This window comes from Hirundo rustica, chromosome 6 (genome assembly GCF_015227805.2).
Source record: "Hirundo rustica isolate bHirRus1 chromosome 6, bHirRus1.pri.v3, whole genome shotgun sequence".
NCBI lineage: Eukaryota > Metazoa > Chordata > Aves > Passeriformes > Hirundinidae > Hirundo > Hirundo rustica.
In genome coordinates, this window is record NC_053455.1 from 32,568,007 (window position 1) to 32,619,000 (window position 50,994).

The following is a 50,994-nucleotide window of genomic DNA, read 5'->3' on the forward strand; positions in this document are numbered from 1 at the left end:
ATTTTAAGCCATTATGTATTAAGTCTCCCTTTAAAGAGCAGACGTCACTGCTTTTTGGGGTTTTGTTTTTGTTTGTTTGTTATGGACTGCTCCATTTTCACAGAGCATCCCCAAAAAATTAATTTTTCTCTTTTCTCTTTTATCTTTTCTCTTTTTTCTTTTTTCTTCTTTTTTTTTTTCCTTTTCTCTCTTCTCTCTTCTCTTCTCTTCTCTTCTCTTCTCTTCTCTTCTCTTCTCTTCTCTTCTCTTCTCTTCTCTTCTCTTCTCTTCTCTTCCAAAAAGAGATCATTCAAATAATTGGAAGCAAGTAATGAAAATTGGTCCAGAAAGTTTCATGTTCTGTTATGAGTTTTCCACATGTGTCAATCTGCTTTGCCTCTGCACACCCTCAGTCAGGGAGGGAGGATGGGAGTTTGAAGGAAAACAACCTCCCTTTAACAGAATGGACAAAAGTACTGTTTGCCACCTGCTGGCACCTTTTGAAGGAACTCAGCATGTTTTCCACCACCAAATTGCCCATCTACTATGGTACACCTGTAGAACCTGAAGCACAAACCATGTGAGTGGATCCCACCGCAGTATTGTGTCTTTTACAGAGCTGGGATGCAGGCATCACCTCACTATTTCCCTGCCCTCTGCAGCTCTTCCTGCCCTGTCAAACCCAGCAGTGGATGACCTGCTGGACTTTGATGAGGTAGCCCCAAAAATGAAATAAAGATCACAAAAAAGAAATAGCAAATGCCTCTCCAGATTTAAGGAGATACTTTACTGTAGTTTTGTAAGAGGATCTCATCTATCTCTTTAATAAGTAAAGAATTTGGGTGACACAGGACCTTCTTGTCTCCAGTGGAGAACATTTTTTTCCCGGGGAACCTGAAGCTCAGTTATTAAAAATGAAAATCTGTCTCAGCCTTTCAACTCTGTTCTTGGAAACACCAGCTGTTAAAAAGGGGAGAGTTAAAAAGGAGCCAAGCAGAGGGACCTTTTCCAGATAAAGCTTTCCTGTGATCTTGGTATTGGGACAGCTGCACTCGGCTGCAGAGAAGAGAAAAGGTGAGCTATGTTACTTTTTACATATCACAGAAAATGCTGTGTTTCCTCTTCAGAATTGCTGCCCATCTGGACTGCTGAGCTGCACATTCACAATTAAAACCCAAAGAAAACCCTCTTCCCAAAAGTGCCTGATGCAACTCCCCAGGCTGGTGTGGGAAATGGGTTTTCATGAGCATTAAAGATACTGGGATGAACTAGTGAATCGTTAGTTGCAAACATTCCTTCAGGAAAATTGTAAAGTGTCCTGTTCTGCCAAATTATTTTCAGACTTGTTTTCCAGGCTTTGAGATTTGACAGGAACTGTAAAGTCTATCCATTCTAGTTATACTGGCATTTGGAGATGATTTGCCAGTGGATTCACTGGAAGAAGAATAAGATCCTCAGTTTTATGTTAGTCCTCATAAGTATTCATTAAAATATACTGCACTTACAATGAATACAGTGAAAACAAAAACTCAAGGAAGCAAAAGGAAATTTTTCTACAGAAATTGGCATTTTTTTGCCTACATAGCCAACTTAAACTTTTGTGTTTTATTAAAAAAAAAAGTTTCTAACACAAGGAGAGCATATTAATGTCATTAACTGAAGACAATAAAGACAAAGATCAAAAATTACTGGAAAAATATTCTTGGGGTGGTGAAACACGGAACACCATAGATTTGCATACGACAGTGGAGGGTCTGAATTTGCAAACAACGGTGTCCCTAGACAGAGACTCTTCTCAAATGTATTCTGAGCTGACTGAATAGTCAATGTCCTGTAAGCTCTTTATGACAGGAAAACTTGCAATCTGAGAAAAATAATATTTTTCTATTCTATATTTTTAATGTTTATCTTTCTTTTCATATATTTAAATAGGTAACAATGTGAAGTAGTCAGCAGCTTCTAGCACTAGATCTTCCTTTTGAACTATCAACAGAATTAGGCAATTCTGGTTTTATTCTCACTTTTACTTTCTACCTTCAGTTTTAATTTTATTTCACCTAGGAATTAATGCTCCAGTGTGCTGAACACCCTGAATGGTTCTGTATCGCAACATAAGCAGTCAGCACCAGGGGTCAAATTTCTTTGCTTTATCTTCCCACGTGGGATAGCTGACTGCTACTTTCCACCATTTTCTATCCAAGAATGAATGATTTTGAGGTCAAACCTCAAGAAATAACACTGAGCAATTACCAATATAAACGAGTTCTCTGCTGGTTCCAGCTAAAGGTCCACATAGCACAACATGCAGTCTCTGGCAGTTTGCCAAAACACGTGACACACGTAAATGTGATGTTCCTCCTCTGCATGATGACGACAATACAACATCTGTAGGATGACAATATCTGTATGGAGATCATGCTCAGTGTACTTTGCTAGGACCTGATACTGCAAGAACTTCTCTGTTTGATGACCTGTGAGTAGCACTGAGAATAATAAAAAAGCTGAGAATCTGCGTATGTGTCCCGAGATAGGAACAATCACTGCCATTAATTTTAAAATAAATTCAAGAAATCGATCTGGGAATTTTTAAAAAATGTAATAAAAATGTATCCCTTAGGTATTTTGATCTTGGGATTCCAAAAGAATTTTCCACCCAAGCTGATTTGCACTGGCACAGGTTGGTGAGGGAGGTAATGGAGTCTCCATCCCTGGAAGTATTCTAAAGGCATCTGGACATGGTGTAGGTGGCATTGCCTGAGCAGGGGGATTGGACCAGATTATCTCCATGGTCCCTTCCACCTCAGCTGTTTCGCAGTTCTGTGGTAAATGAGCTCCAAAATCAAATAGTCTCAACCAGGCAAGGAACCCTTGCAAGCTCAAGTGTGGTGTAAAGCCCCAAGCTTACACATTACCCAGCTGTGCCATTTAGCAGCACCATAACTTTTCATGCAGTGAGATAACAACTTGATTCTGCCCTGCCCTGAGTATATCTGGTGAGTCCTGAGTATATTCAGTGTTCATCACCAATCACACTCACAAATGTTCTTGATCTTACCCCTGAAGTCAGTCAGCCTTTACTGAATGAAGCTGCAACTCTGTGAAGATCAGATACAGATTTTCATTTAATATAGCCCTTATGAAATCCCAGTAGTGGAGACAAACATCTGAGGAAGTTTATGCTGCAGGAGTTAGTCCAGAGTTCAAGAGAGAAAGATGATGAAGAAGAGGAAAACTCATAACAATGAGATAGGAAAAAGCATGAGAGGCTGCACAGGAGTAGAAAATTAGGAGGAAAAGCATTGGCAAAGGAAGAAACCCAGAGATGTGAGTAAATGCTGGTGTTGTTTTGGTTTTGGTTTTTTGTTTTGTTTTTGTTTTTTTAATTAAAAAAAAAAAAAGGCGGGGGGAGGGGGAAGAGAAATCTTCTTGGGAACTTCTCCCTACATCATTAGCAGGCAGTAGAAATTCTGTGTAAAATCTCTGTAGAACTGGACGAATGCTTAGAGAAGATGAAATTGTATAGCAAGTGTTTTTGAGAGAAGGAAGGAAGGAAGGGAGATTGAGAAAGAGAGAAAGAGAGAGAGAGAGAGAGAGAGAATGAATTCAGGCTGACCCCAGCATAGAAGAACATGTTCAGTAACACAGAAATGCAGACACCTCAAGCCTGGTTGTCAGTGTTTCCTTCAGCCCATTGTCTCTAAGGCATGGCTGAATTTGCAGGGCTGGCCATAGAAAGGCTGTATGGAAAATGCAAACTCCTGTCTTCAGTGTTTGCAGTAGGAGTCAAGCAGAGCACCCCATGAGAGGGTGAAGCATTTTCCCAACCCAATGACATTATCTGAGGAGAAAAAGTTTGCTTCAGCTTTTGGTTTCAGAAAAGCAAGAAGGAGTAAACCTGGCAGACTGCCTTAAAATTTGCTCCCTTCAAAAGAAAACCTCAACAGCAATATCCTCTCACTTTTATTTATAGCCAGTAAGTGATCCTGTTCTCAAACACAGTGATTGAAATGTGCAGCACTTTCTCTTACCAACACTGGGTGCTGAACACAGTGAGCCCTTCCATCAGGACACAGGCCAGCTTTCTCCAAGAGTCTCACTTATGTGAGAAATACACAGGGAGGGTCAAACATGAAATTCAAGACTTTTTTTCTGCCTCACACAACAATAAAGTGCAGCAGAATGCATTTAGTAAAGCCACTGATATGTGTCAGGGCAGAAGACAGGGTTTTCCACTCCTTCGCACTCAGATTGAGCCCCCTGAAAAGTCATCCCATTGACCAAATGTTTTTAAGATAACAAAATAAATAGAATCAACCCTGAATGTTTTTCTTGTTCATCCTTTGCTTTATGATCCATGAGACTACCCTTAATTTCCCTATTCCAACCATAAGAGCTACAAAAATAGAAAAATAGAAATGAAAACTGAGCTCATCAGACAAGACTACCCCCACCAAAGTCAAGTTGGCCCTGTGTGGGTTTTGGAGCCCACCCAGGCAGAGCAGCCTGCAAGGCCCGTGCCTAAGATCACAATGTACTCTGCAATTACAGCACAATGCTGACAAGAGCATTTTGTCAGTAAAATAAGAAATAGTTGTGAAGACATGTGAGGAATATGTAGGGGGGAATAACTAAATAAAAGAAGCAATTTTGTTCACTGTTCTTTTGAGCAGTAGAGCAGGCTGACAGAAGGGTTATAGGATGCACCGTATTTCCATCCACAGATGTCACAAGGACACTGCTGCATGTGATTTAAGATTAATTTCTTGAATCAAAATGTCACCATGTACACTAATGAGCAAAAACTCTCTGGCAGAGAATCCGTCCCTTGGGCTCCTGTTCCCAGGTAAGAAGCTTGTCTCCATCCTATTGCAGAAACTCTTTCAGCTGAGTGCAGTGAGGTTGGTGGTATAACTTGCCCCTGGTTCACAATTTTCCATTTCAGACTCGCTGTCTCTGTCTTGGTTTCGGTCTATTTACTCGGAGCCATTTCTTAACAATGTCTAATTTCCTCAAGGAATCCCTCTGAGTCCCCTCTCTTAGAAATGCTGCCATATCTTTTTTTAATCACTGAAAGGCACAAATATCCTTCCTGAGCCCTCTGACCATCCAGTCTGATTATATACATAGATTTCAGTTTCCATACATTTTCTACACAGTAGGAGTTCCCAAAATGCAGCCTCTGGGGATATAAAGTGTGGCCCCAACTGCAGCTCAATGAGATGAAAACAAAGCCGATCAGGTACTGTTCTTACTGTTAATGAGCCTAACCAGCAGGCAGTTATTACTCAGTCTGGAAGACATAAGTGGTTGGAATCATAGCACATTCATTTTTTATTTATAGTGATGCACATTCAAATTAGAAGTAGCCCTCCAGCAAGCTGGTATTTTGCCAGGGCCTGACCATCAGTGTGATAAAATTTGACTATCTCAAAGATATAGGATGCTTTTATATATATATATATATATATATATATATATATATATAATCTTCTCCTACTCACAATTCCTTTGACTATCAAAAGTGAGCCAGGAGGCTTACTTAACTTATGAATCTTGTCCCGTACTGAAAATGAAAGAAAAGCGTATTTTTTCTTTCTTACTTGGTGGTGAGGTACAAGTCAAACATGATCTGATCTTCTCATAAACAAAGACTCAAGCCTTCTGGCAAATAAAAGAGTTGAAACGAACCCTTGGACAAGAACCACAAAGACATGGGATCTTGGAGACAATGAATATTATTAGCCCGTTAATCTATTAATGGCAACTGTAAATACCTCTCTCAAAATCACAGTGACTCTGAAACATTTAACTGGAGAGGCTCCGTGAGCCTGCCCAGGACAATGTGATCCGAGGAAACCGTAGTAATTCGCCTCACCTTGCTAGCCATCGGTTCGCAATCTAACCCCTCCCCCGAGTTTAAGTTACAAACCTCAGTAACTGTGTGGCAGACTTGACAGCAATTAACATTACTCAGCTGCCAGCTGGGTTTTAAAGCCTCCCTTCCAAGCGATCTTGTTACCTAGGTTTTAAAAACAGCCTGACAGGGTGCTGCTCTGCGCCAAGGAGCTGGGTCCTGCCTCTCTTAACGTGGTGAGATTTTGCCACCGATTACGGGAGGAGCTGATAAATCATCGGCGGAGTAAGGGCAAATGCACCGAGCTGTTGTTTGCAGCATAGGGCTTGGCTTTTTTATCCTAATCTCATCGAGGGGGCTTCACGGAAAGCGCTATCAAGAAATAATCTAAATTAGTTTAATTCTTTAGTCCTGTGTAGTCCTGTAGTTCTACTCATCTACAGGAAAGAGCACAACACAGTGCGAGGAACTCCTCGACACTCACACCTCAGCGTTCAGACTTTACAAGTAGGGAAGAACTTTCTAAGTCATTTAAAGCTGAAAAATCAAAGTTTTGTTGGAAGTCGACTATCTGGAGTCACACTCCCATCAATTTAAAGCTAGCCCAGAGCGCCTACGGCTCAGCCGCTGGCGGGTGCTGCCTGCCGAGCTGTGGGAGCGCTCGGAGCGCGGCTGCAGGCCGCGGTGCCGGCGGCGCGTCCCGCTGAGGGCCGGCACACACCAATGGCCGCCGCACCCGCCTGGCCCCGGCCGGAGCGGGCCCGCCCCGCCCCGCCCCGCCCCCGCCCCCGCCCCCGCCCCCGCCCCCGCCCCGCCCCGCCCCGCCCCCCGCCGCTCCACCGGCCGGGCGCGCTCCCCGCCCTTGCCGCGCGCCGGCCCCGCCCCTCCCGGCCCGTTGGCTGGCGGGCGGGGGCGGGGCGGGGCGCGGCGGGGGCGGGGCTGCCGTCAGCTGTTCGCGGCGCGCCCGCCGGCGCCGGCCGCAGTTTGGCGGCGCGGAGGCGGCGGCGGCGGCTCCTCCCGGGACGCCCCGTCCCCGAGGGACGCCCGTCCCTCACTCTCGGTGAGTGCCCGGGAAGCGCTTTCGCCGCTGGGGGCTGGCCGCTCCGAGCCAGGTCGCCGGTGAGGGCGGTGCCGAAGCCGGGCGCGATCGTGACAGGGTAGGGGTTTCGTCCCGGGGCAGCCCCGGCCCGGCAGATCCTTCCCGGAGTCCCGCGCCTGCTGGGGAGCGGGAAGAAAGAGGGAGGGTGCGGGCGAGGAATGAGCTCGCTGGGCACTGTGAAAGCGGCTGATTCGCCGATGTAGGCGATGGCTGGTTCCACAGCGAGCGCTGCCCGTCCCGGGCCGCTCCGTCGAACTCGGAGTCTCGTCCCACGGCGCTGCCCGGAGGAGACGCGTCAAAGCTCTTGGCCGGGGGCACATCTGCGGGGCTAGAGCCCGGGCGGGGAAGAGTTAAAGGCGGCCGGCGGCTGCGAAACGAGGCCGGCCAGCTTTGTTTTGGGACGCTGGCACGCACGTGTGCGCTGAGCCCTCCCTCCGCTCCCGGCCTGCCGCCTGTCAGCGCGGGCGTGAGGCTGCCCCGGCCCGCCGCTGTCGCCGCCGGCTTGTGGAAGGAAGTGCCGTGGGTAGGACACGGCCCCGGAGACGCGGGGCCTGCCCGGGCAGAGACCCGTAGCCCGAGCTGTTCGGTGTCTGTGGCTCCCAGCGTGAGTTGCGTTTGGAGGTTGTGGAAGGAGTTCCAGTGAGTTGTAGGACGAGTTATCCTTCGCGCTGCCTCGGCATTCTCTGACGAGTTTTGCAGAAGGGTCGGACCGTATTGCAGGAGGTCGAGTTAAACTTCTTGCTCTTTAAACCCTCTTTTGTTCGGAGTTTGCTCTGTGCCTTTGCTGCGCTTTCCTTGAGGAATGCCCGTGTCCCAGTGAGGCTGACAGATGAGATCTGGCAAACTTTCCTGCAAAGACAAACTACATTCCCACCTGCCTCTGCGTCAGGTCACTGTGATCCAGCAGAAGAGCTGGCAAGGAGATGCCTGCCTCTTGGGGCCCATAACTTCTTTCAGTGTGTTACTTTAAGCCATGGTGAGAATGTTATGAGTGCTCTGCCACTGCTGTCATTCAACAGAGCTGTGGGGCTGGTACCTCTTCTGCTCTGCAGAAACTTTTTTGGGAGTTGCGGCTCAGTTGAGTTAACTGCTGAGATGCAGCAACTTAAATAGCCACAGTGCCCCCAAGCCAGAGCCCTGCAGAAACAGTTCTTGAACTGCTTGGTCCTGTTGTCTCTAGTGTGCTGGTGTCCAGAGTGCTGCTCACCTGGGGGGAGATGGGAGCACCAAGGGCAGCACTGAGCACATCCTCATAAAATTATTATTAATGTCTCCTTCAGGCCTGAAATTCCTCTTGCTAGTCTTCCATTCTGTTAAATGCTTCGCAAACCAGAGCAAAGGAAGAGACATGAAGAGTTGAATTTCACTGCCTTGTTTGGAACTGGGTGGAAATCCTGGAGATGGATCTCTTAGGAGTCTGTCTTCCAATTGGGTTAGATGCACAGGTAACAGTAAAGGGACTTGTGGCATTTTTGGTAATACTGCTTCTAATTGCTTTATGTTTGCAAAGAGCTCTGAAATAGTGATTTAGGGTTTATGGGGGGTTTTCCCCTCTACCATCTTTGTTCAGCTTTGTGCTGCAACAGAGCTCGGGAGTGTTTACTGTGGCAACTACAGAAATCCTGCTTTAAACACTGACACCAGCCATGTTTTTCTTTAGTAGTAGGATGAACCATTGCACTAATAGCACATGTAGGCTTGAGGGTAAGAGGGATAAGGAAGTGACTATGTTGCCAAGTTTGGGACACATCTTAAGTTGAGCTGAAGGAAGAAATGAGAAGTCAAAAGGAAAATTGGCCCTCATAGGGAGAAGTAATGGAGAGCTTCACAGAAATGGCTTTGACAGCTTCTAAGTTTTGCAACCACTGGGGTTTCTTAAAAATCTGGCCTTGTGGCATTGTGATTACAAGAGCTTTTCCTTATCAATAAGCAATAGATGTGAAAAAAGGGAATGGGATATACCCTAAAGTTCAAATATAGCAGGCCAAAGCAAAGCAGACCCCAAAGAAGCTGACTGGCCATGGGGCTATTAGAAGAATTTGGGTTGCTTTTTAAAATGCCTTTTTTTGTTTCTATGTGCTGAGGTTGGGGGTTGGCTCTCTGGTTGTGAGCAGGTGTAGAATTGGAGCTTTGGGTGGACTTATACACGTGTAAAGCTTGTCTCTTTCTGGCGTAGCACCTGAGGACTTTCTGCAAAACCTTGACCTTTACCACAGGTCACTCACCTCTCCTGTCCATGCAAATGGGCAGCACTGGGAAGCGGGGAAGAGAGAAGGTGTGGTAAAATCAGCTGTATTTTATTGCTGGAGCAGAAGCCATTCTCTCCTGGACAACGTTCTTGTTGTGTCTTAGCTGTTTCCTCAAATGTCCCTTTATTGCAGGAGCAATGGACCGCCCCAGCTACCTGGAAGAGGACTATTCTAGCCTGGATGGGCTGGACGATGACGTGTTTCACTCTGATGACTTTGGACTTGCAGGTCAGCCTGGTGAGATGACTGCAACTGGCTTTTTCACACAGAACCAGTCCTACAGCTGCCTTCTGGGGAGATTTCAACTATTCCCCCTCACACATTGCTGTGGTCCCGGTATCAGGCATCCTGAGCAGCAGGACAAGGCAACTCAAACACTCAGCCCATCCTCTTCCAGTCAGGATGTTATGTTGCCTTGTGGAGTCACTGAAGAGCCACGGAGACTCTTCTATGGTAAGAGCACTCCAGTGTCACTAGCTTTGCAGCAAAGAAACTGTCCCTCTAGCACTTCCCCAGTCAAGCAAGGTCTCTTTCATTAGGGCATTTTATTAAAGGACTGAAATTATTTTACTTTAGTCCTACTCCCTCAAGAAAGACAACTTGTCCTTTCTTACCCTTGCTTGTCCACTGCAAGAGCCAGACACTTGCTCATTGCTTCTGCTGTCTTTGGTATTCCCTCTCTCTCTTTTTGGCTTTATTGTATCACATTTGATATTACTGCTAGATGTTTAAATATCCACCGTACTTCAAATCCTACAATTTGCCTACATTTTTTTAACTACCAGTGGTCTGTCTCATCCACATAGGAAGTGGAAACTCCACCACTCAGCTTTGTGTATCCAATTCAGCTTTAATTCAAATCACTAAAATCACTAAATGACAGAAAACTGAGAAAAGACTGACAGAAAAGATACTACTACCTTGAGGGGAGACAACTTGAGGCAGAGATCCTGTAAAACTGCAAAACTGTCCTTAAAAAAACCCCCAAACCACAGCACTTGGCTAAGCTGTAAACAAGCAAAAGTAATCAGTTTTAAGATCCTGCTACTCATTTGATTATGGGAATCAACACAATGTTCTGCTTAATCAATATAAGTTTATTCGAAAGCTGGACAATTCTTTTACTGCACTGTGTTACAGTATACAGTCATTGTTTGGCCCTCATGAACTAGACTTTAAAAGTCAAAAATTTAGGATTACGTGCAGCCCTTTCCTCCATGAAGTGTACTGAGCAGAAAAGACAATCTTTGCACTGGGAGAATGACTCTTCTGATCTGTTTTGTAGGGAGTGCTGGTTACCGTTTACATCTCCCTCCAGCTGGCTTTGTGTTGGACCCGCACCTCCAAGAGGAACCTCAGGAAGGTCAGCGGGAAGCACGTGCGGAGGTGCAGATTGCACGGAAGTTGCAGTGCATTGCGGACCAGTTCCACCGGCTCCACATACAGAGGGTAGGGTGTCTCTGGAGGGGAGGGTGGGGGTTTACCTGTCCAAGAGTGCTGCTCTGAAGACTGGCTCCAGGCATCAGCTAAGTGAGCTGTTGTTTAAGACAGCAGACTGCCAATAGCGATAAAATGGCAGGAGTATCCTGATGGATTTTGCTTATGCCAGATTTCTTGCTCTTCCTAAAGATGGGAAGGTGGAGGGAAGAGAATGTGAGGAATTGCATTTACTGCTGGGGAAGGGAGCTCTTCTGTGTTAGCTGCTGCTATTCGAGCTCTTCCAGTTCATCAGCAGTGGGGTTTGAGGCTTTTTCCAAGGATCTTCTTCTTGCCTTTTTTTTTTTTTTTAATTGCTTTTTTATTATTTTTTACTCCTCTTCTCCATTCTTCTCACCACCGGCACCTTCTCTTCTGTGGAACACGTTCTGTGGAACATCAGTGGCTTATGTCAACTCCTCTTCTTGGAGATAATGAGCCTGGACTCTGTTCTTACACTCCTTGTTGTCTAACAGTAGTTCTATGTAATGTTGTAAAGAATATTTAGATCATACTAGACTTTCTAGCAGCTACGAGTCAGACAGTCCTAGCTAGTGTCTCAGACTTGTGACTAGCTTCCTCACAACAAAAGACAGCTGTAAGATGCCATCAGGTCTGAAAACCACACTCCAGATTCTTGATTTTGTTTTCTTTAAAAAAAGAAAAAAAAAAAAAACCACCCCAAAAAAACCCCAAAAAACCCCAAAAAACAAACAAACAAAAAAACCCCACCAACCAAAACCCAAACACTAAACAAAATAACCATTACCCCCAGAACCCTTGATTTTTTCTTCCTTGCTCTCCTTCCCCTTTGAGTAGAGATAAAATGGAAATCTCAGCCCATACAGAGATGGTCAGAGGCGGCAGAGGCTTGGCAGTAGGCAGCAGTTTGGCACTTCTATGCAAGCCCAACAAAGAGGGGGTGTGCATCTGCTTGTATATGAAGAAATTTTGCTGACTTCAGAAAGGGACAGAAAGTTTAAGTTACTCCAATTGAGTTTGTCCTCTGTTAACTGTGGGATCGTCTGCAGCCCTTCTTAAAGGTAAGTGAGGATCTCCGTCGTGGTCACAGAGTGGCTTGTGGCCGGGTAAAAGCTTGGTCGTCTCTGTGTCATCTGAGAGATGAGGAAATTCTGGGAGTCCTCATCTCCTAATAGGTGGAGGATTAAAGAAGGAAAAGCAAGATTAGCCTATAGAAATGTAGATGGGGCTATGAATGTCATTTAGCAAACTGTAGGAATAAAGAGCTACCGCGAGTTTTTTTAACGTGTTGTTTGTGGTCGAATAGGGTTTTCTCCGGTGGCGCCTTTTCGCCAGCGTTAGCTGCAGGCTCCGCTCTCTCGCCGGGCTGTCTCACCGGAAAGGGAAGGTTTTAACCAGCTTGGCAGAGGAGCCCTGCGCTGAACTGGTGGAACTGGTTGTAACTTGACCCCTTTCATCTCGGGGGAGTGTCCCTATCTGATGCCCGTGCCGTGGAAAGGCGTCCAGCAGCGCCCACCCGTCCCGGCCCCCCTGGGGCAGGCGGGGCCGGGCTCCCGGCGCTGCCCCGGCCGGCGGCCAGCCCGGCGTGTGGAGCCGTAGTAAACAAAGGCGTCCGGCTGCGCTGGGCGGCGCGGCCCGGCCCGGCCCCCGGGGCCCGCCAGAGGAGGGGCTCCGCGCTCTTTGTTTGAACTGGAACAGCAACAAGTTGTAACGGGGGCGGGAGCGGGGGCCTTCGGCCGTTTAAATCTGAAAACAAAACGAGGGGGAAAAATACCAAAAACCAAACCAACTCGAAAACTTAACCCGAGGACAGAGTAGTTCAGCCAGTGGTTATCCACAGCCTGACCCTGTGATAGGCCTTGGCATTTGGATGTGCTAAGGGATTCTTTCTTGTTTGCCAGGGAAACTGAGAATTGGGCCACGTATTGGTGTCCAAAGCACTGTTCCCTGTGGAATGTTTTGTTTTCATGCCCAATCCCTTCCCTCCCAGTCCTACATGGAGGATTTCCTTTGGCTTTTGGCATGAATCCCCCATGGAGAACCCCCTCTGTCCTGTGTGCAATGACTGCCCAGCCCGTTGCTGAAGAAGCAGGCGGTTTGCCCCTGGAGACACGTGAGCAGTTCACAATGTGCTGTGGTTTGGAAGGGGCACTCTCTGAGGCATGGAAAACTGGGCTGTCGTTTATCTTGCTGTGAAACTAATCCCTGATTTGGAAACCCCATACCAACTTGTCTCAAACATTTGGTCAAAACCAACTTTCCAGAGTTGTGTCTTGAATCAGATTTAGAATACCACAAAGTTAGTCACACCAGTGTGGTCTTGTGAAGTCCTGAGAGAGAGCAAGCTTGGTTTTCAACAAGCTGTGCCTGTTTTCAGAGCTTACAAAACATTTATCTGTGAACCTGTGAAAAGAAAATGTGCGTGCCCTTTCAATGGAAGTTAGGAAAGGCTTTTAGCATTGAGATGGTGAATCCAGCTAGCTCAAGAGTTGCCTTCTCATGGCTCTTGAATTCTGTGAGACTGTCCAGCAGTTCAGGTATGGCCCCCCCATTCTGCTGCTGCAGCAGCAAGGCTGTGTTGACACAAAGGCTGCTGGTTAATGTACATCCCTGGCTGAGAGAGAAACTGAGCAGGCGATTGCTGCTGAGGCTGACATCACCGAGTTGTCATTGGACTCAGCTGCATGCATGGTCTAACCCATCCCACACCGGGAACCCTGGAGAGTCACTGTTATCTCTTCTCTGGGCTTCTGGAGCTAAATGGTATATATTCTGTGGTTTTTGGCTATACAAAAGATTTTTGGGCATGCATCTAGTAAGAATAAGAAAATTGGCTGCACCTATGCTTGCTTTTGGCATGAACACCACTTTCAGAGTTTCATTTCCTATTAATATGTTAAACAGAAAACAGTAATTTAAAACCTGGCTATTTCATCCTTAGAACAGTGCTAGAGCAATAACACAACATTCCCTAGAACTCCATGTCTTTTATCTCCTTAAGATGCTGAATTTCTTGTAAGAAGACTTGAGCAACGCTCTGTGTTCCTAAGTAGCAGAGCTTGGTGCAGGTTGATCTAGATTGCAAGGGCTCTGCAGAATGACATGTGAGGCCCATCTATGTTTTCTTGAGTTCTTTACTGTCTCTTACTTGATTGAGGCTATGTAGCTTCTGGCAAACTTCCTTGTTTTATTTTTTTTGCCCTGCCCCTGGAAAACAAAGGTAGAGCCAAGCCATGCTTTCTGCAAGAGAAGCCTGTACCTGTCACCTCCTCCTTGGTTTGAAGCAAGTGTGCCTTTGCTATGGAATCTGTGAACTGCTGCTGTATCCCAGCCTGTGGCTGAGCTTCAAGAGTGTGCTCTGAGTTTATGGAGAACAGAGCTGAGCTTAGGGGACCTGCTGGTTGGTTGGCTGGGATGTGCTTCCCACACCCCACATGTCCAGGCTGTGGCAACAAGTGCTTGGGCTCTGCTTCAGGTCCTGAGTGCACTTGGATTTCCTTGCCTCGAGGAGGGGTTTCGACCTGTGCTGAATGGAGAGTGTATTTTGTGACACGAGGGTTTCTTAGATGGGATGTGAGTACACAACCAGGGATGGCGGCAGCAGCAGCGTAAAGCTGCCCCAGAGGAGCATGGGGTTATACAGGGGTGGGGTGGATGACAGTGTATATCAGTATCACACCCCTTCAGTTTGATGGGCTCCAATGAGACACTGGAACGTTATAGCTTTTTCCAAATAAAATAACTCTTTTAAAGCAGGCTGCAGCTTTGAGGGGACTGCTTTTATCGTATTTCTTCTTTATGGAGATAAGATCACTTCACAGGGGATAAAATTGTCTCTTTAAGAGCCAAGGAGTGGTAGCCTTGAACAGTTCTGGGCTCAGGTCCAAGCAGAGCCACTGACTTGCTGTATGACCTCAGACAAGTCTCTTGACCTCCTTGTGCTTCAGTCAACCCATCTGGAAAGCTCAGTTTAAAAAAAGCTGAGCCTCAATGAGAACCAGATGCTGAATCAGAGCTAAGCTTTCTTGAGTAAATAAGTGCATTACAAACAACAACAAAGTCCCTTTCCAACACATCAGGAATCCTGCAGTTGATTTAGATATGCTGACCATGCTCAAAAAGCCTCTGTGGATCTAGCTATAGAAAACTTTATTTCTCTAAATTCCCCAGTTGGTTCAGCAAGTAAGCCTTACCATCACTGCAACAGGGTTCAGCAGCCCATGGAACACAAATGCTGCATCCACATTGGCTGTGGGCAGACAGCTAGGCACGTACCTGTTTGCCTCAAGCTAATGACACTGAAAATGTCCAGGAGGAAATGTTATTTTCCTTTGAAAGTGAAACGTGTTATGTTTTGCATACTTTTTCCTCTCTGTCTCTCACGAGAGTTATCAAAGCCTCCTCTGAGACACTTCCACTTATGCAACAGAGAGCTTGCATCGCTTGTCGGAAACTTATCAGCACGAGAGAATGGGTGCACAGTACTACATGTGCATCATTTATCCCAAACTCCATCAGACTTTTTTCATTATTAAGGACATTCAGGGCATTTTTAACAGTTGCGTTTTTTACACCGGAATTGTTTGCAGAAATCTGGTTTTCGTTATGACCTTATATTTTAGGAAAAATGTAGGAAAAGCTTCCTGATAATAATGCAGAGACTCAGACTGTCCTGCAGCTAAGCCTGTTGCACCAGCAGCTCTATACTTCACTCATGCCTACAGTTTCTCTGAGACCTGGGGTACGTGTTTTCATTCATTTGTTTCCTGAGTAGGTCAGTGTGTTTCAGGATCTTCCCTGCTGGCTGGTCCTTGCTGCTGCTGCTGTACACAACTTCAATTCTGCTTTCCGTGTGTTGTCCATTGGTGCAGGACTCGAATCTCCAGCTGAGGATGCACAAGCATGGTGAGGGAGAGAACTCGTGAAGTGAGTGAGCCCAGTTTAAAGGGCAGGGGATAGGGTGGGTGTGAGTTTGGGAAGATGGAGATGTAAAACAAAGTTCTTTCAGGGCTATGAAACTGGAATCCTAGGCTTGAGGAAAGGAGGAAGCCATTCTTATGGTCAGTGGAGTCAGAAATTTGACATGAGGAGGTGGAGACAGATTTTTTGCTTAATGTTACTAGCTTTTGTTTGGTTGTGGTGTTTGGGTTTGTTTGTTTGTTTGTTTGTTTTTCCTTTTTATTTTGACAAATGACAGTGAAGAAGGAGGTGGGCTTGGAAGTGTACCTTCCCTATGCATACAAATGACACAACATCCTGCTGCCCCTTGCTTAGCACCTGTTTTGAAATCCTACTGCCTGTGGAGCTGATTATTTGACATGTAGGTTAACAGAAACTTGGACCGTTTCACATCTAATCTGAAATGGTATTCTTTGGTGTGTTAAGAAAAGAAACTGAGAACAAGAATATAATTATGCCACTGTATAAATTCATGTTTCTACCATATCTTGAATGTTACATGAAGTTCTGGTTTTATTCATCCAAAAATGATGCAGCAGAACTGGAAAAGCTTCAGAGAAGGGCAAGATGGATGATAGAATTTCCATATGAAAAAATGGGCTAGGACTGATAAGCCTAAAAAAAACCCCATACAAACCAAGAGGGAAGCAATATTATACAGAAATCAAAAATGACATGAAGGAGAGGAATAGACTAATTTCTCCCAGTACAAGAACGAGGCAAAATTAAGTCAAACTAGTGGGAGCCAGCTCAAAATAAATTAGGTCATTTTTCATGCAACAGGTGAAAGCTATGGAACTCCTTGTCAAGGCGTATTGTGCATCCCAGTGCTTTATCTGGGTTCAAGGGGAATTGAGACAAGTTTATGGCCATTGAAGCAGACATTAAATAAACAGAAACCAGATCTGACTCAGGAAGTCCTAAGCTCAAACTAGTTAGATGCTGAAAGAGGGTACTAGTGGAAACTATTGCATGTACTTGCCCTTAGCTTTTCCTCAGACAGCCATATAGGGCTGCTGCTGGAGGCTGGGCTATGCAAACTCTTGATGCAAGTCACATTCAATCATTGTGTATCAGTTTAATAAAAGCCACAAAACTTCTATATCATCCTAATCTAGCCTCCTCTATGCTTTCAGCTGACAAAAGATTTAAATATATTACATGTATGTTCCTCCTTAAAATAGGGGATAATGTTAAAAAGCAAAGCTTCCTGCCTAGCTCTGGTAGAGCAAGTGAGTAGAGGATAAGGGAGCTGAGTGGCAGGAGAGCTGTGCAAGCTCTGTGTGCCATGAATCCCACCGGACACAGGATTGTCTTGAGGCAGTGGAGCCATACCTCAAAAGAACAAGACTGCCCATAATAAAGAGTACGAAACAGTTCTTTGTTCTGCAGGATTTCTAACATCAGTGTTCAATGCTGCTGTCTCTCCTGTACAACCCCTTTGGTCTCTGGAGGTTCTTGTGGATTTCCTCAGCTCCTGCAGTACTGTGACAGTGATAACATGCTTTCTGCTTGTAGCAGTGTGACAGCTGAGAAGTTATTTTTCAATTAAGAAATTATTGTGGTAATACCCCACTTATTTTTTATTGTGGGAGAGAAGAAAATGCAGGTTTTAACTTGACTGAGATAATGCAAGGATTGGTGATAGGAACCTAGTTGTTCTGCCTCCAGTCCTCCCGATCTTATTAAGATAGGGCCATCTCTGAGGGGGATGATGAGATGTTTTTATTAATTATTTACGGTGAGAAGTGTACATGTTTGTATTTTATTCAATTCAATTTTATGGTGGAAAGGCAGGAAAGCAAGTGCCCAAATGCAGAGTTCTCCTTTGTTTCAAGCCACTGAGGAGGAATGTCCTCCCAGCCTTTTATAGTTTCCGTTTGTTTGTTTGTTTGTTTGTTTCTCTCAGTAGCTGCCTCGCCAATTGAAAAGGAATCCTTCCGAGGACCGGACCGCAGAGATCCAAAAACAAGCAGTGAGGCAACTCCTGTTAACGCCAGTTAGGTTTTCCGTGATGGAAGCCAGGCCTGAGGGGGTGCTGGCAATGGGGCTGGAGCCCCCCGAGGGCGAGCGGACCCGACCGGCGGGCGAGGAGGAGCGGGCGGTGCGTGCGAGGGCCCGGCCGGGCCGTGTTTGCGCTCGGCGGCCGTGTTTATATCGCTCGCTAAATTTAGCCTCTGACTCATCGGCGCTGCTGACGAGAGTTCGCGCTGCCCGCAGGCCCCAGCCCTGCACCTGCCCTCCCGCCGCCTCCCTGCGCAGCCGGGCGGCCCTACGCCCACCCCTTCCCCCCGCGCCAGGATATTTTTCCTGTAAAAACTTTTAAAGTGTTATTTTAAGCCAACCCCGAGGCAGACTTTAATCACTAGGGGGGGTCTCCGCAGCACTGAGCAGTTTTGGGAGCACCTCCCTTCTGCTGGTGAAGAAATGGATGCCAAAACCAGGTCGGCGGCGGGTCCCACGGCCCGCGCAGGGAAGGCGACGAACACCGGGAGCTGTGGAACAGCTCTGCCCAGTCACACGCGGGTTCAGTCAATAAACCCTTAAAAGGGTCAAAAACTCTTGCAGCTGCCGGCCGTGGCTGGGCGGTGTGGGGTGTCCTCTCCTGGGCGTCTCTTCCAGCACCCTCACAGACCCCCAGAGCACGGGGCTGAACCGTGCCGGACCCCGTGCCACAGGTACAGAGTGGTATCAGGTGTGGCTCTGTGGAAATGCAGGATCTTTATTTACCGTATTTGTGGAAAATAAGCTCGCGTGCCCCTCGGGATGGGGAAGGAGGGGAAGGCCGGGGGCCTGGGAACGCGGTGGCCGGTGGTTGCCCTTCCCAGGTTGCCGTCAGCTGGCTGTTGCCATGGCGGCTGTCTGCTTCCCCTTCCTGCCTGCGCTGGAGAGGAAGGCGCGAGTGGCTGCGTGTTTGTTTTTAAACTACCAGAAAGTTGAGAAAGGGCTCACCTGCACAGCTGTGCCGGCAGCAGGTTTGGGGCAACAGCCGTCGCTGTTTGCTGCTCACACCCAGCGCCTCAGCCCGTGCCCTCTCCAATGTTTGGGCTGGGCAGCCCATACATGGGTTTTGGGGCTCCCCTGCATCCCTTCGGCTCTGCTCAGTAGTGTCTGTCTTCTCTCCATAAACACATGCGTTGCTCATCTTGTTGCAAATCCTGATGGAGGCTCATGAGAAAGGAAGCAGTACTTGAGATGACTCCTCCTTTTACTACAAGTTTAGTCCCATGTAAGAGTTATTGCAAGACAGAAGGATGAAGTTTCCCGAGGAAGGTCTCTCATCCTCTTTACTGTATCACCATGAGAAACCATGTTGCTGAGCTCCTCTTTCCTTTTTTTCCTCTGTTACTGCTTCTTTTTTTCTCTGCTGGTTCTACACTTGCATTATACTTTGGTCATTAGGAATCACAGCTGGAAAGATTTGTATTTGACTTCCAATGGCCTGCATTTCTCCCTCCAGTAGGGGACACCTTCTGTAACCTCTGTTGCCTTGGGGACTGTGACTTTGTAGTCTTTCTAAGCTAAAGCATATTTTGTGGTAGCACAATATGCCTCCAGCCACCTGGCAGCCAAAACAGCCTTCAGCGATGAGTCAGCAACTGCTCCCGGTGCGCAAGTATTTTTGTATTCAGTGAATAAATGCAATCCCAACCACTTGTTGCTAATACTTGTATTAGTCATTACAGGAAGAATAATGTTTTTATGTACACATATGCCATTATTCTTCTTTTGCTCTCACAACACCGTTTAGGGCTATATTAATCCTTCTGGTTAAGATGGGATCAGAATATGACCCTTAATTGTTTGGAAGCTATGAAGCAAAGTCAGAAGCTGCCCATGAGATCAAGAGGGTAGACAGAGTGTACCGGACAGACCCATATATGACAAGCTTCTATATGACAAGCATATTTACTTTTTTAAATAGGGATGTTAATGACATGTGTATATCAAATGTAAAAATGAGGCCTATTAATCTGTTAAACATTTAAGCTCAGGGGTTCAAGGAGCTGTGTCAAAGGGGCAGCATTTTCTTTGAAGTGCATCACCTGTCCTGATCTTCTTTTGATCACCCCGTGCAAGGGCTTAGTAGGAGTACAAAAGGTTTTGATGTCTGGGGTGCTATTTGCCAGATATGTATCTGTATGCTTACAGTGTGAAACATGTATTAGGAATTAATTATGGGGAAAGAATAAGTGTCGGGTCAGTCATGTTTCTCTTTCATTTGCTTCCAGTAAAAGTCTTGCATGTTTTTTTTGTGTTTGTTTACAAGTAGTCTGGCTTTTGGTTCAGCACGGTTCATGGAAGAGGCTTCACTAATGTACTGTTGCTGCAGAGGACACTTTTCCTGTAAAATGGCCTTTCCTTGTGACTCATTGAAGCATTCATGCTAATGCTTCAGACAGACAGTCTCTTAAGGATATCCCCTTTAAAAAGCAGCAGCTGCAATAGGAAATGGTTTTATGTGTTTCCAGCTTTGTGTTGACTTACTGTATTCACAAGTCTACTCTTCTTTAGTTACAGTTAGTATAGAGGGCAAAAGAGACTTCTTTCCTTCTTGGGAAGGAAGCCTCAAAAGGGTCATTTTTCTGTTCCCACATGGAGGTGGCAAAGCATTCATCCCTGGTATTTTTGTGCAGTAGTGACTCTGAGGACTGAGTTATTTTGATAAAGGACAAATCAGTCTGGTGAAGCTTACGGAAATTATACACCAGTGTCGCAATAGTTATGAATCTTAGAAAAATGTCTCAAAATGTATCACCTTGGGGGGAAAAAAAAAAAGAAAAAAAAAAAAGAAAAAAAAAGGCAAATTCATGGAATCACTCTTTTGGGTTTTCTGTCCATCTTGACAGCTAAATTATACCACACCAAAAACCCCTCAATCTTGAACTATTTAAGAATTTTGTTCTTGGCTGAAGCAAATCTGGGGAAAAAGACAAGGAAACTTGTGAAAAGGACATTTTTAGTTCTTTCCATAAATTGTTTACTGTACATAATATCTGCCATTCCATTCTGTGGCTCTTGTCCCATGCTGAATTAGTACCACAGAAAGCAGATCAGCCCAGAAGTGAAGCTATAAACTCCAAACCCTATTAGCTAGGCTTGCTGCTGAAGCAGGTAGTCCCAGCTTGCTCCCCTTCACAGGTCATCGTCTTTCTGTTGTCCTGGCACAAACATCAGTCTCACTATACAATACCATGGATCAGATAGTTTAGGATGACCTGTTAAACAGTAAGGGCAACTTCTTTATCAGATTAATTCTGGCCTTGATCACTGTGCTGCTCTAATTCACTTTCCAGCACTGCTGTGAGGAGAGAACAGTGTGAGTGCGCTGCTCCAGTATGTGAGACAGTGAAAGTGTGTGTGGGACCACACCACCATGGAAGAAAATGCTGGCTGATTACAGACCTAGGGAAATATGAGCAAGCCCTAGGTCTAGGAATGAAACCTGGAAAGCTGCCCTCAACGTAGTGCTCTATTTTTTTTTTTTTTTTTTTTTACTTCAAAACAAAATAATGTCAACATTCCTAAAAAAGTTACTTGAGATGTTACACTTCTTATAAGCAAGGGAAAACAAGGGTAAAATGTTTCCTATCCTGCTTTTGCATGGAAATCTCCTTGAGTGTATTAGGCAAATACAGGAAACAATTTTAATTGGAAAAGGACAAAAATGCTGTACCAAGAAGTGACTTCAAGAGGCAGTGAAATAAACACAATAGAATATAAACTAAAATACATATTAGAGTTTTTCTCACTATTTGCCTTATCACATCCCACTGATTCTCTTGCAGGCCTGTAAATCATCATAAAGTACCGTTCTAAAACTCTTATTTACCAAATAAAACCAGAACTCAATACCTTCTTCAAAAAGTTCCCCCCCCCCAAAAAAAAAAAAAAGGCATAAGAGCTCAGTCCTTCCTCTGGATTTTTTTGGAACATGGCCTCCTTTACCTATCACTGGAAAGAGCAGGTAATCCTTTTCTCTGGAGGTGAGGTATAAAACTTGAGGAGGCAGAATAGTTAGAAACCTGTTATTGTATGAGAAGCACAAAGCAGCCTCCTGCATGAAGGAGGACATTAATATAGGGGTTCTTACATGTGTTTATCCTCCAAACAGTGTGAAATAGTAAAACTGTACATGCCAGATCAGCACTCCTCTTTTGTGCCCCGAAATTAACTCACTTTATAAAATTCCATGAGAGTTTCCATTAGAGAGGGTCCACCAATGAAGCTGAGATGTATTTTAAGCTTAGGATTTCTGTACCAATTTTGAAACATCCTTTTGCATTTCCCTTGTCTCTATAAGACAATTTTTTACCCTCTTGGCTGCCTATAGAATAAAATAATCTAACAAAGATTGTCTTCAGAGCACCTGCAATATGTTTGTCCACTATGCTCTCCTAGCATAGTTCCTTGCTTGTGGAAACTGCAGAAGATGACTTTGTTCTTGCATGCCACTTTGTTGATGTACCCAAAGATCTCTGTTTAAAGAATCTGCCTAAGCTGTAATAGCTTGATAAAAACATGGTATCTAGATGTCATGTGGACGTCATGGTTCTCTGTGCATGTCTGAGCAGTTTTAGGAGTGTGGCTGTATAGAGGACGGTGCGAAGAATCTCTCGAGTTTGATGAGGAAGGGCAAACCTGGTCAAACTGAGATTTGAGTAACAAAACAAAAACCATCTTGCTTTTTGAGACCAAATCCGTGGCTTTGACCACTACCAGCCCTAAAGGATGTTTAATAAACGATTGTTTTCACTTATAAACCTAGCAATGCCTGTGTAATCGGTAAGGACTGAACCCAGGATGAGTTACTTTGAAATAAAAAATAGCAGGCTCTAGAGCCACTGCATACAGGTTATGCTGCAAACACAGTGCTCTTGAAATGTATGGTGGGATCTGTGTGAACTCTTGCAAATCCATTTCTTCTTCTTGTTAAGTCTTGGGGGCAAGAATAGTGAGACAGTGCTCTTGAAATATGTGGTGGGATCTGTGTGAACTCTTCCAAATCCATTTCTTCTTGTTAAGTCTTGAGGGCAAGAATAATGACCCACTGCTAAGATGCAAGATGAACACAGGTTTTCTGGAAGCCTGTTTTGTGTGTGTTGATTCAAATGGTGCAGATCTACTCACACTGGAGTACAAACATAATTTAATGGCTATCTGGAAGGTCTTTGAAGAACTGTCTATTGACATATCTCCAATACACCAGCTCCAGTTGCAACTCTCTTATTCGTGATTATGTAAAAAAAAGCCTTGCAACTGTGTTCTTCTGCTCTGTTGGGCTAATCTGAGTTGAAACATCTTGTTCATATAATGTGCTTCAGTGCTTTTTTATGAACTCCTGTGTACTGAGGCAAAGTTGTGGGAAGCCAGTCTTCTGTTTCCTCGTCTGCTGGGGATTGGGGAGGGGGGTAGGGGGCGGAGATTTGGGCTGGTTTGTTTTGTTTTCCAGAAATGTTCATGCCTGCTTAGCAAATATGGAATTCTGGATGAGAAAATGAAGACTGACTTCTAATAGAGGGTTGGTTATTGAGGTGAAATAGTATCCCAGACTGGGCAATGTAAAGAGAAACCCACCTGTTTGTATGAGATGCCATTAAAGTGCAGGAAGGTGGGGGTATAATCAGAGCCACTTTTGGAGGGGTGATTACATACAACAAAAGGAGGAACAGCGTCCCTGTCCCAAAGCTGCATTATGTAGTCTGGTGTCCCCCTGAAACTCAACTCCCATGTTTCTTCCTTGACAATGGGACCTGAAATAACCTCTTGGTTTTGGTTTTTTGTGTGTTTTCAAGTATGTTCTTGCTTAAGGTTTAATTGGCTCCAGTCAGTAGGAAAGGGCTCCAAGGCTGATTATTTATGGCTTACTGTCAAAAGTGGCTATAAAAAGGGCAGTATTATCTTGGAGATGCTGGGAAGGAAAATGTGGTGGGGGGAGGGTGGGGGAGTGTGTGTGTGCACGAATGTGTTTTCTTGTACTAGATGAAATCAGAGTTTTGCTGTCTCAGCAGTGTGGTTTAAATTGAAGATTAACCCTTTGACCTTCACGGTGTCAAATCACTTACAGATGGATCACCAGTTATATTTTTTTTCTTTTTTTTTTACTTTCGGGGTGAAGGGGGGCTTTTTTTTTTTTTTTTTTTTTTTAAAAAAAAAAAAAAAAAAAAAAAAAAAAAAAGGTTGTTTGTTCATGCAGCTGGGGCTTTTGAAAGGCTCAGAAGCCAATCTGATTAAAAACAGCACTTGGCTAAACTCTGCGAAATCCTACAAGCAAAAAAAAAAGTTTAATCCTCTTGTGCACAATGCATAAAGGGTCTGCTCTTTTCTTTTTGTAATGTTAGAGCTACAATTATTTCTGGAGAACTTATCATTTCCCTCTCTCCCCTCATCCCTTGCTGCACCCCCTTGTTATGCTGATGGGATTAAAGTGTCTGCTCTTGAAAAGTGTAACTGAGTTGTTATTGGAAAAGAGAAGTGGTATGTTGCAATTTTAAAAATATAAATAACCTTGCTTTAACTGTTCTCTACAGCATCAGCAGAACAGAAATCAAGTGTGGTGGCAGCTTTTTCTCTTCCTACACAACTTGGCCTTAAACACGGAGGTGAACAGGAACCACACTGGGCAGAGGTGAGCTTCGCCCGCCTGTTTCAGGCCACATCCAGTCTGCAGGGAGCACTGAACAAACACTGGTTCGGGGGCGAGACATTGCACACCGCCGGCCGGATGTGAGGACTCTGACTTTCTGATACTCGTCTTCAAGTCTGGGTGTTTTTACGGACTCTTCTTTGCTGCTCCCTGCCTCACGAGGCAGGGAGCTCTTGTCCAACACTGTCGAAGGAAAGCCAGAATGTGGGTGTGTTTGGTAAAGCTTGCTGCTGGTTCCCCGCACCGGTGACCTCTGTGCAAGGGAGGCAGGTATTAGACTGATGGCTTCCTCTGCCCTGTGTCGTAGTGGATGGTAGAGTGCAGGAGCGTCATTTTGGCTGCTAGTTAAAAATGATGCCTGGGATTGATGACTAAACATACTTTGGGTGTCTTCCAGAGCAGAGATGCTCAATTCCTCCACATTTTTAGCAGTGAAAAACATTCAAGTAACTTGGATCCATCAGGTTACTTGTTTTATTCATTTGTTACTGTCCATTTCATTGCACCCTGTGTGAAAGAAAATCACAAAGAAATCTGACCTCATCAGCTGTTCCATTGGGCACTACTTGCAGCTCTCTCACAAGAAATTGTTCTTTGTCATTGCCATCAATTAAAAAAAAAAAAAGTCAGTAGAACAGTCTGAAAAAGAAACCTTCTTGGGGTTGCTGGTGGCTATTAACTTCTGCCACTGCCTGCTTTCAGTTCAGCGTTCTCAGTGCCCATGAGCCAGCAGGAAGCCAAAACCCATGGAATATGGCACAAGTGTCATTCTTCTACAATGCTGATGTATATGTTTTTAGTAGTTTTATGATGGATGTTTATTTTATTTTGGTTTTCTTTTCTCTTACTATAACATGGTTGGTCAGGACGGCTTAGATCCCAGGCATACGATAATTTTGCTTCAGGATTTGACAGGGAAATTAATTAGCATCTAGTCTTATATGTACACTGTACAAGCAGTCTGTCCAGTACTCTAGTGTGTAGTTTGGAGGCTGTATATGCTGTGAGCATATACTGACTAGCAGCAGTAATGTTATTTCAAGGGAGATCTTCTATCAGTTCCCTGTTCGTATGCACTCAGAGGTTTGTCCGTATGGCTGACACTATTGGACCAGCACAGGGAAACTACTCTACCAGAAGGAAGTAGCCTTAAATATTGATGGCTACTGCTCTGTAGCCTTAAATATACTTAGTTCACAGACCCAGTGACAACCGTGGTAAAACATGAACAGAGAAGCAATACAGACCGTATTATTTTTTCTGAAAATTTCCATATTGCCACTGCAACTTGTTGTAGGTCTCAAATGATACAACCAGCATGAGGAAGAGCTGTCCAGAGAATTGCTCTTCAGTTGTGTTAGAAACGTCCACTGCAGGTGTTGAGAAATTCTTCTGCTCTTGATCCACTGAAAAATACGCATTGCTGTATGGAAGAGTAGTTTACTTGCACATATGCTTTCCTTCTCCACCCCTCTTTGCGTATTTGTCTCTAATTCCTGCTTTCTCTGGTATTTGTGTAATCTCATCATTGCACTGTAGTGTCTGGTAACAGTTTGCTGAACAGAGTTAAATTTGGACCTTCTTGCTTTCTCCCAGCCCCATTCTCTTTGATTTTCATCCTGCTCTACTGTGGCAAAATGTACTTTAGCTCCCTGAAAGAGGTTCCCAAGTCTTTTTCACCCTCATATATTCACAGTCACTCTCTTTAAACATAAGGAGAGAGTTTATTTGAGAAAAGCTTTTTTTTCTCCTTTTGTGTTATTTTTCTAGCTAGAGCTAGAGTAATATGTATGTCCATGATGGTTAATAATTCATATAAGTGAATCTCAAGTAATATTTTTGGGTGTGGGTTTTATGGAGAGGGAGGGTGGGAGGTTTTTTTTAGGAGGGGGTATTGTTTTTGGTTTTGTGTTGTTTCTTTAAGCATGTGCACTACAGAGTTACCCAGAGTGATCGAAGTGATGGCTGTTGCTGACTATGCTGCAGCAGGATGGAAGCCACTCTCTGCCCATGCTGCCAGAGACGAGGCTTTCCATACTTTGCTTTGCATAGTCTGCTTGATGTAAACGCTGATCATTGGAGAAAGAGGACTTAAATGGTGGGGAAAGCCTGAGGTGTAGTGCAAGCACAGACTGAACTGGGGACCCCTGTGAAGCCAAATGTTAAGGAGAAGACTCTTAAAGAAGCTCTTTAAGAGGGAGAAGTGGAAGTGTGGAGGCTCAGGAAGCAATGCAGCAATGATGCCTCCCCCTGTGGCATGCTCTTGGATATGATGCTTGCATTTCCCTCTGCTTACCAGGACCCTTTTATCAGGAACAGTCAATGCTACATCATAACAGCCCTGCAAACTACGAAAAATTCAGCAACTGCTTCTGACATTTAAAAACCATTGTGAGCTTCTCCCTTTCCCTCTGCATTGACTTGATGGCCAAACAGGCCAATAAGGCCTGTCCTCTCGATGCATAAGCTGGAAAGATAAGTCTGGTACTGCCACTTTCTAGTGTTATGACCTAACCAATTTATCTAGGATGAGACTCTTCTTAACATGGAGAAACAAGTACCTGAAATGGTTCCCCAGTCAGGCTGCTGGCCTCAATAAAGTCATTTGGCTCAGGGAAAGACACATCTTTGCCAGTCCATATTTCCCACTGCAACAACAGACTTATCAAAATTGGTCATGCCAGGGTCTCAAAACCTTCTTGAACAACAATACTTCCTTGGAGACATAGAGCTAATGCTAGACAAAGGCCGACTTCCTGCAATATGCGTGTTGGTTACTGGTGCCAGAGATTTACAACCACTGATAATATATTTTAATTATATTCCATATCTGCGTATCTCAGAGAAAGGAAATATGCTCTGTCAACCCAAAAGTCTTACTTTGCTTCATGTAGATTTGGAGGGGTGGGCTGGTTATTCATTTAGGGAAAAGCAACTACTTCATACTTAAAGTCTCATCTACTTAAAATCTCAGCTACTTGGGGAAATAATGGGAAGGTTTCACACATTTGTAAACAAACACATGGATGCACAGCACTCATGTATGTGTCATCCATTCTGTGTTTGTAAGGCCCCTTGAATACCTGTGGGGGAGGTCTTGCCTGCAGAGTAGCTACTGCAGTGTTGCCAGGGACATATGTCGATTATTTGGAGAAATGGTTCCAAAGAACATGGTTTAAATCCTGTTGCTGAAGGATTATGCTCAGGTTTTTAGATATGAGTTTGTTCTGTAAGAATGGGACACTTTCTCTCTGTGCTGTAAAGTCAGTCTAACAATATAGAAAGAAGACTTGGATCTTCCTCCTAAAACAAATTCCTGTTTTTAACGAGCAGTTCATAAGAAAAACTTGAGCTGCTGCTGCTGGTGCCAGCAGCCTTTAAATATCTTACTTGCCTTCCCCAGATCTCCAAAATGGCTTCAGAGCTCAACTGTCCTTCCTTGAGGAATGGAGTTCTTCCTATCCCTTCCCAGCTTCCTACTCTTTTGAGTATCTTGTAGCCTGCCCATCCTAGGATCCAGCAAGCCTGGTGCTAGTAGGGAATAGTTAGCTTTATTTTTGTTTCCTGCAATTCTTGAAATCTTGAAAAAGTGACTGCCCAGGGATAGCTGCAAGCTGCTACAAATAGGATACAAAAAAGGCAGGGAAGAGGATGAAATTGCATGGATCTGTGTAGGGCTGCAGCCTTCTGTCAAGGTGCTGATGATCCCTGGTAGCATTGAATTCCTGCATAATTGATCACATATTTCAGTTTAAATAGCTTGTTACTAAATATTTATTGGCTAAACTCTTGTTTAAGGAGTCCTGAAAGGAACTTCCTTGTCAGCCTTTGTTTTGGAGCAAGGAAATAGAGGCGAGGAACCCAGTCTTTCTTGGCATAGAATGTGTGATTGCAAAGACATCTTTCTTTCTACTGGCTGTTTATTTTGTCCCCTCAAACCTGGATTAAAGGTATAGGCAATGTGTGTATGTGAAGTTACTACAGTCCTAGAGTTGCTCCATAGCAGTCACTGGAGCTGTACCCAAGGTGGAACTTCATTCAGTGTGGCACTTGGCACTCTTCTGGGAAACAGCAGATCCTGACCATTAGTAGACTAGGAAGAAAGGTTCATTTGTTTTGGTTTTTTTTTAAGAAAAAGTAAATTTACTTGAGGCAGTTATTGCAATGTGACCCTATCAAGTGTACAATGAATTCCACCCTTCTGCTGCTGGTCCTGACCCATATCTCTGCTGAAGCTGTGGGAATGGTGAGGCTGTGACATGCTGAATGGTGTAATATTGAGGGTATTTTTAAAGGGAAAAATAGGGAAAGCAGTAAACATTTGTGCTAGACTCAAACAAGAACACAGATTTGTGGAGGTCTTGCCTTGTTTTACCAGCAGTATTTACTGCAGGATCATAAATAAAAGAGCCATGTAAGGCTTGTTCATATTAATGGGAGGTCTGGCCATGAACCAAGCGCTGTTGAGTATTAGCATAATTTGACAACAAAGGTTTTAATATCTTCAAAAGAATCTGTCTTTCAAACTGGCATTTGTGATCATTTGCAAAAATGCCTACCTGTTGCCTTGATTGTTTTAGCAAGAAGAAATACCTCAAGGAATTGATAAAAGATCCTAGGACAATCTTTTACAGTTCCTAAAGACTTCAGTGGTCTCTGTTTCTTTGGTTTGCATGTGTTCACACAGGTGTTACACGGCTCAGCTCTTCTCCACCAGGAAAAGCAGAAAAGACCAAACACATCAAATGCACTGGAATGTAATTTGTGTGTGTGTGTGTGTGTGTGTGTGTGTGTTCTCGAACTGAATGCAAGTCTGACATCCCCTACCCCTTCTTTCTTCCATGTGCCTCACCTTTCCCCTTAGCCACAGAAAGGAGGGTCTCTTCCTGCGAATCCCATGCTGGAAGTTGGTTTCTGGGAAGCGAAACCTAATGTCTGTGGGCTGTTTTTTAAAGCCATGTTTCAGTTCTGTCTTCAGACTTTTTGCTGCCTTTAGGGAACAGAGGGGTGGGAAGGGTAGATTGTTAAACTGTTTTTAAAATCTATTATGGAAATTTTGCATGTATAAAGTTATTCTTAAATCTAAAGGAGTCTCCCCAGTTTGTGGACATGGCTCCAGGAGAGCATCATCACAGATTCTTCAACTCAGTTTTAGATGAGACTGTCCTGAAAGGAGTATTTGATGACAAAAGGGGGAGAGATTGGTGTGATGGAAGGACAATATTGTCTGTGTGTCCTTAAATACATGTCAGAAGTTAGGCTTGTAAAAGGGAAATTTTAAAACAACCCACAGGATATGTATGTCTGTTTCCACTCGGTGCATTTGAAAATTCTTCCACTAAATCTGAGTTTGGTTATGTAGATGTTGGGGGTTTTTCGTTAAAATAACTGTGGCTCTCTTCTTTTCTCTTCCATGGTATGTACAGTCTCCCATGTTTCTAGATGAAATTCACTGATGAGAATACTGTGAAATGTGGATTCACCTTTTCTTCTCCTCCTTCCCCCCCTGCTTCCTGCATGACTGCTCTTTGGTGGGTTATTAAAAAAACAAAACAAAACAAAACCAAACAAACCAAAACAAGAGAGTTGTTCAGAGTCGTTCATCTGGAAAACAAAAGGGATAAGATGAGCTAGAATTTGCAATGTAATTAATAAACTTCTTTCAGTGGAGGGTTTTCCTATGACTTCTCATTTTCACCAGAATATGATGCTGTCCTGCTGCAGAAGTAAACCCGATGCTCTCCTGTGAGATTTCTGTCTGGATTAGTCCTGAAGTGCACACACCTCCTTTGCCATGGACTGAGACCCAGTGAGAATGTAGCATTTTGTTTATCCTGGTTGTGTGCCTCCAGGACTCCTGCCTGTACCAATGGTGACCGGGCAGAGCTCCTTTTTTGTATCTGTGCAGTATATTTGCTTTGTGCTTTCTTCTTTGGTGCTTTTTAATACTTTAATACTTGGATTTTTTTTTTCTAATAACTGGTACAATTTTTAATAAAATTGTTAAATTTGCCTGTGTTCCTTGTTTTATTTTTTAAGGGATGAAGGGCATTTACACAGCTGGCCTATCCTGGAGTTACCTAAATCAATGACAACAATTTGGGTTGTTCAACTTTGAAAATATCTGATAGATCATTTTATGGGCTCCCTAATACCAGGCTCTGCAGCAAGGACAAGGTTTCTTTTTGAGACTGGACTGCTTTTCTTGGGCATAATTTGATTTATAAAATAGTCTTTGAAGATCTATTTCCCTGCTTGGACAGAGAACTGCTGCTGCTTGGAACTGCACAGTTAACCCACTTCAAATCAGGAAGATCTTGTTAAAATACACATGAGGTACATCCTCCAAATTTGCAAAACGTAATCATTGATTGATGATCGCTTACCTACTGCCTACACAGGTACATTTGACGATACTGAGGCCTTAAGAATGAAGACTCCTTGCTTGGTAATCCTATTAAGGACATACGGTTCTCAGTGGTCGTCTGACATAAAGGCAGCAGAGGAAGATTTGAGAGTGCTTGTAGGGTAGTAATGACTCCTTCAAACACAGACATGCAGACCTCTCGCCACCCCAAGCACAGCAATCATCCTGCCTGTCCTCAAGTTTTCCTATTGGGAAAAACTACCAACACTAAGTAAAGGTAGTTATCCTGGGTGGAGCAGAAATGGTGATACATGTATTGTGAATTATTTATAATACAGCTGGTCAAATTCCTTCAACCACATTGTTACTCCAGTGCAATGCTACTGCAGTGTGCATGGGAGGCTTAGGGAACCAAGTTAACAATCCTACCCGATGTTAAGTTGCCTTGACTGTGTCTGCTTGTTACAAAAGGGCCTTTCATTCCAAGAACACATGATGTGTGTGGTATGAAAAGCCACATGTGCATCTAAGACCACAGGGGGAAAAAGACAGTTTTTCTTTTCATTGTATTAGATCTAGGGAGAAGTGTGTCCCCTGGTCAGCCTCATGTGACCGTGAAAGAGCCTGTTGTAACACACTGATACGAGGGGACAGACGTGAGATTGACTTCGATGGGGGGGTTTGCCCAGGGTTTCCTCATTTTCATGTGGTTAAATTCTTACTGTTAATTAAACTCTCACTCTTATAAGCTTTAATAATTCTTGTACCAAAGAGAAGAATGGTTTTTAAAAATGAACGGTGTGTAATGCTACCCCAGAAGCATTTGCCAAAGCAGCAGCATGCATTGCACCTTGCTGAAAGCAAAGGCAAGCATGCAGATGTATGATCAGCCTCCCTTCCTCTGAGACCTGCTAAATTACTCTCGGCTCTTTGGTTTGGCTCTGTCATGACCTGCTGGCCGTTCCTTGCCTGTGGCAAAGTAGACTCAGGGTTCATGGAAACATTTTCAGGGTTAGGCATCAGGACCAAATAGTACAGGCTGGAATATTCCTATTGCAATGTTAATACTGGTGGTTTTTTGGTGGGTTTTTGTTTGTTTGTTTGTTTGTTTGTTTGTTTGTTTTTGTTAGTTTGAAAGAAATTGAATATCCTAGAAAATGTGCTTTGGAAAACTTTCTTTTTAAAGTACTATGCCTGATACTAACAGGGCACTTTCAATTTGTTTCCAGCCATGGCCCCTTTCATGACAATCATATGTCCCTCACTTTCTGTGTTAACATGACTAGCTCTTTAAAGGAAAATGCGTTCTGTTATTAACTTCCTAACTGCATGCTGTAGGGACAAGGTAAAAAGTTTAAGTAGGATTACCGCTTCAAGGAAAAAATGTTTATCAACAAGTGCTCAGCCTGTCTCGTTAAAAATAATAAAGCACTCTGAGGACAAGAAAGTTCTTTGGTTGCGCAAGCTACTGCACAAAGCACTCTATTTTCATGACTCTGGCTGCTGAAGTTTAGAAGCCAGTATAGTGTATGGATTGGGGAATATTTTTCAAGCACTCATTGTTTTATGGTGCAGTAAATGTCCTTGTCCTCAATCTCCGCAACATATATGCAAGCGTGGAAGCAGCTCTAGTAACCAGCTCTCTCCTTGTGCTCTCGTACTTGAGTAACTCAGACGTGGTACAGCCCCATTTCCTTCTTTTGTTTGCACCCCCCTATGCCTCCTGTTTCTAGTTATGAAGAGATGGGTTTTGGGGAGGAAAAAGCATCCTGAAAGCTTTTGACAGCTTTGGGAAGTTGGTGTTAAAATGCAAGAGCTGCAGTTGTTTCATTGTTCATATTACTGGTTTCTGTCAAGAGGCTTAAACTGAAAGAAACCCGTTTTCAACAGGAATCTAAAAAGAAGGGGACAATAACTTCTGATAGCGAGTTGTTTTCCACCTGACGTGATGCATGGTACCCTAACACAGCTAGAGAGTTTGACAACAAACCACCAGGTGTGATGCACTGACATCAGGATTCTTATTGCCCTGTGTAAGTCCTTTAAATCTCGATTTCTCTTAAATGAATTATGTTCTCTGTAACGTTCATAATGGACTCTTTTCTTTCTCCATTAAAGTCTGTGTCAGCATTCTCCTTCTCTGCGTTTTGCCTCAGGGCTCTTGATGTATACAAAGACTCCTCTGTTTTCTGCTCTTAGTCACACGCTTTCACTCTTAACCTCAGCGCTATAAACTAAACATCCACCCACTGTGGCTGGAGATGACCCTGTTTACGTCTGCTGCTCAAATCACGACAGCAGCAGTCATGAAACTTTGTTTTCATGGAGACAGTTAGCTCTTAGTAAGAGGACAATGAGGCTTGACTTCTTTCAACACTGCAAGTGTTTGAAAAAAAATTCAGCAGAAATAAATAGCCAGGAAAGATTAATGGACTATGTAAAGAAATTGGTTGTTTCAATAATTTTACATCACCGCCTTTTTAAATTACTGTATATGATTTGTTGTAGCAGTCTACTATGGTATTGGAACACACCAATTCAGTCTGAGACAACAAGGGCACAAGCAGGGGAATGGGGCTTATGTTTACATTTCAGGGCTGGTTATGATAATCAGCCTGAACTATGGCTCTCTGCAATCCAGCAGTGAGTGTAGAACAGCAGGGTCACCCAGTCCACTGAGAAATTCCCATTTTTGGACACCTTTGCCACCAGACTAACTGCAATGACTACTGAACAGCAGCCACGTAGTAAACAGGGTGACGAGTGACCAGTTTGAGAATATGAAGGAAAGTGTCAGGAACACTGCTAACTGACAGTGGAGGATCCCCTCCCTCCACCTGCTGCCAAATGCTCCTCCTAGTGCAGCTCAGGATCCCACCGGCCTTCTTGGCCACAAGCACACACTGCTGGCTCAGGACAGTTTGTTGTCCACCAGCACCCCACTTCCCAGCAGCTCAGCCCTCAGTCTGTGCTGCTCCATGGGGTGATTCCTGCCCAGGTGCAGGAGCCTGCCCTTGCTGTTGTTGCTTTCACACAGTTCTTCTCTGCCCATCTCTCCAGCCTGCTGAGGTCCTTCTGCAGGGCTGCACAGCCCTCTGGGGTATCAGCCACTCCTCCCAGCTTTGTGTCCCCAGGGAACTTGCTGTCATAATTTTGCAAGAAGGTGTTGAGATGCTCTCAATATAAAACATATTTCAATGTCTTCCAATGAATCCTTCCTGTAACCCTGCCCAACATTTCCACTACTGGGGCAGCAGCTTCCCAGAGCTCTCCACACTACTCGCCTTCACACAGGGAGGCCCAGGGCTCTGCAGCTGGTAGCCAGCTTGCCCAGTCTCTTAGGCATTTGCACAAAGCCTTCCTTCTACAGGACAGGGTCACAAAGCTCATTTTGCCTCAGTGCAAGCATGCTCCCCATGGAATATTTGCTGGCACTTTCATTAGTCTAATTTTAAATATCCCAAGTGAATGGCTCTCTACTATTTCCCTTGAGAGACTGCTGTACCTACTAATAAATCTTACTGACAAAAGGTTTTTCCCAATATCCATCCTAACTTCTTTCTCTCTTAATTATATTCCAATACCCTAGTTGTATGTCCTTGTGTCACTTTGCAAGAAAACCTTACCAAAGTCATTTCTATAACTAATGCACCCCAGAGCTCACTGAACTCCTTGGCAAAAGCTCCTGCTGACTTCAATGTACTTGCAGCCAGATTTCAGGCAAAGCTCTGCCTTTCCCCTCAGTGCAAGCCTGTAATCCTAGAGCCAGCATGGTGTGACATAGCAAGGCTCTGTTAATGTTGCTACCCAACCCTTTCACTACCGCCCTCAGTCCTTCTGCCTGGGACCACCAAAGACTTCAGTGGGGGTAGGAAAATGGACGAGATGTATAATCCAGGATATTCTTCAGGCTTTCTAAGGTGCCCAACCGCCCTGCTTGCTGACGCTGGCTCCCCCAGTGGGGCTGGCAGTCTGTGGGATTCAGGGCTGAGGCTCCAGTAGGATGGTTTGGTATGTATATCTTGGGAGCAGCTCGCCTGGGAACAGAAACCTGGCTCCACCACCCAAGTACTGCCGGTCTGGCAGCCTGGCTGTGTCCCTGCATGGCAATATCCCTGCCTGGGGTTACACTAGTAACAACAACATGACATTCATTCCTGCAATGTTGGATGTAGTAAAGCATTTCCCTTTCACTTCCTTCCCTGTATGATTGTGAGTCATCGTTCTTGGGAGCCAATAACAGGGGAATCCAAACGGTGCTTTGAGTTGCTCCCAAACATGAACAAATACTTAATCAATCAGGGATTTATCAGAAAAATAAATGTTTGTTGACGTAAACTGTTATTTGGGGCTGATGTGCTCATGTCACATTATGTGGTCTTTATGCCTCCATCTGAACTAGACTCTTTTCCTTCAGGTGAAGTTTCCTTCCTCATCCACAGAAACAGAACCAATCCCCTCCTCACTCCCGCTTGCAGTAGTTTGCTTGCCCTTCGGAAAAGGAAAACCAAAGCAGAATATCCAGTTTTGTACAAGCTGCTTGTGAGGTTGGCCAGGGGGAGTTTCCCTTGCTGGAGAAGAGGTTGCCACAGGCCACATCTACAGCTGAACTCTCCTTAACATGGTAGACGTGGCCTGTAATTGCTAACATCCCACTCTGTTGTGATCTTTAGTTAAAGGTGCATGGAGTCAGGCAACCTATCTGACAGTTTGTCAGAATGGATACAACAGAGAATGATGGAAGGTGGGCAAACCAATTATTGCTCCTGGTTGTTAAGTTCTCTTGTGACATAAGGCACAAAATTAGATCCAGCAAGGTGCATTGGTGCTTACCTATCCCTTTTGAAGCCAAAGTCCAACCCCACAATCTCATCCAGCTGCTGACTAACCCTAGAAGGGGTTTTCACATTCCCCACCATCCTAAAATTCTGCTGGAGGCACTGAACATCTAAGGACCAATCTCATGCCACAGTCCTGTGTCATCTACTAAGCTGGTGCTTTTTTGGCTCTCTCATTTGAGATACCTGTTGGGACAGCCTGTTTCAGAGTGCGCCACCAAAGCAGGGTTGACAAAGGATGCAGAGGAGGCTGATCCCTTCTCTGCTGTCAGCCAATAACCCTCATTTGAACTCTCACCCCGAGTCACTGTCTACTGCCTGAGAGGATCTGAACCTGGTGCTCTCTGTTCCCAGAGGAGGGCCCTACACATGCGACCAGTCAGGATGAGTTGCTCTAAGCTCCTTCTGTCACATCTATAACACAGATATTTTGGAGTCCAGAGAGTGGGAAAAGAGAGTGAATACAACCACCTTAGGGCTAGCAGAATCACAGTGTGACTGTAAAATCTGTGTTTCTGTTTACAATCAGTTGAATTTGAGGGTTCAGTCTTTGAACCAGGTTGAGAGAGACTTCCTTGTGAGGTATTCAAAGTCAGGAGAGAAGTATTTTACTGACACTCTTCTCATGATCTCTGTGCTTCAATGGCCCTCCCAGCTGTCTCCCTGCTGAGGGCACCAATGGATGTTCTCTGCTCTTAGACATCTGCTGCTTCCTACAATGCCTGAGGGGCAGCTCAGGCACCTGGTTCAGGGCAGTGAAGCTGATGAAGGAATCTAAAAATTTGGTGCTGCAGCGTTCAAAGTTAGGATGTTGACTGCATTTTATGCTTCTGCTTGCTCATTATTGTGGAAAAGAGGGTAGTACATTTCGTTAATCTCAGAACAGACACAGTTCTATAATGGGACATTACTTCTTTCTTGCATTGCACTTCTTTGTCTGAGATAAGATATGGTCTCTAATGTCTCTCCTTTTTTTTTTCTTTCTTCGAGTTGGTACTTGTCCAGAGCACTTCTTCATCTTGCCAACTAGTGATTAATTGGCTGCACTGAAAAGTTCAACACTTTTCTGTACGTTTACCAGAGGAGGTAGAGGAATGTGTGCTCTATCTAGAGTAAAAGCATGCCCTGAGTGGATTTAAAAATGGGTCATCACTTGCTCATTTTAGAATCTGTGCCCTTAAAGCACATAAGGAAAGGTGCCCTACCTTTTTGATATCATTAAAAAAAAAAAAAAAAAAAAATCATGGTGAGTGGGAATGTCAGTGGGAAGTTCCAAGACTTCTGTTTATCTTCAGTCAAACACCATACAGGCAGCTTGAGCACAGATTTCTTTGTGCTATGCTGGTGTTGTCAGCTGTCATACAGAATGTGGTTTTGTCCCTTGCCACTGGACTTTCCATGCTGATTATACAATTTTACCTCCTGACAGTCCAGGGGGAAAAAAGTTACTAAAAACCATCAGTTTAGGCAGGGCGTTGTCAGCTGTAGTTTCAGTTCCAGCACCTAGTGTCTTTCAGCATTTCCAGCCCTACAGAAAGTCTTTAGAGGGTTAATGGTCTACTTAACAGAGAGACTTGAGAATTCTTTGAGCAAAGCTTGGAACAGCACTCAGCTCTCTGTTTCACAGAACTGCATCTCAGCTACTTCCTACATATCCTTTCGAAAGGAAATCCCAAATTAGGGCCTTCTACGATTTGTGTTGTCACCCTTCTGCAAGAGAACTTCATGAAGCAATTTGACCTTGTTCCTACTTCTGTGTTAGCATCTGATTCATTTGCCCTTAAGTTGGAAATTCATGCTCTTGCAACCAGACATCCATGGTTCATGTCTTAGAGATGACCCAAACATGGGTGTGTTTCAGCTGGCCATGATGCTTGTAACCACCAGACCACAATCTGCTTCAAGAGCCAAGAATAGCAGCAAGATTTCTGATGTTCGATATTCAACAAAGCTGTCTTGCTTGCAAGATATTTTGGAGTGTTGGCAATGTCGGTAAACTGACAAGGACCCCAAGAGTGGGCAGGTTGAATTGGAAATGAAAAGACAGAACAAAACAAAAATAATATTTTTTAAAACATTCTCTAGCCTTGTTTTTAGTGTTTTTGTGGTTTTTTGTTGTTGTTGTTGTTGTTGTTGTTTTGTTGTTGGTTTTTTTGTTGTTGTTGGCTTTTTTTTGAGTGACTCACAATTTTTAAATTTGTGGTAGATTATAGTGCTGCCAAACCTAATATATCTTATCCTTCATCTAAATCTCTCTCCAAAGCTTTCATGCTTATTCAGTCCTTGATCTGTCTTTTGGGATGGCTTCTAAGGACACCAACCAGTAGCAGATGTGATAGTATTTTTTTTTTATTGTGGACATCTCCTGAAAGTATTGTACCAAAATAAAAAATAAAACAGCAACAGCTTTTTGGGGCTACCAGTTTCCAGACAGTCCCTTCTTTCGATCCTTGCCAGCCTAATTTGAGTTGAACAGAGAACTGATAAAGAAATGCTGTCAAGCCCAGGCAAGTCATGTTTTTGCTTCTCCATCTGAATCATTTCTTGACTGCCTGTTGAATGCTTGAGAGCAAGTTGGGCGCTTTCCAAAACAAAGCAAAGATAGCCTCCCTGTCCCAGAGAGGTTACCATGCAAACAGAGACTACCCAGCATGTAACAGCAACCCTGTGTGCATACGGGAAGCAGTGGAGGCAGTTGATCATATGGATTGTGTAGGCAGGACTTAGAGATGAGGCCACATTAGTTGCCTGTGTGTGTGCTCTTGGCCTGCTGGAGTGCAGCCCTTCCTCCCAGGGCCAGGAGGGATGCTGCCTGGGCAGGTCACTGGGCTGAGACACATCCCACTGGGCACCCTGTGCACATGCGTAATGCCTTAAACTGAACTTAGGAAAAGGATTTGAACGGATATCCCACATGATCCAAGTGACCAAGACTAAATTACCAAGCTTTTCAACAGGAAAGGAGGCTTCTAGATCAAAAATTATAATGTTTCACCGTACATAAATTACAGGTTCATTTCTCTGCATACTGACAGTTATAAACAACACTTTTTTTGGCCCTAGGTCAGAGGTATGACTTTGACCATAATTACATTCTTTGTAGATAACTTATTTTTGTTTTGGTTACCAGAGCTTTTGCAATGGATCAGGCTTTTGCATTACTGTTTGTGTCCCATGTTCCCATTTTTCTGTTGTGACAGCCACCTCCTGTCACCAATAGCACCTGGGTGCTGGGCACAAAGGCAGGGCAGCATGGGTCACCATCAAGGGGAGGGGAGCTCAGCAGAGAAGGGCTCTTCAGTTTTGAGCAGGACCCATGATGGCAGAGTAGTGAGAGGCCCTGGTGTGGTGGTGTGTAGTGCAAGGGGCTTTGCCCTGCTGCAGGAGGAGGAGGAAGAAGAGGAGGAGGAGGAGGAAACAGTGCTCTTCATCACTTTTGTTTCCCGCTGTCCTGCAGTAAGATTTTCTGCTTGTTTTTCACTGTGCCCTTCATGTGTTTTCCATCTCTCCAGAAATCACTGGCTTTGTTTAAAATAGACTTTGAGCGGCTGCCAAGACTTTATACAGAGAGGGAAAAAAATGCATGGATGCCAAGTTCCTATAGAGTTATCAAAAGCTTTCATTCCCCATCAAGAATACACCAGAAGCCTGGTCTTCTCAAGAAGAGTTCTAAATAGTCACTACAGGTCATCCTGCAGAAGCCACCAAAGCACTTCTGCCCAGGAGAGCGATCCTCAGCTCTCAGTGGTGTCTCCCGAGATCTGCTTGCAAGTGCCCTCACAAGTCTCTCACATCCTGGGATGCTGGCCTTTCTTTGCAGTGTATTGAATCTACACAGAAATATCACAAACTTAGAGGAAAATGGCTTAAGGATGTTTGACTCAAAAATATTTAAAGGTACCCCGCTCATAAAGTAATAGATTTCATCAGAGCACTACTTTGTGCTACAGGCTTGCAGCCAAGAAGAATTCATGTTGGGGGGCTTTACTGGCTGTATTTGCTTTCTCTTTATGCTTTCCCACCTTTTTCCTAACCCAACCCTAAAAGGATTTCCTGCTCTGTCTCCAAAAGGAGATGCTATTGTTAAATAACTCCCAGCTCAGAGCTTAGCATCTCCTTCTCTCTGCAACAGTTCAAGTCAGCAAGATAAGTACATGTAAAATTGAAAACAGGATCAGCTCCTTCATCACCAGGGCAAAAGATATTGAAATAGAGACAAAAATAAATATTCTTTGCTTTTAGGTAGAGCAGTGTGATTTAACTCTGGCTTTTTGGACTTGTTTCCTAATAATTCTTGATTAGAAAAGCTTACTGAAAATACTTGAGATGGCTGGTGGGGAGAGACTTTCTCGACGGAAGCAGCTCCTTCTGACAGAACGTAAACAATCCCAGTGCAGGCTTTATGAACAGCACTCCTCCCACCAGGGGCAAAAACACACCAGGTCTAAGCCAGCAGCTCTGATGTTTTGGTTGTTGCAAAAAGCCGTGGTGTGTGTCTAAAAGATACCAGGAGCAAAGGCTTGTGCTTGCACACTTTGGTTTCCAAGGGGCAGCAAGTCTCATTTGACTAAGTCATGCAACAGCCTCTTGTCACCTGCTCTTTTACCTCCCAAAACAGCGTCAGGGAGGGAAAGCTGCCTTGGCTGAAAGAAGCTGTAGTGAATGCCAGACTTTCTGATGTTTGAAAGGCGAGGGAGACTTACAACTTTAGATGAAGTGAAACATTATGATCTCCCGTTTCTCCTATTCTCATCTCCCTTCTCCCCTTAGAGACTGTCGTCTGCTCTCTGCTTTGTCACAGGTAGTCTTGGTTTGCTGCAGCTGGTTTTGTTAGGTTCCTCCTCATATTCTTCCTAGGAAAATAACATCAACTCATCACTATTTTTTCCTGCATGTTGAAAGAGACTGATACAAGCAAAGTCTTGTACAAATCCTGGCTGTGATTAGTGAAAGCCATGTAGGTCTTCCATGAAGCCTGAGGGAGCTGGATGCCAAGGTCCTTCCTCACTTCACCACCAGCACGGGTGCTGTTTTCAGGGAAAAGGGAGTGTCCCTGACTATGCTACCCCTGTACATGTGTGTATCCCTACAGTGATTAAGTCTGCAATTATGGTAAGCACACAGAGAACTCAATGCACAAAATATGAACTTGTTTTGAAAGTCTGGGCAACAACATCTTGATGACTCACTTTATCTCTGTAAAGAATGACTGAAAAATACTTATTTCTCCTCAGAGGTTTCCATACTCCATAGTATTGTGACAAATCAGAATACTCTAGAAAGCATCTTGGGGGAAATTGGTGCCACTAGTACTATTGTAAATGAAACATTTGCTCATTCACCTCATTTGTGGTGCTAGTGCTCCATAGGAAAGTAGTAGTTTTTGCACTGCTTTCTTCCTAATACTGTTTTTCTGCCACTTCCTGTGTAAGCATGGAATGCTCCTACAGCCCAAAGCAATCCTGAATCACAAAACATCTTTCTATCTAACCTGGTGCACTGAATCCCAGAAAGATGAGTATCCACTGCAGAAATTAGCCCTAGATATTGTTAAGACACACAGCTACTCCCCAGTTCATAGAGGGGAGGGGGGAAGAAGGGGGGAGACCGAGTAACAGAAAACCCTGGTGCTGTGAAAAATGGAGTGAGGTGTAAGAGGGAAGAGATGCAGCACCCAAGTAACCAGCAAGAACAAAGAACAAATTCAGCCTTTGCACAGCAAGCAGAAATTTCTAAAAGGCATCAGACCAGGATGCTTCTTGCCTAGTTCTTTTTGAACAGCTCTGAAAATGAAGTGAATTAATAGTTTCCAAACCTAACAGGTAAGTTTGTAGCAATCAGAAACATGAGAATAAAAAGGATGGTGGAGCAATATTAAGAAAGAAGATTACATACTGGAAATTGGGCTCAGTGCAAATTTTTTTTTTTTTTTTTTTTTTTTTTTTTTTTTTTTTTTTTAGTTACTGTAACTATAAGCAAGAAATGTGTGCCAGAGGAAATGAGAATTTAAGAAAATATAGACAGTTTGGCAGACCCACAAAATGAAGGCTTGAAGGAAAGAACATTTAGAGAACAGAAGGAAATATTAGTGGGAGAAATGATAGCAGCATAAAAACATTGCCTTTTGAAAGATATCATTTTGCACCCAACTTTTTAACATCATTTAACATGCATATTGAGCATGCTTTTTTTTAAACCTGATGGGAGAAAAAAGTGCATACAGAAAGGCAGGAAAAGAAGAAAGCACTTCCAGCAACTTAATAGTTAAGGTGTTGGAATAGTTACCAGACACTGTTTCTGTAGGAATGATGAAGCTGAGATTTAGAAGACGTTGAAAGAATTGTGATTTGGAATGGCCAAATACACATTAGTGCCCCCACCTTGACACAAATAAACCACAGCTGCCTGGACAGCATAATTCCCTTTTGGCTTGAAACTGTATATGTTATTTAGAAGGCTCTTTGAGAATAGACGTAGCCCAGTGAGAGATTCATAGAGAAGCCAGGGATCTAAAGCTGACCCAGCAAATAACTGCTTCTTGCTGTCTGTGCTAGAAAACTAAGTCAGCTGGATCCCTAGCAAAGGTAGCTGGAAATACAGGAAAATAAGCCCTGATCCTTTCCTCTAAGAAGATAACAAAGAGATAGCAGGTGCTTGGAAGCTGTGGTGAAAGGCCTTGTTTTGAATCCCTATGAGCATGGAGCTTGTGCTGCCATGTTTGCCTTTGGTTGGATGTCAGCAAAGAATGGAATTTGGATCCTCCTCATTCTGCAATGTATAATTTTTATATTTCCGATATGTGAAGTCACCAAACCTTCTGACCTGTTTACTCAGTGCTTCCAGAGGCCGTTCATTTCAAAACACTACCACGTTACAGGTACGTGGAGTCCCCAGTTCAACCCTTTATAGCAGTTATTTATTACTTTGGTTTGGTCTGTCAATGCTGAAACCACAGATTTTTCCACCCCAGCTGACCCACTGCAGAGCTTCACCCTCTGCCTTTGCCACCCAAAACCCTCTGGTCCTTGTGCAAGAGTTGCTTCAGCAATCTATTCAGCCAGCTGGTCCTGGTTCCACAGCCCTCAGCCTGCACATCCATCTGCAAACAATGTGCTGGCCAGACAGGAGCATCCATGGAAGGCATCAGGTGCATCATGGCAGAGGTGTGGGCATCAAATGTTCCACAAGGCCAAGGACAGAAAGGGCAGCCTGCCTGTGGCTGCTTTTCATTACATGTCACCAAAAGTTCCTGTGGGGCATACTCAAGAAAAAAGGGGAGGAGCTTTGTGGCATGGTGGGAATTTTGGATTGCTTTGTGCTTGTTCAGATGGCATACCAGCTTCCAATTATTGGTTGAGAAGTGAAAGACTGAACACCCTTTCTGTTCCAGAAGAGTAGTGGAGTACAGCTTGTTTAGGCAGGGTCTGTCAGAACTTGCAGCCTTAAGTAGCCATAGTGATGTGAGACTCAGCCTTGGATGGAAAACTGGCCCAAGAAAACTAAATATTTGAGCAGCTAATCTGTGCTGCATTATCAGTACCTGATCTAGGTAATTAAAGCTAGCTCTTGCAGAGCTACAAAGTCTCTGGCCATGCCTTTATATTGCAGTGTTGGCATCCTCTCAGGTGCCCGAGTACCTTTGCTTCCAGCCTCCCTTTGGAATTACTTAATGGGCTAAATGCACCACGTATGGTGGTGTTTATTTAGTCAGACATAAATATCCCTGTGGATATCGTGGGGACCATCCCTTGATGCAAGTCACTGCCATTCATGCTTTGGGGTATTATGCTCCAAGACGCTGCACTGTGCTGGGACAGGCAGGTCACTGCTTCCCAGAAGGAAGTAACCACAAACACACTGCACTCGCCATTTGTCCCTTTTGTTTGCCCTTCAGCCTGCCAAGCGCTTTGGTAGCCTCACAACTGCAGGCATCACATGAGCAAATCTTTGGATGTTTGCTCCTGTCAGGTCTGTTGGTTAAATATTTGGGAAAGGTGGCTATACCTTGCAGCTCAATGAAATGCAGGAAAGATCCCGAAGTGTTTTACAAATGGCATTTAACTCATGATTCATCCTATTTAATTTAAGGGTTTTGTCTGGAATACTTAAACTGAAGCTTTGTCACTTTGATGTTTTTTTCTATCATCCAGAGCAAGTCTCCTAGCTCCTAGAAATTTATAACGCACTGATGAGGTGCTGAAAACCCTGCCTGAAATACCACCTACATCCTGTGTGAAGAGGATGAGGACCAGGAGGCACTCATCTTCATCCCACTGGGAATACCCTTGCTTGCAGCAGAGTGGGTGGAGGGGGGAAAGTGGTGTCTCCTGGAGTACCCAGGATATGGGCAAACCCCTCTGGCTTCACATCCCTGTCAGGTGGGATCTAGGGTACAATAGTGTATATTGCTTGAAATAGTGTATATTCTTGGCAGTTCTTACAGCTGGAAACACCTTGGGATGTTGGCTTGCTTAGCCAAAGCTGGGAGAGCAAGTTGCTCCTTCGCAGAAAGACAGGGAAACCCTTGACTGCAGAAGGAAGGGTCAGAGGTGCTGCTGGTGGAAGGTAGAGACGAGTCTAGGTCAGGTAAGCCCACCGGCCCTTGCAGGAAGGTTAGAAAAATAAGTCAGGAAGTGAGGATCTTGCTCATGTAAGCTGTGGCACCAGTATCCAGAAAGGCTCTGATTCACAGGAGAGACTACGAACTTCTGGAAAAGGGTTTTGGATCTCTTCCTACTGCCTGAGCCCAGCTCAGAGCTTTTTCTGCAGTACAGTGGAGCCAAGGTGGGGAAATGCTGGTGACATTCACTACTCCCACCAAGGTGTACCTATTATGCTGTCACTTTTTTCAAGGTGCTGGGAAGGTCTGCACACTATGTGCCGTATTCAGTGTGTGCTGAACATTTAAACCATCCTGTGACACAAGCTTGGAGCTTTGGGGCAGGGTGTGCTGGAGATATCATAGGTCTCTTGAGAGCTGGACTGGTCCTTGAAGCTTAGGGCAACTGGATGTTACAGACTTTCTGCCTGGGAGAGGGGAAGAGATGGAAAAGTGAAGGCAGAAACAGTGCTGTAGCCATTTAAATCACAGGATTCATAGATTACAGACCAATACAGCCACCAGGCCCCCTTCTGGTCTTACTGCAGCAGCAGTGTACACCAAGGATACCTCGCTCAAGAGAAGTGAGTCCTCTGTGCTCTTTTATTTGGAGCTTGATGGATGCTTTGTGAATGTCAGTCCTGGTGGGCACACGAGGGGTGGCCTGTGCTTTCTGACCCAACTGGTCTAGCAAAATGCCCAGAGTTTGGCATTGTGTCTGCACATCTGCAGTGAGTGTCTGTGTCTCAGGAGGGATGGAGGTAACTTTACTCCCTCTAGAGCCATGGTGGCAGTCCATTTTCAGCATTCCACTGCTGGTCCAGTGGTGTGCTGGGCCACCCTAAGCACGGTCTTCATTTTTCAGATACAGTGTGTAATTAATCAGCAGACTTACTGCCACATCACTGTGTTCAAGAGTGAGTAAATGAAGCTAGACGGAACTGTGCAAGAACATTGACTTTCAACATTAAATGAGAGCTGTCATATGAAGAACATAAATCAAATTCTTTCTATTGGCAACAGAGAAGGAGTTTTCTCCAGGACAGACTACTAGAGAAGATTTCTTGCATCTTCTGGAAAAAGAAATGTTGGCTGCTGCCAAAGAGATGATACAAAATAAACAGACTGTGAATAGGTATGGCAGTTCAGGTCCATGAGTGAATGGGCCACAGTGCCAGCGAATGGCTCTCACCCACTGCACTGCCAAATGTGCTTCCTGAAGTGAGAGCCAAATACCACTGCCTGTGTCACCAAACTCAGAGGTAATAAAGAGCAGCTGGACAAGTGAAAAGCCGCTCCTTTTCTTCCCCCTGTCTGCACCAAACAGCCTGGGCTACTTGCACAGGAGGGCAACAGGCCCCCTGTTCCTCATCACGGCTGCTGGGGTCCTCTTGCCCCCAGGTTGCCTTCTGCCCCCATGGCAGGGCTGCCTTCACCAGCCCCTTGGGGAGTGGAACTCAGCTGTGTGTAATCTTTGATGTGATATGGGTCCAGGCTCAGTTAGCAGGTACAAGCAGTGAAGGTGAATATTAAGAGCTGCTTAGAGGATTGATTTTTCATTAAGATGAATCTATTGTAATTAAGCCTAACAGAGATGTTTGTGCTAATGCTGCATTATTAATTGCCTGAATTCAATCCTTCTTTTCTTAAAGTTTTTAAGCATGTGAAGTTTTTTTACCTTTTTTTTCTTTCAGTCTTGTATTACTTCTCCTTCTCCCTCTAGAATATATATTGGTGTGCCTTTTCTTCTTTCAATGTCTGTTTTCTCTCAAGACCAATTTTTTTCTGTTGTGTTTAATTGTTTTTCTCCTGATTTATTATTCCAAGCGCATGCTAGGCAGTCTGTTTATTTATAATTTGGATTATTTTAAAATGGATACAGAGATCTAGGTCAGTGTTTAAAAATTAACTAATAAAATACACAAATGAGGCCCAATGGTCAACATAAGATTACACATCCTCTAGGATTCACATGCTACTCCAAATAAACCACTGGGGAATACCAGCCCCAGGCCCCAAAAGCATGGAAAATTCACTAATGTGGATTGGAGTGGGCCAGTATAGAACATATATACGGGAACCCTTCACGGAAAATGTCAAGCCACTCTTCTGACAATTGAACTAGCAGGTGTTGGTGTGAGCCCTTGGGAGGAGTGACAGTGATGCTGTGCTATGGCAGAGAAACGCCAGGCTCTGCCCAGCCCAGGTACCCACATCCCAAGAGCTGATCCTCTCACTTCTAGGCATTTTGGGAGAATGCAGTTCAAAGGAGAATAGCACGACCTTCACAGTACATATCAGAAGACCAGAGCATCCTGAACTTCTACTGCAATTTCCTCCTTCCACCATGGAGGCTGCTGATTCCCAGTGGAAAGGAAAATCCAGGGAAGGCGATATGTGTTGCTCTGCACAGAGACACAAGCCCACCGGTCACCTCCCCCCTGCTTTGGCACTACCCCAAGCGTGGTACCCCGACGGCTGCATCCCTCTCTTCACACTCCATTGCAAAACTCCTCCAGTAAACAAACAAAGGGTATCAGCCGCTGTGTATATTTGGAGAGGCCGGCTGCCTGTGGAGGGCGGGCAGCAGCCCTCGATGGCAGCGCAGTGCAAACAGCCCCGCTGGCAGCAGGCGGAAGGGGTGGCCGTGCCTCAGCCTGCCTCAGCCGCGAGCGGCATGGCAGGGACAGGCCTCAAGCCACGGCAGCCCCCGAGGGCGCGGTGGTCAGCTGGCCACAGAAAACACCGTCGCCCCCCCCAGCAAACACGGTTTCCCGTGGGTGGTGCCGTCAGTGCCCCGAGGTCCCTTGTCCCTGCGCAAAGCGTGCAGCACGCTGAGGGGGGGCCTGAGGCCGCAGGGAGGAAGCAGAGCCCTGGTTGGCGCCCGGAGAGGCCTCGCTGGCAAGGCCAAAGGGAGGAGCACGTGGACTGTGGGCTTTCCCATGCCCATGACAACTTGGACACACCTAGCTGGTCTGCACCAAGGTGTGAAGCAGCGGCATGGGGTAAGCAATGCAGCGTGTCCTGCTCATCCACCTGCGGGAGCCGGGGCACGTCCACCAAAGACAAGAAAACTGGAGATGCAGGAACTAAATCCACCTGCTGTCAGTCATAGCCTGGGCTGCTGCTTAAGACACGCAGATCTTTCACAGTGGTGCAAAGCGGGAGCGAAACCTTCCCCAGGGATGGCTGTACCGTGTGCCCAGACCGGGCAGGGCCGGCGTGTGGAGATGCTGCTGCTGGACACGGAAACCAGCACCGCTCCCACTGCGAGCGCAAGGGTGAGTTAGCTGTTTCCCCAGTGAAAACAAGATCAGGCTTTTTAGTGCGGTGTTAACAGCTATGTTAAAATCCTCACACTTTCCAACAAAAGAAAGGCCCTCAGAGAAACCGAAACAAACACTCACACAAGCAACACTGGAAGTTGGCTAGAGTTACAAACACAGGAAATTAAATACAAAACCATGTTACAATAGCATTGAGGATCTGACTTAAAACAAGCCAGACTAAGAGCATGCACTGGCCCTATTTTTCCCTACCCCCCACTCCCAGGGGGATTGTCTCTATAAATACACACATGCATGTAAGTGGTTGTATGTTTGTATATACACATACATGCATGCACAATTCCTACCACATTGAATAAACCAGGGAATTAAAGGAATACAGTAGCTTTTCCCTGGACTGAGTTGGCCCAGTATACAAGTACATAGTACATGGAGGTGTTTTAGCCAGGACTGCAAATATCTTATGTTATAGGGGAAAAGTTTGTTTGGCTTTTTTTTTTCTTCATTCCCAAATAGAGATTCTTGCAAAGATTCGGTTCACAGCACAATTTCACAACAAATGAAGGTGCAACAGAGAACAATGTGAAGGTGAGAGCAAGGACAAGAAGACAGGAGTTCCTTAAACAGGTTTTATTGCTGAAGGAAACATCATATTTAATCATCAGTTTCAATTGCATTAGCAGAAGACACGTTTATTCCAAGAGAAATTCACACCAAGGGTTATGCCAGTACAGCAGGGTTACCTGGAAAAAGTACTCTCCCGACTGACAAAGCTTTAAATGGGCTTTGCAATCGGTCCTCTTGTGTGCCCCTTGGTATCCCAGCCAGCATACTGCCCTCAGGTGCCATGACATGTCCTCAGCAGAAGGCTCTTCTCACCTCCAGTTGCAGCGTCACGCTGCTGGAGGCCGGTGGAAAGGGGAGGGTGGCCTCAGGTTGACATGTCTTGACTTGTCCCTTTCTGTAGGCAAAGCCCTTTCCCTTTGCTGCAAATCCCTATCTCGTGGCCTCAGTCCTAGGGTACATGCTTGTTTTTCTGCTTTTATCTCCAAAACACTCACGAATGTATTTCAAATGAGAACTCTATTATGTTTTCCTTTCCTTTATTACACTTTGCTACAGTTTGTCAATACCGGCTACCGGTGTTATTTGAGGCCACACTTGGAAAAAAAAAAAAAGGTCCTTCTCGAGCTCTGCACATTTATCTGAAGTTCTGCATAAGGTCACATGTCTCCTCCAGCAGAAGGTCTTGCAAAGTTAAACAAAGTCCCCTCGCTTGCTCTGTCTGAGTAAATACAGACCATATTGGAGTAAATAAACAGCCAGGCAGTGTCCCAGACAATGGGCCTTGGCGATGAATTAATAAACTCTGCCTCTCGCATTAGTAGAGTGTGACTGGAACTGGCAGGAGGCCCTGGCGGGGCTCCAGAAACGATTATTACTAGACAGAGCCAAAGGAGACTTGGCACGGCGCGGAGCCCACAGCTGGAGATTAGGTAACAGAGTCCGCCCGCTCGCCGAGCTGCCAGGGCGTTGGTTACCCAGCCTGAGGAGAGGGTCAGGGCTCTGTTTTTGTAGCTCGGATTCATGGGGGGTGCCTAGCTCTGAAACTCAGGCTGCTCCGATCGGTGATCCATAGGTTTATTCTGCAGGATCAAACTGCCATCCCAAACCCAGGCAGCTGACCAAAATGCCTGTCTGGTGAAACTACAGAGTGAGCCTGCACCATCCCTGTCCTGTGCAGCACCCAGAGAGTCTGGTACCCGTGGGGAAGCAGGGCTTGGTGGTACTGCACGGGCAACACAGCAGGGCAGCGCTGTTCTGTGAACAGAAGCCATATCTGGGCTTGTCCTCTGAGCTGGGGGTTGAATCCAGAGGCAGGAGGTTTGCTGAGGATGTAAAGTGCTCCTAATGGCTTGCTTTGGGGGCTGGTGAAACCCATGGGGAGCCACTGTGCTTCCTGAGCTAGACAGAATTGACACCCAGACACACTGATGAAGGAGGTGTGAATAGGAAGGGACCATGGGCAAATGATAAGCTATACCCTCTGTTCCCACCTCCAAAGAAAAGGTGCCCGTGTTGCTTCATGAACTGTGGTGTCGCAGCCCCTGAGGTCTCTCCCAAACCATTGCCTTGGAGCCTGGGAGCCCAGCAACCATGCTGGATGAGCACTGCAGCAACCCCAGGTAGCAGGTTTATCATCTGGGCTACCTCCAGCATGGATGCCGTGCTGACATAGCTCTTCTGCTTCCAAGAGCTAAGCTGCTTTCTGCACCCAGTGTTATCCTGGTTTATTTAGACCTGCTTCTTGAATCTGTGTCAGGGGGCTGCTCATTGCCATGCACAGACATGCCTGGGTTTGCAACTGACATCCCCGCAATCAGCTGAGAACCTTGCAGCAATGTATCAGGTAGGCTTGGCACCTGTGCGCTACAGTATTGGTGGAGAGGGAAGTGATGTCTGCTCCTGCTGTGAAGCAATTTGAGAAATATGGATGCAAAACTCAAGCTTTTTCAGTGCCTGCTGATGAAGAGGGGCTGTGTGCAAAACCACTCTTTTCTTATTCATTTATCCATGGTGAGAGGATGGTGGTCTGAACTCCATCCCTGAGGGCCCCCACGCTATTCTGATGACCCTAATTTCAGGAGCATCTCTTTCTGGTGCCCATGTCTTTTACATCTCAATGACTGCAGCTCTGAAAATGAAAAAGTAGAAATCAGCCTTTCTGAGAGCCATTAACATGAATAGAACTACCTGGATTACCTCGGAAATACACTTTGGCAAATATAAGGTGGTAAGAAGAGTTACCAAAATGAAGAGAATGAAATCTTTTATTTCACATATATGCTATAGTAAATGGCATTTTCTTATACTCATTTACTGCTGAATCTCCAACCTGTCGTGGACTGAATGCCCCCAGAGAAGAACAATAATAGTTTCCAGCTCTGAATACTGCCTTTTGTCATCAGGTTTGAAAGCCCTTCACAAAGGAGAGGAATCTCATTTTCTGTGTTTTTCCACAGGGAGAGAAGGGGTCAGGCAGGCAGAGCCGGAGCGCCGCTCCACTCAATGCCAGCCCGCTGTTGTGCCTCCTTCCCAGGACACGGCCGTGCCCTCGCCCGCCACCCCGCTCCAGAGGCTGCGGCGCTGCTTGCGCGGGACTGTCTGAGAGACGTTCCTTATCTACTGCAAATGCTCCTGGCGAGGGGGACTAGCTGGGAGTTGAATCAAACGGAGGAGTTTCCAGTGACTGCTGACCAGGGCTAATGTAAAACTGACTCCACAGCCCTTTGCTCGCTCTCCAAGCTCCTCCTTTCTCACTAGCGTGGTGTTGTTTTTTTTTTTTTTGTTGGTTTGTTTGGTTTTTTTTTTGTTGTTTGTTTTTTTTTTTTTCTTCTTTCATAACAAAACTTGAAGCAAAGAACTGCTTTCCATTACCCAAAGTATAGATCTTGTCCTTCTCCTTAAATCACCTTCAGCTTGACGAGCGTGGACTCTCCTTGCTGGTGCCTCTAAACATCGCCTGGAGAGAAAACCTCTGCGGAAAGTGAAATTCAGAAGAGCTAATAAAACATTTTCTGAAGAGTTTGAATCTCTCATTCCAAAGAAAACAAAAAGGTCGGCTGACCTTTCAACCTGACCCTTTTCTCTTTTTTTC

General features: G+C 44.9%; 1 protein-coding gene across 8 annotated transcripts; it reads left to right on the top strand.

Annotated features, from left to right (window-relative positions):
- Positions 1-6,817: 6,817 nt before the first annotated feature.
- On the top strand, positions 6,818-50,593 carry BMF (Bcl2 modifying factor). 8 transcript variants are annotated; one of them, XM_040067200.2, is made up of 5 exons: positions 6,822-6,893; positions 8,213-8,377; positions 9,410-9,634; positions 10,467-10,630; positions 50,360-50,593. In XM_040067200.2, the coding sequence occupies exons 3-5, from the start codon at positions 9,424-9,426 to the stop codon at positions 50,549-50,551; spliced, it is 567 nt and encodes a 188-aa protein (XP_039923134.1). In that variant the 5' UTR covers positions 6,822-6,893; positions 8,213-8,377; positions 9,410-9,423; the 3' UTR covers positions 50,552-50,593. The 8 variants fall into 8 exon arrangements, with proteins under 8 accessions (XP_039923130.1, XP_039923133.1, XP_039923134.1 ...); XM_040067195.2 differs by having other exon boundaries at positions 9,314-9,634; positions 50,360-50,590; XM_040067198.1 differs by lacking the exon at positions 50,360-50,593 and adding an exon at positions 24,130-30,223 and having other exon boundaries at positions 9,314-9,634.
- The last annotated feature ends 401 nt before the right edge of the window (positions 50,594-50,994 follow it).

Coding starts and splice junctions, on each gene's coding strand:
- BMF (XM_040067196.2), top strand. CDS start 9,319: ATGGACCGCCCCAGCTACCTGGAAGAGGACTATTCTAGCCTGGATGGG. Junction 9,635..10,466: donor GCCACGGAGACTCTTCTATG/GTAAGAGCACTC, acceptor TCTGTTTTGTAG/GGAGTGCTGGTTACCGTTTA. Junction 10,631..50,359: donor ACCGGCTCCACATACAGAGG/GTAGGGTGTCTC, acceptor GTTTTTCCACAG/GGAGAGAAGGGGTCAGGCAG.